The sequence below is a fragment of the Amblyomma americanum genome, chromosome 4 (assembly GCF_052857255.1).
Source record: "Amblyomma americanum isolate KBUSLIRL-KWMA chromosome 4, ASM5285725v1, whole genome shotgun sequence".
In the NCBI taxonomy this organism is placed as follows: domain Eukaryota; kingdom Metazoa; phylum Arthropoda; class Arachnida; order Ixodida; family Ixodidae; genus Amblyomma; species Amblyomma americanum.
In genome coordinates this window covers 120,330,243-120,386,824 of record NC_135500.1, presented here as the reverse complement: position 1 = coordinate 120,386,824, position 56,582 = coordinate 120,330,243, and the positions used below count along the sequence as shown (strand labels likewise).

General features: G+C 45.5%; 4 protein-coding genes, 1 non-coding gene and 1 pseudogene across 13 annotated transcripts in view; 2 read left to right on the top strand and 4 right to left on the bottom strand.

Annotated features, from left to right (window-relative positions):
• The window catches only part of LOC144128293 (uncharacterized), an 18,383-nt gene extending 12,740 nt beyond the window's left edge, over positions 1-5,643 (bottom strand). For 2 of the 6 annotated variants that reach the window (XM_077661602.1, XM_077661603.1), the window contains exon 1: positions 4,576-5,557. In XM_077661602.1, coding sequence (XP_077517728.1) covers positions 4,576-5,340 — 765 coding nt within the window. In that variant the 5' untranslated portion in view covers positions 5,341-5,557. Of the gene's footprint in view, positions 1-4,575 lie in introns of all 6 variants that reach the window. The other 4 variants (XM_077661598.1, XM_077661601.1, XM_077661600.1 and 1 more) reach the window with 4 other exon arrangements.
• Positions 5,644-6,926: 1,283 nt separating this feature from the next.
• On the top strand, positions 6,927-14,398 carry LOC144128292 (START domain-containing protein 10). 2 transcript variants are annotated; one of them, XR_013313770.1, is made up of 7 exons: positions 6,927-7,214; positions 7,306-7,453; positions 7,528-7,631; positions 7,859-7,976; positions 8,074-8,126; positions 8,243-10,317; positions 10,361-14,398. XR_013313770.1 is itself a non-coding variant. In XM_077661597.1 (6 exons), exons 1-6 carry the CDS (start codon positions 7,059-7,061, stop codon positions 8,465-8,467), a joined length of 804 nt encoding a protein of 267 aa, XP_077517723.1. In that variant the 5' UTR covers positions 6,927-7,058; the 3' UTR covers positions 8,468-14,398. The 2 variants fall into 2 exon arrangements, 1 of the variants encoding a protein (XP_077517723.1); XM_077661597.1 differs by having other exon boundaries at positions 8,243-14,398.
• A 2,859-nt stretch (positions 14,399-17,257) lies between these two features.
• LOC144130745 (U2 spliceosomal RNA) lies at positions 17,258-17,393 on the bottom strand (annotated as a pseudogene).
• Positions 17,394-17,534: 141 nt separating this feature from the next.
• On the top strand, positions 17,535-20,447 carry LOC144128290 (uncharacterized). Its single transcript, XM_077661592.1, has 2 exons — positions 17,535-17,776; positions 17,843-20,447. The coding sequence occupies exons 1-2, from the start codon at positions 17,761-17,763 to the stop codon at positions 20,428-20,430; spliced, it is 2,604 nt and encodes an 867-aa protein (XP_077517718.1). The 5' UTR covers positions 17,535-17,760; the 3' UTR covers positions 20,431-20,447.
• Positions 20,448-20,519: 72 nt separating this feature from the next.
• LOC144128291 (2-aminomuconic semialdehyde dehydrogenase-like) lies at positions 20,520-53,560 on the bottom strand. 3 transcript variants are annotated; one of them, XM_077661593.1, is made up of 12 exons: positions 53,421-53,560; positions 47,528-47,957; positions 46,477-46,611; positions 44,978-45,139; positions 42,021-42,221; positions 36,005-36,216; positions 35,262-35,428; positions 32,105-32,175; positions 30,771-30,875; positions 29,384-29,555; positions 21,894-22,103; positions 20,520-20,726 (listed from the first exon to the last, which is right to left on the bottom strand). In XM_077661593.1, exons 2-12 carry the CDS (start codon positions 47,554-47,556, stop codon positions 20,577-20,579), a joined length of 1,614 nt encoding a protein of 537 aa, XP_077517719.1. In that variant the 5' UTR covers positions 47,557-47,957; positions 53,421-53,560; the 3' UTR covers positions 20,520-20,576. The 3 variants fall into 3 exon arrangements, with proteins under 3 accessions (XP_077517719.1, XP_077517720.1, XP_077517722.1); XM_077661594.1 differs by lacking the exon at positions 47,528-47,957 and having other exon boundaries at positions 53,421-53,557; XM_077661596.1 differs by lacking the exons at positions 46,477-46,611; positions 47,528-47,957 and having other exon boundaries at positions 53,421-53,549.
• Positions 37,209-37,282, bottom strand: TRNAI-GAU (transfer RNA isoleucine (anticodon GAU)). Its single transcript has one exon. It is a non-coding gene; the product is annotated as a tRNA-Ile (tRNA).
• Positions 53,561-56,582: the final 3,022 nt, after the last annotated feature.

Sequence of the window (56,582 nt, the reverse complement as noted above, 5' to 3'; positions counted from 1 at the left end):
CACGCTGGTGAGGGAAATGTTTGTCGGCATACACGGATTCGGCGGATGACTTCCTCTTAGATGATTCACTGTAAGTCGTAACACTAGCATAACCCAAGACTACCACCAGCCATACTACCAGCTGATCCGAGAATAACACACTATTGCTTCGCAATCACCAGGCTTAACCAAGCTAAGCCACGGCCGTTTTTTTTTTAAAGAGTTTCTTTCTTTAATCACAGAATGGCCGAAACATGCAGGTGACTCAAAGCATGGGCTCCTAAACAACAGCACTACGGAAGGCTTTCGGGTAACTTTGCAGTCTACAATCGACCTCGTCGACTACTTATCTGCAAAATGCAGTTTTACGTATATCCTCACATAGAGACTCAGCCAAGACAAATTGGAAAACCTCTTCGGCATCATCGTGAGGCAATTTAATGGCTGCAACGATCATCCCACACCGGCTCAATTTTTAGTGACAAATAATGCTCTGGCATTTTACAACTGAGCAAAGCCCCCAAAAACAAGAAATTGTAGTGCTGAAATTGTCAATTCCTTACTTGGACTTAGCCGTACAAGCGAGGAGCCCACCCAGCTTCTTTCAAGTCCAATTGATGAACTTGATCGCTTGGTTGATGAGAGAAGGTTCGAGGACGTCAAAGCTACTTTGAATACCCTTCCTCCAGATGATCTTAAGTATGCCACTAAGCACTGTTCTAGCAGTCTCATAGCTTATATTGCAGGATATGAGGCTCGAAAGTTGATGCAGAAATCAAAATGCAGTACTTTTTCCGCATATTTCATTTTGAGCAAATTGTGCGCTGCACAAAAAGAAGAAAATGATTTCATCTCAAAATCTGACCACGGAGGTCTTCTTTATCCGTCTGCGGATACAAATGCGTTTACAATTTTTTTCAGTTCAAGAAAGATTAATGCAAATAGCATAAGTGACTTTGCAATGTTATTGCAAAGCGCAAAGGTTCCCAAGTTTGGATGCCCTACCCATGACAGAGAAATGACGCTTCGCATAGAGAAGTTCTACGTCCTCATGTGATTCCGTTTTTATGTAAAGTCACTAAACCAAGAGCAGAGCTCTAAGCAGAGAAGGTAAAGCACCTGAAGCTGAGGAGGTGTCAATAATCACATTTGAGGGCTCTATTTAATGACTCTACCTGTATGTGAGTTTTCCAATTTAGCAGCTTAATTCAATTCACCTGCTCATACTTCATCAGTGACATTTTCATATGATTATGTCGCGTTTTATACATTTTGTACCATATGCTTGAACTACATATTTACTTAAGTCGCAAATTGTTTATCCTGTTGGTTTTTGAGGTTGTCCGCTGTGTGGTTTCCTGCGTTAATTTGTATCAGCTCTTGCTGATCTATTTCGTTTTGTATGCAACTGCCTGTTCATAACGTCCTGTTGGTTTTTGAGGTTGTCCGCTGTGTGGTTTCCTGCGTTAATTTGTATCAGCTCTTGCTGATCTATTTCGTTTTGTATGCAACTGCCTGTTCATAACGTATCCGCCACATTCAAATAAAGTATTCAACAGCCTCTAGTATAATTTCTCTGTCCAAGCAATCTTCGCATACCTCTGGTTACATGTGGCACAAACAAGGTACGCTAGCCTAGCCTATAAAAACACCCTCCATTACGTATTTAGTCCGCGTGAGTGTCGTCGACGGAGGACTTCAGTCTAGCCCGCATCAAACGACGCTTCCGATCATGCAATTTTGTGGTCATAAAAATATGCTAAGACGTTCGTCACTGGACCTTCCGTTAACGTTCTCAGTTTATCGGTAATCTGTATCTTGCATTGCCTGTGTCTCTCTGCTTATACATATTTTTCACGACGACAGCCGCTTACATAGGACACTAGTTCCATTATTCATGCACAGAATCGGTTTAATACATTTAGTCAAGCGTGTGGGAGCTAAAGCAACGGAATTTACTATTGCGCTCCTTCAGGGTGCGAAGAACTAGCGGCGACGAAGGGGGTTCTCCAGCTGTCTGCTCGGTGCTCATCGAGCTCCTCTTACATGCAGCGCCCTCTCATGGCGCCTGGAGTGGTCATCGCTGAAACGACCAGTTCGCCGGCGGCAGATGGCACACTTCCCAATTCTAGAACACTATACCTATAGGGTACACTAATGAACTCTGTCGGCTACGGACCTTGTCGAGGTCTCATAAGGGAAACAACCTGGGCCAGAGGGCGCTATGTACGCCAGTGAACAGCACTCTCTCTGAGCGACTCCTCGTAATTGATCAGGCAGCACGACGAGCTTTGCCACTGACTTGTGTGTGTCTGCGTCACATGCACGTGAAGGAGACTAGTTTTGTGCGCACGCGCTCGGTCTTTTTGGCTCGCACTTCGGCGCCGTTCCGAGAGGAGCTTGCTTCGCGCACATTATGCTCTCTTCGCTCGTGCATGGATGCCGCTGTGAGAGAAGAGCGCGCCTGCTCGAGGCTGTCTTCGTGCTTTGACACTGTTGCGAATATATTTTGCACACTCTCGTGCTTTAGACAGGGAGCAGCTCGTGCGTGCGGCATCAAGAAAACAGCCTAAAAGGGCGCTGTTTTCGTCGCGCCTAGTTTTGTGTCCAGAGTGCATAACCATGTGGTGCACGAAGTGAAAACTGAAATTAAAGGCTACCTTCGAATGAAACTGCAGCACGAATGCATTTCGCGTATATTTTTTCTTCGTGTTTTCAAATTGTGCTTGCTCAGCTCGATGTGCTTGCTTCCGCCGTGCGTGCTGGTCACACGTTTCTGCTATCTTTTTTTTTCCCTTTCCGTGGTGTTTCAATGGCTTTGGCACTAGGCTGCTCACCCAGAGTGTCACAGATCAAATTGTGCCACGTTTAGATTTGTGCGAAATATGAAACCGCATTTCACTATGTCGGTGCGCATTAATGAATCCCATTCTGTTGAAGTTTGAGGCTTTTAGCAAGTGCGTACGGCTGATATGACCATGTAAATCATGTTCGTTTGCATGTAGCTTGATCTATTGGTGTGCTCAATCGAATCAGGCACCTGTTGCCCATGCAGACTAAAAGGCAGCTGTATTTTTCTCTAATTCATTCTAAACTGGTACACTGCAATTTAATCGAGGGTACATGCAACAAATCTGACCCCAGACCCTCCTATGGGCGACCACTTATTTCAGGCCTTTTATATTCCTCTATTCCCATTGTGGCATAAGTATTCTGTTGCTGTACATATTTTTCAGATAATTAAGCAGGACATCACATCTTTCAGACAAACGTGAACAGAAATATCGACTACAATCTACGTGTTACTTATCTGCACTCGCACTAACTATGGCAACCAACACATAGATAACCAAATTACTACAGTATGTAATGCCTATCCATGAATAATCCATGATGCTTTAACTAGTAAAACTATTTTTCAATTTAAAAAGGAAATGAAGTTCCTATGTTCACTTGTTCCTGATGCACCAAATACTTATGACATGTAGTGTTTTCCCTAGTCCCATCATCTTTTCTTTTGCGTCGCGAATTGTAGCGTTACTGCTGTATTTTTCTGTTTATAATGCCATGTGTCTTAATATCTAACTATTGTCAAAATTGATGGTATCTGATAGTTCTTTATGTGTGTTATTTCATTTTTTTTTTTAGGAAAATGGATTTGTCCATCCTTCTGCAGTTGATGTGTAATCCGGTGTGAGGCCTTGTCAGGAAGTTTGCAATTAGCTTCCTTTTGCCTCATTCCGTAGGCACGTAGCGTGTTTCATGTCCGAATAAACTGATTTGATTTGAATATGGTAACGCATTGCTATTCCTACCAGTGTCACGCTTGCCTAGCCGCTTCTGCCGTATGGTCTCAGTTATCACAGATGCCGTATTTACCATACAGATATCTAAAAAAAATTATCTTAATTCGGAGCCCTTCAAAAACAGCTTTGCGCACAATCTACGTACAGCCTTGGGACGTTAAACTCAAAAATACGCTGGCACGACTCAGTTTTGACGCGCGTCGATGGGGCACGTAATGCTACTGCACAGCCGCCCGAGGTCTACAGTCAGTGGTCTGTAATCTGCAGAGCCACATTGCTACGCGTGTGTACGACACTAGGTTAGTTCACATGTGGAATGGTGTCTGCCATATTCGCCTTTGCAGTTGTACGCGCTGCCAGTTTACATGGTGTCGGCAGAGTAACTGCACATATATTATGGGCCCGCCAACGCTCTTTCCTGTTGCTGCAGGGGATGGACCATTAGTACTATTTTTTAATAAATGCTGCACCGGTACTTCGCATTGAACGATTCCTGCCACCTGCGCAATTTCTGTTGACAGCACACATGGCAGTATGCAAATGTGTCATTTCAGGGAAGCCCACAAGTCAAGCAAGACGCTTCCCCACCTTTAGGCAACCACGGTGCCGCGTGCCACTTCAATGACCGCATAAAATTGGCTGTGGTTTAGCTCCGGTTAAACCTGGAGTGACGCAAGAGCTACATCTGCCTGGCTACGCTTAGGTTCGGCTTGAAATTGATGACACAATGGTTCACCTCGTCCCAATCAGGAAAGGCCATACTAAGAGTGCCCTGCATGGTTTCACTCACCGGCCACAATCTCTCGCGCACCCCACACAGAATGACGAGCGGATTGTTTGTGAACCGTCGGTGAAACTCGCGGGTGGCCGCGTGGAATTCGCTCAGTCGAGTCGCAAACTCAGTCTTTCGCCGCTCAGTTTCGCTGGGCGTTCCTTCATCTTCGTCCCTGGACGCGGATTCACTATCGGCGGCTAGGCGCGCCTTCCTAGCCGAGTCGCTCTTACGCCGCTTATCGAGGCGTATCGTACGTTCTTCCTCCGTCTCCTCAGCTCGCCGCCTCCTCTTTCTTTCGTTCCGTCGCCGAGCCTTGGCTTCTCTGAGAACCGCTGAACGCTCTTCCATAAGCTTAAGGCTTTCCGTTTCGCTGGGCGTTCCTTCATCTTCGCGCGCCTTCCTAGCCGCGTCGCTCTTACGCCGTTTCTCGAGGCGTATCGCACGTTCTTCCTCAGTCTCCTCGGCTCGCCTCCTCCTCTTGCTTTCGTTCCAACGCCGAGCCTTGGCTTCTCTGAGAACCGCTGAGCGCTCTTCCATAAGCTGAAGGCTTTCCGTTTCGCTGGGCATTCCTTCTTCATATTCGTCCCTGGACGTGGTTTCACTATCGACGGCTAGGCGCGCCTTCCGAACCGCGTCGCTCTTACGCCGCTTATCGAGGCGTATCGCACGCTCTTCCTCCGTCTCCTCGGCTCGCCGCCTCTTCCTGGTTTCGTTCCAACGCCGAGCCCTGGCTTCTTTCAGAGCCGCCGAGCTCAGCTCGTCCTCTCCTCTGCTCTCCATCTTTGCCCCGGCGACTGCTGTTGTTGTTGCGAATGAAGGAAGAATTAAATGTGCACGGGCCTGCCTACTGGCTCAAGCTGAGCCACAACCGCTGCCACGTGCAGACAGTAGGAGAGTTGCAAGAGATGAGAGAGCAAAGACTGAAACAAAGGACGCGCGTCACAATAACCACACAACCGCATCTTCTGAAGCCGGCGCCGCCGGCAGCAGCAGCTGCTCCGCACCACGTGACCAACAGGCTCAAGGCCACGGTGGCCACGGCGCCGCCACGGAGCTCGGATGGATGGATGGATACGGCTGAACCCTTCAAATCGCGCGGTGGCTCAAGCCACCTAGCCATGCCTTGTGAAATTTTACTCCTGTCTTGTTTTTTTTTTTTAAATTTTACTCCTGTCTCGCCGAGCCGGCTGCGCTGCTCGCGGACGCGATGTCATCTTCGCAAATCATTTCATTGATATTTTATTTCAATACTTATGGCTGGTTATAATTTAGTTTATAAGCATGTTTTTATTATCTATTGTGGTTAAAGGTTAAAGAAACCGAGAGAGCTCTGTGGAAAACAGGGATGCTGACGAAATCAGCACTGGGAACATACAGGATTTTTAAGCAGGAAATTGCTGTGCGATGTCAGTGCACGCTAAAGATCCCCAGGTGGTCGAAATTATTCCGGAGCCCTCCACTACGGCACCTCTTCTTCCTTTCTTCTTTCACTCCCTCCTTTATCCCTTCCCTTACGGCGCGGTTCAGGTGTCCAACGATATATGAGACAGATACTGCGCCATTTCCTTTCCCCCAAAACCAATTATTAATATTATTAATATTAAATTGCCAAAGAAAATATCTATGATAACTGTAGGGGAAGCTCTTTGTTGTTTGAGGCCAGGACGGGAGTTTTCCGGACTAAAACATATTGCGGACTAAAACGTTGTGCGTTGCGTGCGGAGAGGAGGAGGAAACGGCTGAACACTTGATGCTTTTCTGTAAAGGGCTTCACCCTACAGTGGAAAGCAGCGGGGCTGATTTATCCAAGGCATTGGGGTTTATGGACAGCGATGGGAAAGTAGATTTTAAGCGGGTAGAAGTAACCAAGCGAAGGTTATCTGATTGGTGGAAAAATCAAGCCAAAAGTAAAATTTCATAAGTCGCTCATGGCTTTATTTGTACTGACAGACAGTGTTTTGTGGGACGTGCCAGAAGCTGATGGCAGGCTGATAGGAGCATGCTGACCATGGGCACCTCATACCAGCAGAAATAAGAGTGAAACACTCAGCTAAACCAGCTTTAGGACTCTTCTGGGGCATGCCAAGTACTGCTTACATTGTGACATTAAAACATGAATCACGATGTCACATATTTCGTAACACAGCGCGGGCGGTGGCTTGGAAAGGTGCGTCGGCAGTGCAGCTCCACCGCTTTTACTCGAGGTGATTGGTGAAGCGCTCAGGTCCTTAAATAAGTTCGACTTTGTAAGTTACACATATGTTCGCGCAAAGAAATTAAGCATGTCGGATTTGCGGTTTCACCACTGGAATGGCTGGAATGTGGCCCTGCAACGCCCATCGCAGCTCTTATCGCCATTGGCATCAAGCCATGGCTGCTACCAAAATCGGCTTTCCGCAATCGAGAATCGAACACGAATGAACCGGGTCAATTTGTGCTTTTCCAAACTTCCTTAGCAGCGATTATCACTGACTGCTGCTCATAACTAGAAGTGTACCATGGATGTGGGTGAAGTTCGCGTGGCGGATGACGGAGATTTTGAACGACTGAGGGTTCTAGCCGACAAGCATGACTGCTGGAAAGTTGAGTACAAGAAAAAAGACACCACGGTGTGGACTAAGTCAACCCCGCAGACTGAATTCAAGATGATCAAGGTAAGCAGATTAGCTTTAAAATTATGTGGTCATGCTTTCATCTCCTGTGTCCACCCGGCGAGGAAGTAGCATTCGTGACGTGTCTTTTCAGCTGCACACGGTGTATAAGGATGTCACTCCGGCTCTACTGTTTGACGTTTTGATGGACCCACTGTACCGAAAGAAGTGGGACGTGTACATGTTGGAGAGCTACGACATCGGGTTCTTGAATCCCAACAATGACGTTGGCTATTACGCAGGTGATGGCAGTATTCTACATAGAATAGCAGTGCTGTGCTTTTGCTGTTTGCAACATGGCCTGTTTTCTGCGCAGTGCGGTCTCCGCCACCGTTCAAAAATAGGGACTTTGTTCTCCAGAGATCCTGGCTGCAAACAGAGAAAGAGTCTCTGATCCTCAACCATTCGGTTTACCATGAGGTAATCTTAATTTTGGCCTCTGTGACGTATCATTGAAATCAGTGGTTTAAACAGAAGCACAGGGTAAGACGTTACTGTTAAAAGATGTTGTCTAGCCTTTGTGTGAGGTATGTGTGAGCTAGTGTTCCATCTCTGTATGTACTGTGTATAAATATTTTTACGTTATGATCTGCTGCTGTTGAGTCTGTTTACTGCCCTAACATGTGCTTCTGCCTTGCTATTTTCAGTCTGTGCCACCAAAGAAGGGTTTTGTTCGAGCTGTGTCCTATCTCACTGGCCTTGTCATTCAGCCGGATGGAGGCTCTGGTTCGAGACTAACCTATGTAACTCAGTGTGATCCAAAAGGTAAAATTGTGCAAAATTCTGTGCTACTGGTTCGTGTAGCACAATTCCTCTCTTGTGTTTGCATTACAAAGTAACGTCGAAAACTTTCATTGCATAGGTTCACTCCCAGCGTGCTTTGTGAACAAACTCACGAAAATCTTTGCCCCAAACGTGAGTACCATGCAAATATATCCACATATAATGGTATTAGTCGCCTTGAACATGTTGAGATTGTGCATAGGAGCTTGATTCTTGGATTCGTGTATGTTGGCTTTTGATCACTGTAGATGGCAAAGAAGTTGCGAAAGGCTTGTCTCGAGTACACTGACTGGAAGCAGGCTCATCAGCCTGGCTACAAGCCCTGGCTGTATCCGGAACAGATAAAGTTGGCAAAGCTTGATGTGTCATGCTGTGTGAGCAACGGACAAGAGGAACCACCGGATGACATCTTGGACGAAAGCCTAGTCGAAGAGCAAGATATTGCTTGTTTTGAAGAGCTTGACCATGTGTAGCTGCATGGAAAGAAAATTGTGGGTTTGGTTTGTTGTTGGCACTGTTTTTTGGCCTAAGGCCAATGTTTAATCTAGGGCTGTGGTGCGGAATCTTGAATTGCGCTTAATAGCGCAATGGGGTGGTGTTACTGTGAAAGCAATACTGAAAGCCACAAATTACCCGGTGCCTGTTAACGTGTTTCAGTTTACCAAAGGTGACAAACAAGAAAGTTTGCATACTCAGCCACTGTTGATGGTTCCTGTGAAGAGAAGCATCTAGGTGATATTTTTTTTTACTTCATTAATCTGCAAGCCTGCTGAAAACCATGTGCAGTTATTAATAAGTAATTAATAAGGCACCTAGATGCTGCTGCCAAACAGCATCAGAATGCCAAATGAAGTGAAAAACTGCATTTTAGTTCCTTCATCTGCCTTCTACCTGTGCTTTATCAGGTCCTATTGCTTTTGGCAGGGTGTGCTTCATCTATTGTTTCTTAAACATCGGTGACTACTAAGCTGTTCCTTTTTGAGTGAGTTTTTCTGTTTGTGTAGCCAAGGTCCAGAGACATGAATATTTTTTTTCCGTCCGAGGCTACTGTTTGACAGGTTTCACACTGATTATTCCTTGCTGAGCGTGCACAGTCATTTGTCTGAGCAGCTCCACTGCCAGTGATGCAGGCACCAGCAGTGGGTGCCAGGTAGGACTGCATTTGAATGCCAACGCAAAATGAAAGGAAGTCTTGCCTTCTCTTCACTTAGGTCGCATAAACCGGTTGTTAGTCGCAAGTTATAGAACAAACAAGTTGCACTGCTCACTCAGCAGTTCTCTTGACGTGGGAGTCGTAAGTGTTACTCCATAATTAAGTGCTAGCCATGACAAAACCAGCACCATCTGCCAAATTTTGGCTCGGCTCGTGTTTAGACTGTACTGAATGGTTGGTTGTTTATCTCAATCACTTGTTGTAAACAATGACATACTGTTGGCTTTAGTAATGATAGCCTTGTCGTTCCAGGCACTGCATTAATTAACCAGAGTAGTGCAGTGTCTTCACATATCTTTAGAAATTGCTCTCTATATTTTGAAATAAGCAGTGTGGTTATGACGTGGTTAACTTTATATGTGGTGCTACTTTGCCTATTTCATATTCATTTTTTTCTTGAAATTTCTTCCTCTTTTTTTTTATGCAAAGAGTAGCCTTTTGTGCTGCAAATAAACCAAGGCAGCACTATTTGTAAATCTGGGTTTATGCAGAATGAGTGAAGTCTTGCCTCTGTGTGAGACATTGCCCAGCTCAGAGTAACAAATTTTGTTATAAGTGGCATCTGAGTGCAGAACATAGCACGTAGCTTTTTCGTCCGTGTTATACGGATGTTGTTATAAAGTTATTACAAATTTCATGAAGCTTCTTGTCTGAGCCACTGTCTTCTCTATGAAGCTTTTCCTCTCATTTAAGCATTGCTAAAGTGCTGGAGAGAAAGTCTGACAAGGCACAAACTGTGCCCACGTTATGTAGCGAACCTTCTTGTTGCGTCTTTTTAACCTTTCACTGATGTGCTCATGAAACAGCACATCCTCTTTGTTGCACAAAAAACTGGCCAATTGTGGAGACACAGGATAGCAGAAGCCATTCTGACATAAGCTGCGAGCTGCAAAAGGTAGTGAAAGATTGAGAGAAACTTTGCACAGTGCTGGCAAAGATATCTTGGGTCTTTTTAATTGTTGCTTCCTTGTTGGAAATACGTGTCATCTAAGCATGCTACCTGTATAGTGCCACAAGCTCCATTGCATGTTTCTCATGTCACATGTTTGTTCTGTTGAGAGATGAACCGAAGAGAATATTTGTTGTCGGTCAGCTGTTTGAGAATACTATGTGAATAGAAGGAAAACGAATTTTAGGCATGGTGCACAAGTAGATTGGCAGTTCAAGACTGGTTGTGTCTTGGTTTTTGCTCTTGACGATATTCTTGCATGCTTTTTTAACTTTATACAGTAACTTAATTGTGCTTGCTTAATTAATGTTGGTTGCTTTTGTCCGCTTAGTTGTTGGTTTACTGTTAGTCATGTTCTATATTCTGTGCAAGCTCAATTTTTTAGCCGTATGTGTTAGGATAGCAGATTTATTTATTTTTTCAAAAATGTAATTTAACTATACGTGGACATGTGTAGCATCTTTTTGGAAGCCGCACGTCAACTATGTTTAGAGAAAATTGACACATTACCAAAATTTTCTCCTGCATTGTATACATTCCGTTCTTTCTGCTGTTGTTTTTTTCTCCATGTCCTCATGCATAAAGGGAGGTGCATGTGGCTTTGTTTCTAATGTCTTTTGTATTATTCCAAAAATACCGGAACGGTGTCATACTTTGTGCGCAGTGTTAAAAGGCTACAGCAACTGTAATATAAATAACATAGCTGCATGCTTCAAGGATTTTGACGGAACGAAAATGATTATTGGTGCTTATCTTGTGAGCTGTTAATTTTTTTGAACTTCATATATAAATAGTTTATCTTTTAACTGATTGTTCTTGTCCTTTTTTTTTTGGTCCCAATATAATCTATGTTCTTCCTCTAACTGCATTAAAAGTGCTATCATGTTGAAATTTTAGTTTGTGCAGCAGGCAAGAAAAAACAAAACCCAGTCTAAGCAAGCTTGGTACAGCCAGCTGATATGAAATTTTACAATCCGCAACTAGTGCTTGTTCTTAGGTGTAAACCGTTGAATGTTGCTGGGCTTACTCTTGTTGAATGTGGAAGAGAGTAATAGGGTGACGTTAATGCTGCTTGCAGTCTGTGAAACGGGTTAGTCATTTTTTGAAAGCATATGTGTGCCCTCTTGTATACTGTTTGGAGTGAAACAGAACAGTGTTTGTGCACAACTTTTTTGAGAACATTTGAGAGGAACCCTGCAAAACTCTTCGGTCATAATGTGGTGTTTCACTGCCCGAGACACTCCCTCTTAGCAACCAATAGGTAGGAAGGTGCAGTGTTACATGCTCCGTGGAAGGTGTGGATGATAGGACTCTTGGTCAGTCGCATGCAGTCCTGTTACACCTATTTTATGTTTTCTTTATTGGATGGGACCTTTAAAGACATGCTATTATGTGCTTGTGCACAAGAATACTGGGCAGTGGTTACATTGTGTTTTCGGTGGCACACATACATCGTGGACATCACATTGGATGGCCAGGGATTGAAAAAAACTAAATAATGAGCTAACAGAAGTTTTGCAAAGGCTTTTTCTCATTTGTTCATTCCAGACATCTCTTAGAAATTATCTTTTAATTGTCCCAGAAATGTGTCAAGTTTGAATTCAGCTGTTTTGAAACTTGCTGAGTGAAGGTTTTGTAACATGGAGTGGAAAGAAACTAACATTTTGCATGTGTGATGTGGTAACAGATATGTTGAGCTGTAGGTGTGCTTGCATGTATTTCAACATGCTGACGGCTCGGAGCAGCACATTTCATGCTACGACTCCCTTCAGGTTGTGTGCTCATGGGTGCAGTTAGCATTGTGCACGATTAACTGCCATTGGGCTTTCACTTTATGCAGTGCCCAGCATGTGGGTCTTGTGAACATTGTTGGAGCGGTTGAACTAAATTCCTCCTCGAGTCTGTCATGACAAAGGAGTTGCACGTGCTATTTTGCTGCGGTCTGACTGTGCTAGTGATCCCAATTAATTCTTATGGCACAGGTGTGATGCTCTGCTCAGTCATCAGGGACAGGTCTGGTGCACATATTAAACTTGAGCAGCATCCAAGCAGGCCAAGATTTTACAAGATTACTATGTTTTCATTCACTCTGTGCCTTTGATATTAATATGTTGAAATTGGCGCTGTGTAACATGTAACAAAAAAAAAATTGGAGCCAATGGCAATAGTTGGGGAGGGCGTACTGTCTGTGTGTGGTTATATAAACATTACTGTGCTGAAGAGCTTGGTGATGGAACAATCTACTGTTGTGGATATTTACGTGTGTCATACCACCAGATTTTATTTTCAGTATGCGCACCAGTCTTGCTGTGTGGAAACAGCCTATGGCATTATTTAACATAGGTAGTTGCCTGACCTATCATGCACCACCTTATGAAATATGCATGACTTGGCATTTGTAGTAGAAGGTCTGTATTTTGTCTTAGCTACACTAGCATACTTCTCAGTATACGGCTCAAGCTTCATATTTACCTTTCCTAGCTCACATGCCAAAGATGTATAGCTGAGACATCTTGCTACACTTTTTAATGCCACAGTGTTATAGCAAATAGGTGCACATATTCTTTCACATCTAGTCCATTCACCTGCGCATACGGTTTCTGGCACCTTATTATATGTAGTGCAGTAGAGCTTTGCTGCGGTGAATTCATGATACTGTAAACAAGGTGAAGAGGTGCAGTTGACTGCCTGTCTGTTCTTTTAGCTGTTTGGAAGCACTCAAGGTGTCCATATATTTGTTCATTGACATCAGGGGTGACTTTTGTTTTGCAACAGATTTCTTGGTTGCATCTGTTCAGGGTAGTAGCTGATTCTGCTATCCTTGATATTGGACTTTGGTCTGATGATAATTTCGAGAATAGGATGAAACTAATCTTTGAGTGCAGGATTGGTGCCTTTGAGTTTGCAAATTCCTGAATTTGGATTCCTACTTGTTTCTTCATTGAACCAGCGACTTTCGTATCACAGATATACCATCAGGTCAGAATCAAATGAAAGCACTGCCTATACACTAAACACAATCTTTCCGGTCTTTGCTTTCAACTTTTTGTGAGCAACTTGCACGATTTACCATCTTGCACGAACGGATCCTGCAGTTTGCACCTGCTGTCAAAAGTTTATGGAATGTCACTTTGGAGAAAAATGTAATTTCTTTGCAGCCAAAGAACATTGCTTGAGATTTGATGGTGCACTGTGAAAATTGCACACTCGGTATTGGTTGAATATACCTGTTCCAGGCTTCACGAAAGACACTAATGAAATATTGCTTTCCATGAACTTTTTATTGTAGCTGTGCATCAGAAACCAGTTATGTTGAGCTACACATTCGAGAAATGGAACATTGGTGTGCTTGCATTTGAATCTGGCCTGGTAGCACAGGCTTCTGAAGTTCTGCACAGAACTTTTCTTCACTCCCTTTGCAATGTGCGTCTGCTTTGATGCCCGCTTCCACTTCTCAAGAAAGGCAAATTCTTATGTTTGCTGCTTTGAAGATGCCTGATAAAAATGCAGTTCTGTCCAGAGGGTATGCATGTGGTGTGACTTGTAGTCCGACGTGTTCTTTAATTGTGAAACTGTGGATAATAGGTGCATGGATCTATGTTTTGGCTTGCTTCCTTATTTTCGAGGAGCAGCTTTTCAGTCTTTTATTTCAAACAGCTACTTCAACTAGATGTGACATTGGGCATCACCAGATGTTGGAAAAAAAAAGTTTGGTTGATGTGTTTTCTTTTTGTTTATCTCTGGTGTTGCAGTCCATGGCTGTTCAAGTGGGACAGCTGTGTGTGTCCTTCCCATCGGTAACTTCACTTTGGGCACATTCACAATGACAGAGGTCTGCTCCATTACGCAAGGCGGCAGCGAATCTTTTATTATGCTCATCGAGTGTGCTGTTCTTGTGTTTTGTGCTTGTCACTTAGTCATGTTTCTTAGCTAGTACACAATCTTACGGGCTTCCACTTAGCCTCATGCAGCTCGTTTACACCACACACGACTATAGGTATTTCGATGTGTGTGCTTCTGTACAGCACATGCTCACTGTCAATGAAAATAGTTGCCGACATTCCTTCAAGTGTCTGTGATGATAATCGGGTAGTGTGTCGCCCCAGTCACTTCAGTTTTGACTTGCTTTCTGCACCACTTTTGTGTACGTCTCCTGGTGCAACAAAATTATCAATTATGTTTGTGTTGTGTTCTGGAATCTTACATACATGGACGCAATAAAACAGGCTTTATCTTGCCAAATCAGTGCTCTCTGGCCTTGAATGCTGCTCCCCAAAAAACGTTACAGCAGAAAATGCAAAATTGGAATGGGACTGCAGGTCATGTTTACACCAAGTGTTGAAGCGAATATTCATTGTCCATTTCTCTGCAGGGCCTTTTTCCAAACAAAGACCCGCATTTAAAGAATTCATTTTTTGAGACAAAAGGACGTGCCCTGTTACAGGTCCCTTTCAAGGTCATGTGAAAAGCTTCCGAGGAGAAAAAATAGTTGAGCAGCTTTAACACATTTTTATATTGTATGTAGTAAGAAAAAAGTAGGTTAGGGCCTATTTTTGGTGCAAGAGCTTTGAGGAAATTGTAATCGAGGGCTGACCAGTGCCTCATTCCTTTTTTTGTGCAAAGCAAGGAGAGAGAAAACATTTCCCGACCCCAGTCCGGGGTTGCAGTCTGAGTCTGAGCCTATATAGCCCAACACTTAGGCGATATGGGCAACGAGCCGCGGCCACAGTATTGGCTAGAGTGCAACAGGAGTGGCCTAGTTCTCCCAAGAATGGGTACCTGGATGGACAGGAATCTGTGTTGGAGATAATGCGGCAACTGCGTGGCATGTGGGCAGGTCAGATGTGTGTGTGTTGTAAGGGTTGGTGCCACATGCTTTAGTGGGGGTGGCCAGAGCACTTGGGAGTATGCAGTGGTTGTGCAAGTCACATGGCAGAGAATTTGTTTGCTCTTGTCTAATGAAAGTAGACTCGTGGTGAGTAAGATTTGGAGGAGGGAAGGAACGAGGCAGCGGGAGTGTCGTAGTTCTTTCAGTCTTTTTCTTCAATGTTTCCAGTGCATAGCCAGCTTATCCTTATGGACAGGACCGTGAGAGCTGACATGCTCTTGCTTCTTGGCGTGCCGAATCCCATTCTGGGTCCATATTGCAGGGTATAGACAGTATGGTGACGTGGGATAGAAGATCTCTCGGCTGTCGAAAATCTAGGTTTGGTGGAAGCTGCAATGTGCTGTATCCAAGTGTTTTTGTTTGGCACGGCCCTAATGGGAAGTGGTCAAGCGGTGGTGCTGTGCCTCTTGATGCGCAGCAGTCTTCTCCTATGGTGTGTTGTGCAAGGCAGTTTATTGAACGAGATAGCTGCGTATAGCGGGACACCTAGCTCCGTGCGTAAGCATTTGCGGATGGCTGTTTCAATTTTGTTGAGTTTTCAAGTGAAGGTATTGGTAAGCATATATGACTCATGATAACACTGTTGCTTCAGCAGTGTTGTGGAGCTCGTGTTCATTGAGTCCATGGCCGGAACAGGTAGTTTGTTTGAGCATGTGGTGGAGATTATTTGTTGTAGGCTTGTTGATGTCTACACCATGCTTTTGCCATCATGTTGCCAGATCAAGCCAAGGACGTGAACATGTGCTTGACGTGGAATAGGGAAGCTATCAATTTTCAACGTAATGAGAAAGCAGTAGGCATTAGCAGCCCTCGTCTTGTGGTTGAGAGCAACAATGTAGGCTGATTTTTCAGGTGGGCATTCGAGCCCCACACCGACAGCGTAGGCTTGAATAATGTCCAGGCCCTTTTGTTACCATGGGTGCACCAGAGCGTGATATCTGCATAGATGGTATGTTGTGGATGGGGAACGGCAGCAAGTTTAGCCGGAAGACTTTCCATTACCAAGTTGAAGGTGGGGGATAGACGAGCCTTGGGGTGTGCCCCGTTTGATGGGGACGGTTGGCGAGGGATGATTATCTAGGCCAGAGAGTCTTGCTGTCCAGTTGGTCAGGAAATTTTGTGTACAGCTGAATAGGCAGACCCTGAAGCTTCGCTAGGATTTCACTGTGGGAGACATTGTTGAAAGCACCCTTGATGTCCATACCTACAATAGTGGACAGCGCTGGGGACTGTATACGTGTATGCCTTTGTGTATATTTGTGCAGCAACAACTTGACAGCACTCATGCTTACGAAAGCCAGCGAGTGTAGGGGGTAGATGGTGACCGTGTTCTAGGAGCCACTCCAGGCGAGTGAGCACCTCTCCACAATCTCTCCCATACAGGAAGTGAGGATACAGGGCGGAGGTTCACCGGTGAAATGATTGGTCTGCCTGGTTTTGGTGCATGGATGACATCCAGATAGGTGGTAGGTGCCCCGTCTTCCAAACATGATTTACATGGTCTAGAAGTTCGCGCAACTTGTAGTCCGTAAGGTTACGAAGCATGCTGTAGTAGACGATCTGCTCCAGCAACTGTACGCCAGCCAAGTTGGAAGAGTGCCACGTGCTATTCGGGTAGTTCAAACGGCGAGCTAATGCCCTCCTCGTCGAGATTTTGAAGGGGTGCAGGGAGCTTGAAGAGTGGACAGAGAGTGCACTGTACCTCGTTCATATTGCCTACGATACGACGTTCATTGTAATCTGAACTTTGGCTAGTGTGTGGCGCGGTTTCGCTTGGCTGAGAAGGGTTTGGAAGGAGTACAAACGCTGTTAGTGAACGAGGAAAGATATGAACTTAGCAAATTCTTTCAGTAGCAGTGAATGTAAATCGACAAAATTTGCAACAACTGAAAATCGCAAGCACGGCCATGTGTCGGATGGCTCCCGCTGGCGACTTTTCGTGCATTATTACAACGGCTATAACATCGATGCAACTAACCACAGCATTCTGGTACCTAACGAACTACACAAGTCGAAATACCGAAATACGCCCGCCTTGCCCGCCTCCTCGTACTCCAAATGTTGGCCTCATGGGCTCTGCCGGCTGTTGTTGTTGCCAGGAGGGATGAAAAGGAAAGTGCACAGGCCTGCCCACTGGCTCAAGCTGAGCCACAATCGCTACCACGTGCAGAAAGTAGGAGAGTTTAAAGATAGGATAGAAAAGACGCGCGATAATGTCTTAGGCAGATCCCGGAGGCAGTGCAATACCGGGCCAACCGGTGGCGCAAGTGAAGCAACCTTCAAGCACACCGCCACATTTCCAAAAATAAGTATAATATGTTGGGTTCAAATGGGACCCGTATGAGATATTCCGTATCAGTAAAGCTGCGAACTGGGCGTATCAGATGCCCATCTGCCGGCTCTGCACTGGCAACGCCTCTTTTATAAAGGAGGCGCTGGCTCTGGCATTCCGAATTGCGTCGACTTTGGCGGGGCTAGACGGTCGGCTACCGTATCGGCTGCATCCGAAGACACATCCATATCCTGCGATGTGTTTACGCGCGCGGACTGTGGCGGGAGTGAGGCCGAAGCTTTAGTGGCGGGAAAGTGAATAATTAGGTCATGGCTGTGCTTCAATTGGACGTGTAGCTTTTTCGACAACTGTCTACCTTGAGTGTTGCCTTCTGCTGTCAGATGTTGCACCCTGTTGTCTGCGATTGGGATTTAAACAGCCCTCATGCCAGCCACACAAGGTATGTCGGTAGCCTTTATTAAGCTTTGTTGGTATTTTTCACAGTTACTGTACATCTTTTTCACAGATAACAAAAACGATCGCATCAGATCGCTGCGGCCCAGGAAGCCAAGGGAAGTTAACTTGTCTACTGAATGCAAAGAAAGTCGGAGTGGCACTGTGCTGCAAGAAGGTGCCGAGCGGCCGGCTCGCCGCCGGCGCTCCAAGTTGTCGAGATGTTCGTCAAAAGAGGCCGAAAAAAGTGAAGATTCGAAGAAAGTGGACACAGTCACGCATAGAGAGGGCCGTTTGGGAAGCCTAGCATGGACGGACAAGTACAAACCTTCGAGATCGTGCCCGTTCGTTGGTAATGGCCCAACGATCTCTGAACTGCGATCTTGGCTGTCGCAGTGGAAAAACAAGTCCCTAAATGCGGAGCGATCTGCGTCGCGAACCTCGCTGAGCGACTCCGAAGAATCAACGGAAGGCCTGAGCAACTGCTACTTGCTCGTGGGGCCTCCTGGCGTTGGAAAAACAAGTTCTGTTTATTACCTGGCGGAAGAACTTGGTTTTAAAGTCCTCGAGGTCCATGCGTCAAGTGAGAGGCCAGGAAAAAGGATCTTGGCTCAGCTGCACGAAGCAACGCAGTCCCACCATGTTGAAGGTAGCAAGCTGCTATTTGCTGCTTCTGCAGCACAGCAGACCGCGTGTAGCACAAAGAAAGTCGAAGCGCAGAAGAAAGCGAAAGTCTCTGGTCCATTGCAGCAGATGTTTGAAAAGGCGGCAGCCAAAGGCCGAGCAAAAACCGTGAAAGCTGCAGCTGAAAGCAACGTGAGGAAGCCTAGTAAAGGTACACTGGAGGGCTATTTTTCTGCAAGAAATGGTGTAAGTGAGGCACCCAAAGTGCATGTTGCATCAACTGTGACAGCACCTGCTGGTAAAACAAGTCCAAAAGGCACATTGCTCAAGTATTTTGCAACACCTGCAAGAAAGAGTGCTGACTCAACAGCTGCCAGTGCAATCGGTGCTAGCAAGTGCAAAGAAGAATGTATTCCACGCTCAGCGAAAGGTGGATCAGAGAAAGTAGCTTCATCTTCTGACAGTGATGCTGAGTTCATTGGTGTGACTTCAAAACCAGCAGAGGACCGGAAGGCATCTGGCGGTGGTAAACGAAAACAAAAAACCTTCAAAAGGATGTGCTCAAGATCTGACGACGACGATGATGATGTTATATTTCAGGTGAAAAAATCTGCACAGAAAAAAAGGTTAGCTGACACAGCCAAGGTGCCATTGAAGAAAAAGAAAATAGGTGAGCTGGCTGAAGGAAAACAAAACAAAATTAAGCCTTCAGTTGAGAAACCTTCAGAGCAGGATACCTCAACACTTAAATTTTCGAGCCATACAATTATCTTATTTGATGATGTTGACACAATCTTTGAACAAGATGATGGCTTTTGGAGCGCAGTGGAGTCAGTTTTGTTCACTACAAAAAAGCCTGTTGTCTTTACTGCTACCCGGAATCTAATTCAAGTGAAGGCAAAACTTCCAAGTGGTTGCCCAGTTGCTGAATTTGGGCATCCAACGCCTGATGAAGTGTCTAAACTGATTATGCACGTTTGCCAATCTGAAGGTATTGGCCGGCCAGTCAGCGACGGTGCCAGTTTCTTGCTGCAGTACTACCACTGTGATGTGAGGAAGTGTATGCTCCAGCTTCAGCTTGATTCTGCACTGTATTCACAAGGACAATGCACCAGTTACCCCTTCCTTGCAAATGCTGTGCCACTCGAGGATGTGTGCAAGCTGCTTCATTCAGAGGTTCTCAACACATGCTTGACTACACAGCGCATGTTTGAAGAACTTGGCCTGGATGTCTGTCACCTCTGCCTGCCAAGCACACTTCCACTGTCAACTCTTCCTGCTCCTGTGCCACAAGAGGTGGATTCTGATGAAGTACTTGTAGAAGAAAGCACCAGTGCTCTAGACTGCAGCTGGCTCTCTGATGCTGCTGGCGATGCCTGTGAAAGCAAACCAGCAGTTGAAAATTGCGCCAGAGAAGCTCACCCGCAGGCTTCCGTCATTAAGCAGTGTTTATCCGAGCTTGCCAGTATGTTTGATGTCTTTAGTAGCATTGACCACCTCTCTGGCTGCCTTGAGAAGTGTACCCCTGGTGCTTATAGTGCAGTACCATTTGATAGAATAGAAGCCTGGCAGAATGGTAGTACTTGTTTGCCACTAGCTACTGATGCAGAGAAGTTCCCGCTGCCTTTTGCAGTGTCCGATGCTTTAACTTATGTCAAGATGGGCTCGGTAAGGCTAACTAGCTCCAAATTAGAGAAGTGCCTTGATGCTGCAATGTGTGCCATTCCAGAGTTGAGTCTGGCAATTCACCCTAGTGTACCAAGCCTTTCTAACCTTTACGAGACCTCAGAGCGAAGAAAGTTTTGGAGCAGATGCTGTCAGAAAATCATGGGTTCAGGGCTCCCTCCAAGTGCTGTGTTGAACAGATATGCTGTTTCTGATTACACAGACGCCTTGCAAATAATTTGCAAATGTGAAAAACAGCGACAGGGTTTGAAGGCAAAGCGTGCTCAGAGGTTTTTACACTATCTCAGTTCTGTGGGCATATTTTTGTCAAGTGACCTGATGGTGGCATTGTGCAAAGGGTTTTGCAGCTAGTCATTAAATGTGTGCTGCATGCCTAGAACTAAATTAATGTAGTTTCATATTCAAAGTTCTGCATGTGTTTTCAAAATAAGCTCATCATGCTTTGTTTATCTTGAAATTTTTAATTGGAAAGCCACATGCGAGAGGTCTACTACAGTTCAACTGTAGTCCAGGCAGATCGATTTGACTTCAGTGTAGAATTCCCTGGATGCATCGGTGCCTTCACGCCCAACGCCAGACATCTTCATCCCTCCAAATGGCATGTGAAGGTGGCGCACCATCCAGCAGTTGCACCATATTGTGCCAACCTGGGAAGCAATGTTATCGTTATGTAGCGAGGTTTGTAGTAAAACATCAGCCAAAACTTCTTTTAGTGTACTCCATTCTCATATCAACATAATGCAACTTTGCTTCCCTAAGGTGTGACAGATGGTGGATTAATTATAGTTGTTGGAAAATCTCTTACTGTAATGGAGCTAGTTCGAAACTGCCTAAGACTCTTCTGATGTACTGTTGAGTGTGGTTGCATGGTGTAACAACACCAGGAATAAAATTTGTAAATATCTATGATTTTTGTGCATTTTATGATTTTTTTTCTTACACGGACTTAACTAGCGCTTTTGACTTGTTGGCATTATGTTCACAGATATGTCACCTATTGCAACCTTGCATTTAATTAATGCCATTCAAAGTATGTGTGCCGACGGATGTTAGGAGCGCGTCTAGACCATATGCAACAGAGAACTAAGGTTTTACGTTGGCCTAGGCTGCAAGATATTTGCAGCCTCTATTTAGGTGCTCCTGAATCCTCTCACATGCATCATTATATACAATAAACACAAAAGCAAAATGTTACGCTACTGCAAATGTAGATATGCAGTGAATCTTAAAGTATACTGAAGAAAATGTGCTTTAGAACTGTTTCATTATTGCGTGGTGTGAAAAATGGAAAAAGGAAGGAAAGAATGGGATGCATCCTGTGGTTTATTGTTCTTATGTGGTGTATTTTTTCCTTTCCTGTGTCAATTTTTTTGTGATCTATAAACTAATTTTTAACAACTCTCCCAATTCACCACTCTGCTCCGGAAGTTCCCAACAGAGGTATTTTTGTAGCGATGCTATAGTGGAGGAACATGACTTGGGAGGGGGGTTTTGGTTTCTTGTTGCATCGAGGGGAATGGGGAGCAAAAGAAAGTGCGTGCAACTTTTAGGTGCCATTTGCCTTCACCTTGATACTACAGCTACTAGCTCACCATGCCGCAGTAGTAATGAGGCTGTGTTTTGAAGTGGCATATGCACCAGTTATGATAAATTAAGTATTATACACGCACAAAAGACAAAATTTGATGCTGTGTCCTGGTTAAACTTGCATCAAGCTTGCTGCATGAGCACACTATTAACCACATTGTTTTTCAGAGAAAAATAAATCGCTTTCTAGAAGCAAACCTCAAAATATCCAGTGATCTTATACGTACGTCGAGCCGCTGCGCCATCTTGTGAATGCGGCAGACATCCTTAGACCAGATGCTGGCACACAGCCCATATGGGACACCATTCACTTTCTCAACAACCTCAAGGTCAGTCTCGAAGGGCGCAAGGCAGGTGACTGGCCCAAAGATCTCCTCTTGGATGCAGCGTGATGTGTGTGGGAGGTCCGTGATTACAGTGGGTAGCAGGAAGTAGCCCTGCAAGGCGGCATGAGAAAATGCTAGTGCGTTAGTATCTAAAGCAATGAAAATACTTTCATCATATGCATATCGGCTTGCACCACTTGGATGCAACAATCAAGCAACTCCGTTACTCTCTTGTAATGTCGGTGCAGTGTGCATAAGGTGAATCTCGGGACCAAATAAGCACATTGATACATTCAGAGTCTTTTAATTTTTGTCGCTTAATTTCAAACTTGGGATTGTCACTTTCATGGGTTATGATTGAAATGCTTGAAGAGCTGTTTTAGACTAAGTTTCTCACTTTACTGAGCATTATGCACAGTGAGCAATCATAATATAGCATTCATTTTGCACCAGATTCTGGCTGCTTGTTTAAGTTGCATCCTGTGTGCATGTGCAGGCAAGTGCGCTCCATTTTTGTCTGCTGCTAGGTAGACTTGTGGGAGTCTGTTTTGGACAGTACCGTAAAATGCGTACTTCTTGAGAACCACCTTGAAGGTAGGAGCCCACAGCACTTATGAAACTGCATAACACCTTGGTTGTGATAGTGCACTGTCTTGTGGATTGCCTTCCTCAGTAACTTTTCATAGCATTTTGTATAACTGGACTTGCAAGGAGCCGAAAGCAGCCCATTGCGGCATTCAAGATGGTAGCCGGCTGTGCTTCTCTCACTCTTCCCCCTTTTGACTTCATCCCTTGCCTCATGACATGCTTCAGATGCCCACCTTGAGTGATCATGGCTTTCCTTTCTTGATGACCTCCTATTCCTTGTGGCATTTGAGGATTTGCTTTCCTCGTGGCATTTATAGCAGGAGTGGTAAATGGCTATAAGAAAATGACGGTGAAGTGCTCATGTGCTGCGCAGTGTCGGTGCATGTTAAAGAACCTCAGGTGGCTGAAAATAATTGGGAGCCCTCGACCACGGCACCGCTTTTGTCTTGCTTTTTTCTCTGCCTCCTTCAACCCTCCCCTTACGGCATGTTTGGTGGTTCTGCTGTTTATGAGACCATTGCTGTTTCTCTTTTCTTCATAACCAACTTTTTTTTGTAAGAAAATGGAGAAAGTGCGTGAGCCTCTCAACTAGTGCCAACTCGGCTACTATCACTGTTTTGTGTAGATAGAGGGACAACTGAAAGGAACAAAAGTGAAAGGAGAACTCTATTTCTAGCATGCTGGTAGCTCATGCAGCACTAGCACTGTTTTGCTCAATGAGTCATAATTATGCTGCACTTTACTTTTTCCGAATATTTTGTGGTGTGGAAATTATTGCACTGATGGCTTCACCGCTATGCTGACCTCTACTGATTGCTTGTTTTGTGCCTTCTGTAGTGTTTTCTAGTTGTGGTTATTGCCATTCGCGAAGTTGTCTAGACAGCTTAAAAACCGGCCAAAAGCTGTCTGTGGCTTTTGTGTCGCACGAAGCATCGAGTTAGGTAAAGAAACCATGCAGTGTTGTGAGTGAGTAATTCCCTGTGTATGAAGGTGCAATATTCTACTCTGATATTATGACATCTCACGAGTGGAAAGGTTAATTTAGCCCTTTTAGAAAGTGTTGCAATGGTTCTGTAAAGGTTGACGGTTGCACATCAATTGTTCAGGGCTAATGGAATTACACGTTGATAAAGTCACTAGTTTCATGCACAAGTTGGGGGGGGGCGTCTGTCTAGAAATGTAGCCACGACCTTTATTATGGATACTTTCGAAACGTTTTGCCTTTTTCATCGCCATCGGAGCGTGGCGTTGCTATTAATTTGTTCTTGACGGGGACTACGTACGCGTGGGCGATTCTGCACTGTTCGATACTCTCCACAGGCACATACTGTTGCGTTCAGTATTGCCTGTAACGCACCGGTGGTGGCGATAATGAATTTGTGCTTAATACGAACCTGGTTTTTTACACGGCCGCTGCACGCATGCGCGCCTCTTCTCTGCCCCCGCCCGAGCTGCGCTAGTTGGAAATGAACCGCCAGATACTTGTGCGTATGCGCACTTCGTGCTAGTGACAGGTGCAAGCGACAAGCGGCAGCTGTCAGTCATACATCACTTAGTATGCTCAGTTGGCGCCTCGTTATGGTGGCTCGTGGAAGCGGATCGCGCTTTCGTTGCCCACGTGCTTTTTGTTTTCGACCAGTTTTCTAGGTAGCAGACGAATTTTCGTGCACTCTTCAGGTGGCGCCACACCGTGTGAAACCACTGATCTCCACTAGATGTGAAACTGGTTATGAAATTGCAGAAATATCTGCAGTTTTGAATAGCAGTTCGAGCACAAATTTTGACAGACAGGAAGCTTCCGAGCAATCGTAGCCATTCTAACAGCATGCTCGTAGCTTCCGATATGTGTCGCACATTTAGGTGTGCGCTCCAGAGAGGGCGCCATCATCTTGTGCATTTCGAATTGACGTTTATGTAAAGCTAGGCTAGGCGCGCGCGTTTCTTCATTTCCCTCGGGAGAGCGGCAGTTTCCTTCACAAAGCAATCGGAGCCGTGCTTGTAGCAAGTCATAATGAGAGCGAATGTTCATACTTTGTCCATAATGTTCTTGGGCATGCTTAAGGTCCTGAATTTTGTGCGCCTTAAAAATTCAAATTCCGCCAATTTAGAATTAGCAATATTCGGCGGGAGTAATGACACATACAAAATAAATATACCACATTGCTTGAAACATGCCGTGCCTACTCTAAATGTACATTAATTAAATTAAAGTGCAAGCTGTTCTCATTGCTCGGTGCCCGGTGCACAATCCGGCACCTGCGTCCATAACCGAAAGCGGCATGCAGCCCAACAAGTTTCACACTTCTGCCGCTCACTTCCGTTCCTGGACAGCCCAATACCACAACAAGAGGAAATAACCAGTATTCACGTTGCGCATTACTTGAAGCTAAAAACGTTTTCTGCCACTATATACAACTACCGTGTTTGCGCGAACATAATATGTGACCATCGCCTTCCGGAAATGAAAAAAAAAGAGACTATAGTAGTGCAGCTCGATCCTTTAAAATGTTCAGGGTAACCATAGCCGAGGACTACGCACGCACACTGCATCGTCTTCCGTAGGTTGTCAATGTTGTTCGAAAGGCACCATTCCACAAGCGCGTGCGACAGAATCGAGCGCAGCAGAACTCCCGCCTTTCGAGCAGCAGCGGCCACCGTGCCGCCACGTGCTGTACGTCTTGCCTCTCAGCTTCGTGTTTCGTGCGGCGCAGTTCTGTGCGCGTCCGCCCTCTTTTACAGCGAAGCTGTACCTCCACCGTCCAATGAAATTGTCGTGTCGTGGTAAGCAAAAAAAAAAAAAAACCCGCCACGCTAAAGAAAAGCACGCTCGAAAATGCACTGGTTTTACAATAAACAAAACGTAATTTTACTGAGTCTAGTGAGCGCTTTAATATACAGCACATTGAGTATTACTGCATTTCAGGCGCTGTGTAAATTTCCTAGTTAATTTTTATATGCAATGGGAACACCGTCCGACGCGTTCCGGTAAACGTTAGGTTTGCAGCTACTTCGGGGTTGACGTCATTGAAAGCCCTCGTATGAAATGCAAGCCGCATAATGTATGATAACGGTGCGGGCATAGCTGGCTAAAAATAATTAAAAATAAGAAATTTAAAAATTAGAGGACGCTTAAGCGTAAGAGTCCACGGAACCCCATTGTCGGTTCGGCGCGACGTCCTTTCCCGTTGGACAATTTAAGGAAAGGAAATGTCGCCTGTCGCACATATCTTGGTGGACACGCCAAGCGCGCCACAAGGCAAGGAAAATGAAAAATCGTTTTAAGGAAAGGAAATGACGCCTGTCTCGCATATCTCGGTGGACACCCAAACCGCGCCGTAAGGGAAGGAATATTTCCGACGCGCGGTGTGCCTATTCCAACAACGCGTTCCGGTAAAAATTAGGTTTGCAGCTGCTTCGAAAGGGGTTGACGTGATTCGAAGCCCTCGTGTGAAGTGAATAATAATAATAATTAGTTTTTGGGGAAAGGAAATGGCACAGTATCTGTCTCATATATATATATCGTTGGACACCTGAACCGCGCCGTAAGGGAAGGGATAAATGAGGGAGTGAAATAAGAAAGGAAGAAAGAGGTGCCGTAGCGGAGGGCTCCGGAATAATTTCGACCACCTGGGGATCTTTAACGTGCACTGACATCGCACAGCACACGGGCGCCTTAGCGTTTCGCCTCCATCGAAACGCGGCAGCCGCGGCCGGGTACGAACCCGGGAACTCCGGCTCAGTAGTCGAGCGCCCTAACCACTGAGCCACCGCAGCGGGGTTCATGTGAAGTGCAAACCGCATAATGTATGATAACGGCGCCTGCAAACAATGCGAAGAACGTTCCTTCTCCCCGCGTGTGTTTCCCGGTAAAGATTATGTTTGCGTTTTCGTGTCATCGTTGTAAGCAAAAAACGCTAGGCTAAAAACTTTTTCCAAACAGCATATCTCCATTGAAATCGGGCATACAGCAAGCAGCTCAAGTATGTACATTTCACTTCTCTGATTTCACTCTTTGTAGAGCCACATGTGTGAATTTTCAGTGACGTCTTAATGGGTAATTGGGTGCCGTTTTACAGCTTCGCTGTCCAACCACCTTCACAGCGTGCATTGGATCCACAATTTTTTCTCAGTTTTCTCAGCGTCCCGCGCTGCTTTCATTCCACGCTTTTAGTACACTGTACTTCTAGCTAATGCTTCTCGCCATTTTTTCTCGCTTTCGATTTGCCTCAGTGGCCCAGAGCCGTCAAGAAGTTGGCTTTTTCTCTCAGTTCATGAGCTTGGCGGGTGAGCTCGCTGTGACTACCCCGATGAACATAGGAAACATGTAACTCTTGGTGCGTTCTGAAGCAGACAATTTCAGAAAAAAATATGTTTGCGTTATATCCGTGAAATACGGTATCATTGCTTTAGATGGGCGCCGGTATCGCGACTCTTCCAGATGAAGCGCATGAGCACGTTGCTTCCAGAGCCGCAGAGCGTGACGCGATAGATTGAGCGGATTGGGGGTTAAGCATGTGAAGACGTCAGCAGAACTCCATTACCAGATTATACCTTTGTTAAATTAATCACATTCCTATCATTCTATCATTCCCACTGATGTCCACAAACGTAATATGATTAAAGAGAACGTGACTGTTAGTACAATTCCGCGAATTAAAATGTTCAAATTCGCGATTTTTCGCGTAATCGCGGTAGGGGTGCATGCCTCAATAGAACGCAGCCAACAGACTCGTCCTCCAATTCCGACTAATTCCAGCGACTAGCCCTTCAAAATAATTAGCCTAATTCTAAAAATTCAGCAGAACTCCATTACCAGATTATACCTTTGTTAAATTAATCACATTCCTATCATTCTATCATTCCCACTGATGTCCACAAACGTAATATGATTAAAGAGAACGTGACTGTTAGTACAATTCCGCGAATTAAAATGTTCAAATTCGCGATTTTTCGCGTAATCGCGGTAGGGGTGCATGCCTCAATAGAACGCAGCCAACAGACTCGTCCTCCAATTCCGACTAATTCCAGCGACTAGCCCTTCAAAATAATTAGCCTAATTCTAAAAATTTCAAGTGTCCAGACACAGGAAATTTTGATAATTATGCTAGTTATATTGAAAGGAAATTTGAAAATTGGTTTTTGAGGAAAGGAAATGGCGCAGCAATTGTCTCGCATCTTTGTGGACACCCGAACCGCGCCGAAATAGAAGGAAGGCGGGAGTGAAAGAAGGAAGAGAGAAAGGCTACTTTGAAGGTTTTTTTTTACTACCGCCCACAGACAACACAAACGCTCTAGGCTTAGCTTGGGCAGACATTTTCGCCGCTGAGAGTTGGCCAGTAGACGATGACCATATTAGGGCTACAGAAGGCCAGCACCAATCAGCCGCTGTAAACACAGCATAATAGCCTTAGACCCAGCGGCCAACTCTTAGCGGTGCTGATGTCAGTCCAAACCACGTGCTCGAGCGTTCGTGTTCAATCTGCGGGTGGCGGTACATTGGAGGCATCTGGCTCTGCGTACAGTCTATCGCTATTTGAAGGTTGTCACGTTCATTCCGGCTAAAACGAACCAACATGTTTTTCTGGCGTGGCGGTCATCTACAAGACTGTGAGGATAGAGGAGTCATTCGACTAGCTAAGCTAATCTATTCGTTGCAGCCTTCTAACGAAAATAAACCGTTTTAGAGCAGTTTATGTCCAAGTAGGTTAAGCCTGAAGTGATAACCTTCAAATTGCGTTAGGCTGTAGACTAGCTTTAAAGGGGCCCTGAAACAACTCTCTCTCTCTCTCTCTATGAGAAACGTCGTGGTGCGCGTAGTGCACCTGGAAGGATTTTCTCCAAACGTGAAAGATTTTGCAGTTTTGCTCGATTTGAATGTTTCTCCCTTCGACCTGCGTGTCCGCAGGCGAAGCCCTGCCTACCAAGGCCGCGAGGGTCTGTGCGTCGTTGCCCATGGTAGCCGCCCTCGTCGCTGGCATGAAGCGCAGCGCTGGTGCTGACGTCACGCAGCGGCTGCTCTATGACAGCGATGGAAAAAACCGCTGTGAGACGTATATGGGAGTTCACTGTGCGCTAGACTGTGAGAGCCACGTGCAACGTCAGACCGCAGGAGTTGGCGCTGAAGTGTTCAGCGCGACGTCGTCTACCCGCACTCGACGTACCCTACCGGCCTGGCTTAAATGGTGGTTAACAATCATTTTTAAGACAATCTTAAAATGCTGGATGATTACTGTTGCGGTGTACTCAGTTAGTGACTGCGACATTGCAACTAGCGTGGAAAGCACAAGGACAGAGGCAAAAGGAACAGACGACACAGCACGCTAGTGTCAGCTGCCCCTTGCACGCACGTAAAACATTGCAAAAAAACCTGTCGTAAAGCAAATAACTGCCGATTATTTGTGGTTGTCGTTCTGTGTCGCGTCTGTCAAGCCACCTTTTCGTGGGTTGAAAGTGGAGAATTGTACTCAAAATGAATGAAGTTGAATTAAATTCCAGAATTTGTGTATGAAAAAAACTTCTCAAAATGCTATTAAATGAATCGGTTACAGTGAATTGAGTTCAACGAACCCCCATGTATGGTGCGCACGTCGAATCAGTCGCATTCGTCCAGCACAGCAGATGGCACATTGGAATTTTAAAAATCTACTTATCGTAGCTCTTCGTTTATTCTTTTTTTTTCCCCGCCTAACCACTGTTTAGGCAGGTTTTGAACAATGAAAATCTGAATTGACCTAACTCAGAAGAGCAAGGCTGGAAGAACAAGTGTACAGTGCAGCACGCTCAAGGGCCGTCGTCTTTCTTACGTTCTTATTCTCCTTGGGCAGGTCGGGCTCCTCGCGGAGTCCCCCGCAGAGCACTTTGCCCCCATCTTCCATGGCGAGCTTGATGTAGAATTTGACCTTCTCCAAGTGCTCCTTGCTGACCAGGGCGCCCATGAAAACGGACTCGCTCTGGGGCGGGCCCACCTTCAGCTTCCTGCAGGCGAAATGGTGTGCGTGAGGAGAGGTTCGATGCACACACCTCCAGGAGGCCGCCTGCTTGTGTGTTCAACAGTGTCGCTGCTGTTGCTGCTAATGAGTACTGGAAAACTGCAGCGACCGTTTCAAAGGTTCAGTAGCAAGACACGTGCTCGGGCACCCTCGTCTCAGGGCCTCTTTCAGTCGCTTACATGTCAGCATTGGTGGTAACTTATCAAGCTTTACCGCAGTGGTTGGTTGAAACACTACCTCAAGGAAGTTTTTAAGCTGGCTGCATTGACGAGTTTTTGTTTGCGGAATATTTTGCATCGTTTCTTCAGCAGAAGCCCGCAAATCAACTTAACCAAATTGAACTGAATTCTGGTTTTCTTACATAGAAAATTGTCACGAAATAAGATGAAGTGAATCGGTCGCACTGAACTGAATTCGACAAACCCGGCTCAACAATGGCGTATGTAAGGTGCGCACGTCGAATCCGTCGCATTCCTCCATCGCAGCAGACGATACGGGAACTTTAAAGCTATTCTTCATTTTTTAATTTTTTTTTTTGCTGCCCGCTGTTCAAGCATGCTTAAACAACAGGAGTGCCGCAGAGAAACCCGCTTGTACAGCCGCTCGAATGATCGTGCAGAGTTTCTTCGCGAAAAAAAATAAAAATCTCGCGTTTCGAAATCAAGACAACGAGCTCATCTTCCACTAAAAGCCGAATGACGCTTGTCCACACATATAGCATAAGACAAATAGCACTTCGGCGCATGTAGCTATACAAATTTATACACAGAGTGCCAAGCAGGTTACAATAGAGGCTGTAACCCTCTGATGGTAGCGAGCAGTTTTATGGGAAAAAAAATTTGGCATATGCAGAATGCCTACAAAAAGTAATCTGTGAACAAAAACGCGCGTGGAGCCGCAGTTTGATCGTATCTCAGAGCTCACGCCGAGTCGATGCACAGTATACTAACTGTTCGGTTAAGGGTCGAGCGGGTGCTTCATGGATATTCCAAAATGTTTGCTATTGGGCCTACTTGTGGACGTCCACTGGATGTCTTTTGATAGCTACAGCTGTAATGTTGCTTGTAGTGAACAGTCGCCTTTTTTGTAGAAGGTTTCTAATTATCCGCCGAGTACTGTGGTTAAGAAACAGACGAAAGATGGCCATGAGTGTACTTTCCCTATCACTTTCCCAACCAAAGGTATTAGAGCAAAGGTATACCTGGCCTCTTGAACAAAGGTGTCCGTGAATTTTTGGTAGATTTTCTTGTGGATGTAGATCCGGCTTGTGCAGAGGCATATCTCGCCCTGGTTCAGAAAGCTGGCTCTGCATTGTGGAAGAAAAAGGCAAGCAAACCGAATTCGTGTAATGCCACATTTTATGCATTGGCATTATTCGCTAGTTACACAACGAAACAAGCTCGCTTTTTGTTTGTTATTGGTGAGTTCATATTTCGACATAAAACTCACACGCTACAAAGCAGCATGCGAACACAGCAGTGCACAAAATGGCGTGGTGCCGGCCGCTTAAGTTTTCTTTCGAGGTATCAGCATCTAAGTACGCGTAGCTACGTCACGCCCATTTTCTCGCAAGAAACAACGCTTAAGGAAAATGGCGAATGCCTTGAGTGTCAAACTAATACTGTGGGTTATAGCAAGCGTAGCAGAGGTCTCTTTATTAATTTCGGTCACTGACGAGCGTTTTTGTATTTCGCTTTCACCAACATTCGGCGTCCACGGCCAGATGAGTGTCGCGACCTTGTTTTCAGTAGCTGAACTCCACTGCTGTTGTTGGACCTCTTTCCGATCGTTGCTGAGTCCGTTACAGTTGCAGATAACGCCAAGTTCCTATAGATAAATTGATGATGATGGTGATTAATTTTTATGGCGCAAGGGCAGCTTTTGGCCAAAGAGCACCATGGCATAAGATAGTTTTCATTGCGCAAGGTGAGGTCATAGACCCATTGCCCAAGCATTTCACCCTAAAGAAGCCGAGCACCAGGCAGGGGAAAGCTTGTACCCATTGTATCACCAGTGGGTACCCGGCGGCACTGGGGATGGAACCCCGCACCTCCCGCATGCGAAGCGGATGTGCAATATTTGCAATATTGTAATATTGCTAAAGGCAGCATCACCGCACATAGCTTTTGGAAATATATATTGTCACTTAGTACATAGCTTTGCGCCTTCGACAACTGTCCATGACAGTCTGCTCCAACCTCACGGAAATGTACTACAAAAATAACTGATCCCAGGCATTTCCCCAGTAGTTGAAATTAAGGGGGAAGGGGTGCCTAAATTTCTAGGGGAGGTGGTGAGGGTTGTTCAGGGTAGAGGAAAAGCGGTAGTTATTTTTACTTTTTTATTTGTGTCAATATTTCGCGTAGGACAGGCAACGTTTATGACTCCAGCACTCATATATAAACAAAAGTTGTTACGAATTAAGGGGGTGCCTTAAGAAAAGCAAGAGGGTGTGTATCCCCCCCTCCCTCCCCTCTTGTCTTGGGGATGTGGGGGTGTGTAGGACTCTCCCACTATACAGAAAAATGTGCTTACTTTATGAGAGTGGCGATGCACTTCTTCAGGTCGGCGTCCTCAAACACGATGGCTGCATTCTTGCCGCCCATCTGCGTGGAAGGAAACGTGAGCGGTGATGTGAAACGACCGGCTGACGACCTTTGTACGCCGACGAAACACGGGGCATAGTTAGAGCGCTGTGACTGCAAAGGAGAGCATCTTCCTCTCATTGCAGTTCGTTGCAGTGCGCAGAGACCGATGAAAGAGTGGGTACGTTGTACACTAATAGACCCCTGACAAAGCGCCAAGCTCAGAACACGCATAATGCGGGTGACAGCACATCTAACAGCTTTGGGGGCGTCGTGTTTAAAAAGAGACCAGCTTTAGGTACTTCCCAAATGGAGTGGCTTTTAAGTTATAACCCATTAAAACTCGTGTACCTACTTTTGATTTATGGCACAATATATTAATGCTTTTGTCTTTGTCATTGGCGACAGCTCTGTGTGTCGCCTGTATTGGTACGAAGGACTCAATGAATTATTAGCTGCCAGTAAGAAATCTAAGGTCTGACGAAATCTCGTCTGGTCGGGTAGTAAGTAACTCATTTCAACAGAAAAAAAGGCAGACGCCGACCAAAGGCTTTTGTTAAAATAGACGTTTCGGCTTTCATACGGAAGCCTTGTTCACTAAATTTTTATTGTAGAACCGCGACGCTTAAATAGGCTTCAATAAGCGTCTATTTAAGCCTATTTAAGAGTCGCGGTTCTACAATAAAAATTTAGTGAACAAGGCTTCCGTATGAAAGCCGAAACGTCTGTTTTAACAAAAGCCTTTGGTCGGCGTCTGCCTTTTTTTTTCTGTTGAAATGAGTTAGCTGCCAGTAATTTCAACTCTTCAAGTGTTTCCTGTTTGCTGTTGTCATTTGCACTGGGAGCCGAGGCCTCACCAGGGCTAAAATGTTTGTTGCGGCTTCAGCTTTCGCTGGAAAGAAAGTACATTTCAAATTAAAAACGACCAGTCACGAAACGTGCAGCAAGGCCTGTTTTCAAAACGATGTGCGGGCTGACCTCGTCATTTTTAACGGTAGAAGGTGTAGCGCTCGCGCGCGAGTGGCGCAAACTTGTCCACTTTTTTGCATTTTTGTAAGTATTGTAAATAGTGTATAAATCTCAACCCTGTCCTTTCTCGATATCGCTCCCCTCTGTACTACTCCTTGATATTCTCTCCCTTTATTTCTGCCAGCCACAGTTCGGGTGCTAAAGTTATCAGATAGCAGTTGCCGCGGCTGGCAACATCTTTTCCTTCTTTTTTATATTTTTATAATAAGAAACCGCCACTACTATTGCATGACAAGTGTCAGAGAAAGTAGTGTCCGGCGGTGTCGGTCTGAAACGTGACGGAACCAGCAGAGGCACGAATCGTCGGCGTCCAGGAATGGGCGGAGTCTCAATTGATTGGAGGTGCTTGCTTGAAGCCGACATTTTTTTTTATTAATAAGGGCACGCGTTAGCCGGTGCATTAATGCTCATGCAATAAGGCAATTTAAAATTTAAGATAAAATGACTGGGCTAATTCTATTTAGATTTTGCACCAAGTGACTGTCACCGATTTGTCATTCTTACGGACAGTGAACAGCCTATAGTCGCGCTTCTCCATGCGATCAGCATCCATTCATATGGTCCCTTAGGATTGGGTACCACTCGCTGCGGCGTGGTGCAACAAAGCTTGATTTCCCCAAGCCAGTTTTGCTTCAAACTGAGCAAGATCGGCGTACACTTAAAGTGGATACATTGTACCGTCCAAATCAAATTGGTTACATCAGAAGACACAATGTGCTTCACTAAATGCGACATCAATTTTAGGCTGCGCATCATTTGCAAAAGGGTGGAATTGGCTTCCATTGATCTACAATTTAATCAAATCAAATCAAATTTTATTTCTGCCTTGAAAAGGTACAGACAGCGGAGGCGCAGAAAAAGCTTAAGATACAGCTTGACAGAGCCGCAGCCCCCTTTAGCTTGGCAGCGGCTTGACAGCAAGGCTTATAAAACAAAGGCAGGTGGTTAACGTATTAACAGGTATACAATAATGAAATTACAAAATAAAGTGAAACAACATTACACAATATTGAATCGACATTCGCACTCGACAAACACAGATCGATAGCATGGAGGTAGAATCGATAGAATGGAACGGCAATACCGTTTTTTTTTTCTTTTTGCCAATATTCCAGCGGTTGTATCGAACTCTTTTGCAAGTCGCTGGCACACTGACACCTTGCGCCACAACGGCGCTCGGAAAGTGCAGAGCGGTTTGTTGCGCAGTGAAGTGGAGGCCAGCTATAAATGCGAGCTATCATGAAGCACGTGGACATTAAAAAAATTGCAAGTTTATGTTAAGCTTTGAATATGCGGTTAATACTGGTTTTGTTTTTCTAACCAGTACAATGAATGAATGTAATCCGTTTTGCAAAATGCGAAGTTGTTGCTGAGCTACCCTTTTTAGAGAGTTTCAGCACAGCTGAAAGATTGTACAACAACTCGTTGCCATTGCCGATCCACCGCCAAAGGAGGCAATGTGGAGGCGTGCACTTGCAATTGCGCATGCGCGTGGGGGACGCTAGTGTACGCCGGCTACGAATAAACACACTTTTAACATACAGTACTGACATCTATCGCAAAGACCAAGCATCAGTGTGTTCTGACTGAGCGCATCTCAAGGCGGGTCGCAGATGTTAGGTGTTGGGCGAAATGAAATGTAGAAGAGCAATGGTGCAGCACGCAAGCGAAGCAGCGCGACTCAGTGGAGCCCTGGACTAGGGGCCCAACCCTGCTTTGAAGGCCAAGAGTCTGCAGCGATGCAGACGAAGACCGAACGCTTAACGTTTTTCTCTCTCCCAAAGTTCTTCTCTCTCTCTTGGACATTTCTACGTACCCTCTTGAACTCATATCAGCTGCTTTTGATTCGCATTTGTATTCAGACGCGTTTTTCTGCCCTGCCTCGTCATTGTGAGTTGTTCTTTGCTTGCATGTGATAAAATAAAAGCATGCAGGCGTCAGCGTACAACCGCATTCCGAACAGTTTCGGATTTATCTCAAGAGTTCAGACGTCGATGCAGGCTCCACTGTCAGAGACATACTCTACAGTGAAAAAATTTGGCATTATGTCTGCAAAGCGGTGTTTTTTCACGTGTTACCTCGAGCGAGAGCTTCTTGGCGTGCGGCGCGGACATCTGGGCGATGGTGGTGCCGGTCTTGGTGCTGCCGGTGAACGAGACGGCCTTGGTGTTCGGGTGACGCACGAGCGCGTCGCCAACAATCGGGCCGAAGCCGAACACAAAGTTCACCACGCCGGGAGGAAGTCCTGCGAAGTCGCGTAAATCCGGTCAGTTTCATTCCTTCATTAATGTTGCGACTTAAGGCTTCTCTCCCTTAGAAGTACCTGATTTGAGGGTGCCGCGACCTTAAGATTAATTTTCTGTATTCGATTAGATGGTAGGAAACGCGAAACATTCACAAGTCAGAGCTCGAACCTGAATTGTACAGCCTGCTTCAGCTATTCAGCCATAGTACGGGACACCAACCGACGTGCAGTAAGCAAAAAATTGCGGCTTATCCGAGTCTGCCCCAAGCTTTAGCCCACTAAGATCGTTCTTAGAGTTTTGACGACTAGGCACAGCTAAACCCTGGTGTCCGTGCGTCACTACTCACAATAAAGGCCTCCCTCGAGACTGCAGTACGGTTGAACCTCCTTAAAACGAAGTTAATAGGCTCGGCGATTACTTCTTTATAGCTGGAACTTCGTTATAGCCCGTGTTGGCCGAGCTTCCAAAGGGGTCGAGTCGCCATCCCTTCTTTATGTCCTTTCTTTCTGTATAAACCGCTTCGTTATAACGAGGCCCGATTGTATACAGAAACTGCTTGAGGTGTTCCGTCTCACCGGCGTCCACGAAGACCTTGGCCAGCATCCAGGCCGTGACGGAGGTGAGCTCGCTGGGCTTGGCCACCACTGTGTTGCCGTAGACCATGGCCGGCGCCAGCTTGAAGGTGAGCAGGTACAGCGGCAGGTTCCAGGGCACGATCACCGCCACCACGCCCACCGCCGAGCGGACCGTGTAGTGCAGCACGCTGGAAGTCTGCTGGGGGATGGCCCTGCCCCGTCCCGGTGGTGCCATCAGGACCGGAACTAATGCCACTTTTGCGCCACCCATTGCGGCGACAGCGGGAACTTTTCGGCATGGCTTAATAAAGCTTAAGCATTGAGATTTTAAGTTTTAACCGCGTGCGGTATACCAGTACTCTGCGTACGCAAGAGTAACTAGACTGTAGGACAGTTTAGCTAAGGTCAACAAAAATAATTTGTAAGCTTGGGTAGGACCTTCAGTAAGGAGAATAGGGAGCTCGTGTGCAAAAGCACGCCCTACTCGCGGCCGCCACGAGTAGGATACGGCGGCCGCGTTTCGATGGAGGCGAAACGCAAAGGCGCCCGTGTGCTGTGCGATGTCACAGCACGTTAAACATCCTTCATGTGGTCGAAATGATTCTGGAGACCTCCACTACGGCACCTCTTTCTCTCTTTATTCTTTCACTCCCACCTTCCTCCATTCCCTTAAGTAGATGAGAGACAATTACTGCGCCATTTTCTTCCCTCATAAACCAATTTTTTATATTTTTCCTACAGAGCCGCTATCCTTTGGGCCAGGAGCCGGGAACGCTACCTAAACACCATTGAGGAACATTCGTTCAGTGGAAAAAGTGAAGGCCTTGTACGAGTACCTCACACCACACAGTGTAGGCGAATTGCATTACGGGAATATTCACTTAATTAGGGACACTAATTAGCGTCACCAGTTGATATGGACGATGATGTGTGAGAAAGCAGTATGTGATGGCAACGAGCGTGTCGATGTCTGCGAAAGGGTGCGCCAGGGGAACCCCAGGCCACCGTACGGAGCCTTTAACGCCATAGCGTTCTACTTTTAAGGCGAGCTTACGTGTCCGTCAAGTTTTTTTGTTTTTTTTTACTACAGCGCATCAATTTGTAAAATGTTTAAGGGAATTCCATAAGGTAGAGTAGATTTGTAATAAGGGAGTAATTACTCGTTGACACTCAGCCAAGCGTTAATGCAGTTAATGAAAAATTCGTCCTGGTCCGGGGTTCGAACCCGGAACCACCGCTTCATCGGAGCAGTCGCTCTACCAACTGAGCTAACCGGGACGGCAAGCTTATGGTATGGCGAGAGCGAATTGATCAATAACTCGAAGTGGGAACAGCACATCAGTGGCCGGGTCTTTAGAGTATAGATAGATAGATAGATAGATAGATAGATAGATAGATAGATAGATAGATAGATAGATAGATAGATAGATAGATAGATAGATAGATAGATAGATAGATAGATAGATAGATAGATAGATAGATAGATAGATAGATAGATAGATAGATAGATAGATAGATAGATAGATAGATAGATAGATAGATAGATAGATAGATAGATAGATAGATAGATAGATAGATAGATAGATAGATAGATAGATAGATAGATAGATAGATAGATAGATAGATAGATAGATAGATAGATAGATAGATAGATAGATAGATAGATAGATAGATAGATAGATAGATAGATAGATAGATAGATAGATAGATAGATAGATAGATAGATAGATAGATAGATAGATAGATAGATAGATAGATAGATAGATAGATAGATAGATAGATAGATAGATAGATAGATAGATAGATAGATAGATAGATAGATAGATAGATAGATAGATAGATAGATAGATAGATAGATAGATAGATAGATAGATAGATAGATAGATAGATAGATAGATAGATAGATAGATAGATAGATAGATAGATAGATAGATAGATAGATAGATAGATAGATAGATAGATAGATAGATAGATAGATAGATAGATAGATAGATAGATAGATAGATAGATAGATAGATAGATAGATAGATAGATAGATAGATAGATAGATAGATAGATAGATAGATAGATAGATAGATAGATAGATAGATAGATAGATAGATAGATAGATAGATAGATAGATAGATAGATAGATAGATAGATAGATAGATAGATAGATAGATAGATAGATAGATAGATAGATAGATAGATAGATAGATAGATAGATAGATAGATAGATAGATAGATAGATAGATAGATAGATAGATAGATAGATAGATAGATAGATAGATAGATAGATAGATAGATAGATAGATAGATAGATAGATAGATAGATAGATAGATAGATAGATAGATAGATAGATAGATAGATAGATAGATAGATAGATAGATAGATAGATAGATAGATAGATAGATAGATAGATAGATAGATAGATAGATAGATAGATAGATAGATAGATAGATAGATAGATAGATAGATAGATAGATAGATAGATAGATAGATAGATAGATAGATAGATAGATAGATAGATAGATAGATAGATAGATAGATAGATAGATAGATAGATAGATAGATAGATAGATAGATAGATAGATAGATAGATAGATAGATAGATAGATAGATAGATAGATAGATAGATAGATAGATAGATAGATAGATAGATAGATAGATAGATAGATAGATAGATAGATAGATAGATAGATAGATAGATAGATAGATAGATAGATAGATAGATAGATAGATAGATAGATAGATAGATAGATAGATAGATAGATAGATAGATAGATAGATAGATAGATAGATAGATAGATAGATAGATAGATAGATAGATAGATAGATAGATAAAGAGGAGGAGGGAAAGACAGGGATGTTAAACAGAAAGGGGTTCCTGTTGGCACTGGGGAAGAGGGATTAGGGGACTAAAAGGAGGAAGAGACAAGGGAAAAAGGCATAACACACAGACGCACAACGCTGTCACAATTTGTCACTCAATCCAGTCGCTCTCAAGTAGCCAAAGAGGGCCTTGTATGCCTTGAGGGCAGTCGACTGCTGTGGCCACGGACCGAGGATCTTTTGCTCTGTTAATGGACGAGGAACGAGGCGGTCCAGGGCACAACACAGTGTATGTCTTGCACTCTCAAATGCAGGGCACTCACAGAGAAGATGAGCGATGGTCTTCTCGCAACCGCAGCTCTCACAGGCAGGGCTGTCGGCCATCCCCATCCGGAAAGCATAGTAATTGGTAAATGCAACACCGATCCATAAACGGCATAACAGTGTTGCGTCGCGACGTTCTAAGTTACGTGGAAGACGAAGGCGCAGTTCAGGGTCCAGTGCCTTGAGGCGGAGGTTGCAAAACTCTCCCGTGTTCCACGCTAAAAGTGTGAGCTCCAGCGCCAAATGGCGAAGCCCACACGCTGCGTCAGGTCTTGATATTGGGATCCTCACTGGAAGTCCGTCGTTGTGAGCAGAACGCGCAACCGCATCGGCCTGGTGATTACCGTTAATACCACAGTGTCCTGGCAGCCATTGAAAAATGATGTCATGACCTTTGGAAACGGTGCCGTGGTACAGTAGACGGATCTCAGCAACAAGTTGCTCCTGCGACCCGCGGCGTAGCGCAGCTTGCAGGGCTTGAAGGGCTGCTTTAGAGTCGGTGAAAACCGTCCAGTCATGTGGAGGTTCTTGACTGATGAACTCTATCGCAGCCCGTAAGGCTGCGAGTTCCGCACCAGTTGAAGATGTTGGATGGGTCGTCTTTCTTTAGAGTAAATTAACAAACTGGACATGCTATCATGTGTTCTAACACATAACAGGTTTTCGCTTCCGAAATGATCTCACACAAGGCGCACAGTGGTATTTTCTTGCCTGCTTCTCAGCGAAGCCACAAAAGAAAGTGCCGTGAAAGTGAGGAGGCTACCGCGGAAAATATTTATTCGGGTCGCACTGGGCTAAAGAAGCGCATACAGAGAAGTGGCGGTCACTGTCCGGATATTCCAAGTATTGGCCGGTCTGCTATTTTGACGTCGCCTCCGCGGCGTCCGAAAGAGCTTGTGTTTGAAGTGGGATGCGCTAACGCAATGCACTTTTTATATCTTGGAAATCCTTCAAAGAAATGACACTCAATTATCCGCAGTGAAATAGCAACAGAATTTTTAAAGCACGTGTCCATAAACCTGGGTGTAAACATTCTCCAAACATGAGCCTTTGTATAATTTTACTAAGAGTCGAGACATAAGCACTAATGCTAATTTGCGTTTAAGGTTAAATCTCGTGGTATCGGCCTAGAACGCGCATATTTAGGCATAAATATAAACTCAGATACTGAGATCAGGTAAGGAACTATCATCCGGCTTAAACTACTAAACGATAATAACGACAGATTTGACGAGCAGCTTAATCTACTACTACCGAAAGCCAAAACTTATTGCGGATAGCAAAACGGCATACTTTTCCGCCATTTCGGTGTGAAGTTCATTGCTATCTGGAAAAAAAAATCACACCGTTGTTTGCACTTGTTTCACTGCTCATTAAAGACTTATTTTCCAGCTTGACTTGCTCCACTGACTAGTGCATGCTTCTTCCACAAGCGCCCTACATTATGTTCAATAATTTGTATGCATACTACTTCTGTAGTATACCCATTTTTTCTTGCTTTGTTTGTATAATCTGAAGATTTGATCTGTTTATTTTTCTCTGTTTAAAGTTTTCATTAGTGTTATGTTCTGTAGTTTCCTGTTTTTGCATTTCTGCATTTTCTTTCTATTTTTAACTGCCTTGTAATAAACAGCCGAATTTGTTCATTTTTTAACAGGAGGTCCCCCGCATAGTGTATAAGTATGGATCTCATTCTGTAATACTGATAATTCCATGAACTAAAAAGTAGCGCATGTTGAAGCGAAACAGGATGGTCTATGCAGTAAACAAGGCGGCATGGTGCAGTTTAAAAAGAATAATGCTGCATTGCATCGCTCCGCTAATAAACATTATTCGGTTATTTAATTCATAATAGCGCAAGTTGTGCAACAAAACAAGAGAAGGCTGACATAGTGTGTTTAAGCTGGAATAAGTGTGTTTAAGTGTGTTTAAGCTAAATGGAATAACTTTAACGTTCAACAAATGCAGGGAAAGGTTTAGCTGCTGCCTGACTTTCGTCTAAAGTAAATTATGATTTAGAAGTATGCTTAGCTCCGAGTTAATTATGGAATCATACCCAGCAATTCTGAAAAAAAGGCACTTTTGAGCGGGAAACCGTTTATAAACGCAATTTTTTCATATAATGTAAGATTTCACTACAACAATCAATATATCCGCAGATCACCCGACGGCATGTCTTGTATTTTGTTTTCTACTCACGTTTTTGATATCGTCAAAAGCGTTCCCCATGTTTTTTTTATGGTAGTCTTAATTGTTCGACGCGATAGCTAGAAACACTTCTAAAAGAAAGATTTTGCTACATATCAGAATAATGAACCATTGCCTTCAATATTTTCATAACAGTGTCTTACAATTTTCTTATTTTCAAAATTTTTGCCACCCGCCGCGGTGGCTCAGTTGTTAGGGCGCTCGGCTACTGATCAGGAGTTCCCGGGTTCGAACCCAACCGCGGCGGCTGCGTTTTTATGGAGGCAAAGCGCTAAGGCGCCTGTGTTCTGTGCGATGTCAGTGCACGCTAAAGATCCCCAGGTGGTCGAAATTATTCCGGAGCCCTCCACTACGTCACCTCTTTCTTCCTTTCTTCGCTCACTCACTCCTTTATCTCTTTCCTTACGGCGCGGTTCGGGTGTCCAACGATATATGAGACAGATACTGCGCCATTTGCTTTCCACAAAACCAATTATTATTATTAAAATTTTTGCCCGAGAAAGCTGGACTTGAATTCGATAGGCGATCACTCAAAGTATCTCATTACTTTTATTCGAACAAAGTGTAGTTCTCCTTTATATAACTTTCGTTCACTTTGCATGGAGCACCCTGTGTATGGACAACCTTAAAAAGCCCATCAAAATGCATCGACTAACGGAGGAATGTACGCACATCTCGCGGTCGCACTGCGCCGTGGTGGCGAAGTGGCGGAAGTTGTGCACAGCCCGCGGAATGTCCACGGTGCGCGCCAGCCAGACGGGCTTGCCCTGGTCCCGCGACTCAGCCTGGGCGAAGTCGTCAAGCCGGCTCTCGATCAGGTCGGCGATGCGGATGAGGAACTTGGAGCGCTCCGCTGGAGACTTCACGGACCACCTGCGCGCCACACTCTCCCCATATCGACAACACGAAGCGAACAGTCCAGCGCAGACGGCTTGACACATGGGCCGTGCAACTAGCTCAAGCTCAACTTTACTTTTTCTGTCGGTTGCAAAACGCTTTTTGGAAGTTTGTTATTAGAAAATCTTGGACCGAACTTGCTTTGCGTTTACCAGAAAACTTGTATTATCACATCGCAGAGGGAACATAAACAGCTCTGCCCAGGTATTCACCCGCATACGATATCTAGTTTACTCTTTCTTGTTTGGAGCTTAGGAAAGGGGCGGAATTTTATGTATTTGAATGTTAGTTAATTTCAACACGCATATGCTAGTATCACATTAATAAGGATAGGAACTGTATGCTTAGGAACGGCAGTTTGATGACAGAAAGATAATACGCAAGCAGGGCCAGACAAGGCCTTTGTACAACTGTTTACAGGAGATAAATACTAAGGGCTGTGCAACAAATTTGAGCAGCGTGAAAAAAAAGGAGGAAAGTAAATTAAATTGTGGGCAAACTGGGAAACAGAGGTACCAACAATACTACTTTTAAGCATGTGCAAGAACGACATGTGTGCATGTGCTAACACGACTCAACGGAGCACGCTATCACGGAAAGTGGCACCGCAAAAGAAACGGGGACGAAGATGTAGAAACATGGACGACAGGACAAGCGCTGTTTCATGTTTCTACATCTTTGCCCCAGTTTCTTTTGCGCTGCAATTTTCCATGATGAATCACCGACTAGATGGCACCAATATATTAATCGGAGCAGGCTATCTTGCTTTTAAGTGCAATCACACCTACCCTATCAGGAACCAAGAATCACTGTGTTGCAAATAGCGCCTGTCTCGTCGTCACTTCCTCTGTGCTGCCCTGTTTGGCGCTTTATTTTTTCTACAAACCATGCACCAACTTGCCATCAACGTGTTTTCATGATAATTCGAACCAGCGATCTCTACCCGCCTGCACATGCAATATACCTTCCAGTTCCAATCTGCCTAAAGCGTAAAGAAGGCTAGGTTGCCGTTGTGTGCTCTATTTACTTTATTACGCACTTGTATACACTTCTGTACGAGGTAAAAAAAGTAAATTCCAAGCAGCAATGAGATATGCAAAATAGGAAGCACATTTCAGCATTGGAAGAAACGCCTTATATTTTTTTTCGGTAGTGCAGCACTAGTTAGGTTGTAACATGACATCTACTTGTAGTAATTTGGTAAAAGTGCCAGACGTTACTCCGGAGCTGGCAGCCGATGCATCGGTTACGAGTCTGGAGACAACTAAAAACCACCTTTCTAACCTCCTTCCAACTCTGACTTCCAGTCGCCTCCAAATCGTATAAAGCAAGTTTCCTAGGGTTTTCTTCATTTTCATATGCGCAGAACGCAGGAAGTTCGACGAAGATGAACCCAACAACTACGAAAAGTCTACGGACTTTTCCTATCACTTCCTTCTTACCTACCTGACAACTACGAAAAATCCTAGGGACATTTACTATCACTTCTCTCTTACCTATTCTTTTCTACCGCTACTAGTTTCTTATCGCCACTCTTGTGCTGTGGTTCGAAGCTGACGGAAACATGCATGGTGTCTGTCTGTGGCTATGATAACTTATATGCAGTTTCATTCTGCCTGATAACGACATGGACTGATAAACCTGGCACGCTCTGCAGGCCGGGCTGGTTTGTACAAATGATGCTCGACTGTATTCTAGTGCCCAGTATTCTTGACGTAAGCCAGATTCCCAAGGACCAAGAGAAAAGGCGGGAGCAGGAAATAATATGTCCTCGTTTTCCTGATCAGAGTCCTTATCTCTGGAGTGCCTTAAAAGCGCGCCCGCTGTTGCCTAGCCTGTTTAGGCTAGGCAGCTCTCGCTTGCTCAATTAAAACAACACAGCTGGTAATTTGTACCCTGTCGTGTTAAACTCGTACCTAATGGCATCAATCTGTGCCACTGTAGTCCTCACACGCGCTTTTATAGTGACTGCCACGTGAAGAGAAACGCATGCAATGTAACGTTAAAATGGGAAATGGCAAGGTGGCAGCGCCAAGAAATCACCGAAGTGAATCGGTTGTTCAGTGCGTTACCTGCAGGTGGGATTCAACGAGACGAACTGCTCAACCGGTATGGTCAGAAGAAAAGACAGCTTGCCCCATTCCCATCTTCCTTGTTAACCGTGTTGCTCGCGCAGCTGTTCTCGTCGTATTCGACATGCACTAACTTGTCCAACCACGCGATATGCCCTGCTGGATCACCTGTTGCTTTGTTAAAGTGTAATCTGAGTCAAGCCTAATTACCCGCCGTGGTGGCTCAGTGGTTAGGGCGCTCGACTACTGATCCGGAGTTCCCGGGTTCGAACCCGACCGCGGCGGCTGCGTTTTTATGGAGGAAAAACGCTAAGACGCCGTGTGCTGTGCGATGTCAGTGCACGTTAAAAATCCCCAGGTGGTCGAAATTATTCCGGAGCCCTCCACTACGGGCACCTCTTTCATCCTTTCCTCTTTCACTCCATCCTTTATCCCTTCCCTTACGGCGCGGTTCAGGTGTCCAACGATATATGAGACAGATACTGCGCCATTTCCTTTCCCCCAAAACCAATTATTATTATTATTAGTCAAGCCTACAGATGGAGTTTCACGTTGAAACAAGCCGATAATGTTACAGACGGGGCGACAACTAGCGCCTGAAGGGCGTAGCAGAGGCGAAGCACAGCTGGGCTGGAAGTACAGTGGAGGCAGCCAGCTCACGTGGGGAAGGCCTGCATGGCGGCTTGCACTGCCTTCTCGACCTCGCGGGATCCGCTGTTGGGCAGGCGCGAGTAGACGGCCCCCGTGGACGGGTCCACATTCTCGATGGTCTCGGCCACGGACTCGAACTTGCCGTTGATGAAGTTCTCCAGGATCAGCATCCTGCGCGAGGGCAGGTACGTGCTCATCCGGGCCGGGCTGCTGGACCGCTCGCGGGCCGTGCCACCGTTCAAGGCCACAAAGCGCGGCAGCATCGCGACAACGGCGCCGTTAATTAGCGAGGCGCACCAGAGTTTCGAGTGCCTCCAAGACTGCGCTATTGACGCCCTCGGCTAGGCGGGGTGCCTGCTCAACGGGTGCGCAGTGCACAGCGAGGAGATACAACCCGATAGCCGGCGGGGGCAACGGGCAGGTTCGACAGTGTACACTATCTTTCTACCCACAAACGAGGCGAGACGAAATTCTGGTGCCAGCAGTGGTCAGCCGCGTGGGTTTCATGATTTGAGGCGCTTTAACAGTTTTGCTGTAGTTAGGAAATACTGAGATAAACAAACATCGTATAGAGAAGAAAACTCGCTGGACAAACTGGACTTGTTAGCTGCGGATGCGCGGCTGGCAAGGAGAAAAAGAAAGCATTATTGAAGATTCCTCTTCAGTAAAGTTAGTGAGGCTATTTGCGAAAAAAAAAGTTTCAGGGTTAAATTTGATTCAGCATCTCGGACACCAGACGCTTCGTGCGCTTCCGCGGTCCTGGAAATGTTTTATTGTGGTAGTATAATCGTCGTGGTCTTCGGCATAATTGTGCGTTCTACTATCGCCTGCCACATGCAAATGTTTGGAGCATGTCCAATATCACAGTGACAGTAATCGAACGACTTAGCATGAAAAACATTAAAGTAAACCTTTCGCCTCATGCGACTGACGACCCCACTCTGGAAACAAAGAAAATCGAGTAAGATATCACGGGAAGCCGTGAAATTCTCTGCACACACACACAAAAAAAGAAAGTGCCGTGTACGCGCCAGAAAAAAAAATGAATCAGCAAACACCCTCTTCTATCAGCGCATATGCATTCCGAAACTGTCCAGGCGCGTATTTTCAGCAATGGAGACAACAGTGTATCGCCTGACTTAGACTTACCAAGCACTTACCACGATATAGTACAAATCTACAGTGCAAACTATCACTGCCGCTTCTCGTGGGACACGCCTCGTGTTACTGCCCGTCACCAGAGGGGCGTGCCACAGCTTCGTGTGGTTCCGTAGCGGAAAGCATGCACAGACAGTTTCTCCATCCAGCACCCCTCCCCACCCGCGCTCTTTACGACCGCACGACGTGGTCCCGCGACCCGGCAGTAGGCTATGCAGGGGGGCGCCTATGGGCACAAGGCACAGGCAGCGAGCAGAGCTGCCCAGATGAGCGAGCTCATACGCGTTGTCCGCCAGCGGATGCAGTGTACTGCACGGGCCAGGCCTGGCGGGAGCCCCGCATTGACTCACTCGTCGGGTTTCATGGCCCCTTCGGTGGCAGTGGCCGCCCGCACTGCTCCAGAGTCCGGCTGCCCTGGAGCCGCTGATCCCCGGTGGTCTGCGTTCGCCGCCGTCTTGACTCTCGCGCAATGGCCGCCGCGAGCACTGAAGAGGACAAAGCGCCGCGTTTGGGCTCTCTGGTTCCGCCGACATCGGCATCAGTCGCGGATGTGTACGTGGTCGCCTTTCTAAACAACTGTTCTCGAATCTTGTGTTTTTATAAATTAAGACTCTTGTGCCTCGTTAATTTTCACTTCCTATTATTTGACCTCTATCGAAACCCGGCCATCTTATTCAACCACTCGTCTTTTTCACAGAAAATTATTTTGCTTTCCAGGGATCAAGCTCCTTCTTGAGCATTGGTTCTTGGCCAACTGAGCACGATTCTTTTCTAATAGCCCATAGTATGAGTCGTCAATTTTGAGGTCAATATCGACAAAAACATCTAAATAGGCAAAGGTATCAATACCGGTTAAAACACTTAATGTCCATCTGACACAAATGAGAAGGCCAGAGGTTAAAATACTAAATCACGCAAATATTCCTCACGTTCTGCGCTTTCGGCGGCTATATTACGCTAGCTTTCAGTATGCATTGACATGGCTTCCACGTTGTGGTGCCTCCATTTAATTGAACATGCTGGTTGCCCAAGCTGCACTGCTTGTGGCATCTCAGAGTTTGTGAACCATGTGAGTGCGGTTTTGCCTCGTATGCTTGCACGCAGAATACTTTAGTCCATCTCGATAGCAGTATTTTGACAGATGGCCTCCCATTGGCCAGTCGGCCATGGAGCCTGGGTGATTTAAATGACGAACGGTTCTCCTTATGAAGCACCGGTGTGATTATGCCCGTTGGTGATGCGTTTGTCACTGGTCACTCGCGCCTCCCTCCTGTTCACGCTGTCAGCCGCCATAGCCCTCTTTCCTCTTCTCTTCCCCATACCTTAGTACAGGGTATCAGGCATTTACAAGACATGAACAGCCAGATTCTTTACAACTCTGCGTAAGCCGCAGAATCTTACCGCAGCTGCTGAACTGAAGGATACACCATGCCAGAAAGGCACGCGAGAGCGTCCTATGCACTCAGTTCTGTTGTTACAAAATCAGCGGATTCTGTATCCGTGAATTCAAAACACTGTGATTGACATATCGCTTACTATAATTGCGGCCGTGCTTTACGTATTTGGTAAACTCTTTGCCGGTTACTGTGGGACCTTGTATCCTTGGTAAAATTAACACAGGGCTATGGAATTAACACGCACACAAGAAGAAGATACGCAAGACAGGATGGGCGCTGACTTCAGGACCCTAATACCACTGGAGGTTCAAGCATTGTTCGGTGGACTGAAGCCTTCCTGGAGGCACGCAAGGCGCGTCAGCAAGGTCCTGAAGTCACCGCCCCTGCTGCCTTGCGTGCCTTCTTGTGTCCGTGTTCCATAGCACTGTGTTAATCTGTAAAAGAAGAACAATGAACAAGTAGCCCAGAGCAAAATCCTCATTGAACATTTTCTTGGTGTTCAAGACACCAGAACGTGTTATCTAGACAGAGTCAAGACGAGGAGGACTCAAGCGAGTTCCAAGCAGTGTAGCCGTGCGATTGCTCGTATCTTTAAATATAGAATCGAATAGTGATTTGATAGTGAATCGATAATGATTTGAGCTCCTCACGAGCATCTCACTGGTCACAAGAAAATGGAGAAAAACGCGCATATAGAAAAAAAAAGAAGAGGAAAAGCACGGTATATGCCAGGCTTACCATTTCATGCGTTTTATTACAGGACGTTTTTCCCCAGAATTTTTACAGCAGCTACAGCACGCATTTTGATATTATTGGCTTCTTAACCATTGACTGCTAATCGTGAGGCCTCAGACAAGCATTTCCCATCGAACATGCTTTAAGTTTCTACTGAATCTATCGTGCTTCGACATCATTTGCACTAAATGTAAGATCGTTGACGTGGTTGCTCCTTTATTTAAACGAGGAACCTCTCTGTCCGTCTTAAAGGAACTGTCTACTGACTTCAATAGACTAAAATTTTTTTCCGGCAATCGAAAGTTCCTTGCTCAGTAAACGATTGCCAGGCTGTGACGCTGAGAAACACAGAAGAACAATTTAATTTCTAATTTTCCTGTATGGCAGTTTAGCTTTCCCATGGCAGACAGCGTCTGCGAACCCTGACATTGTGGATACGAAACACAGCGACTCTATGCAACTGCATGGACACGACGGCTGTCAAGTCGACTGCGGTGTGCAACGGCAATAATGAGCATGGCATTAACCGAGGTGCATGGGTATTAATAAAGCTACAGTTGAGAGCACTGAGTTGCCTATAACAATGCTGTAAATAAAACAATTCTGGTGATATCTATCATAGATACCAGCAACCGCTTTTAAAGGCAGCAGCGAAGTGACAATTTGCCTTTCTGACATTTGAAGAGATGACGAGAGAGCATGGTTAAATCTTGCAGGAAACGGTGGCTAGTTGAGAGTGAAAAAAATTAAGGCCCCGAAAGTTTCTTTAAGAAAAAACAAAAAAAAACTATGTATTGCTCTGAGTCCTATTCGTAAAGCATATCAGCTCAAGAGACGTTGCCCGACTACCATCCACTTTTTGGCGAGCTGCTATGTTTTAACTCAGTATGGCGCAACCATCGGCTCTGCCTGACTCTCTTTGCCTATTTAAAATATAAATTCCTGCCAGAAACACGAGTTCTACTTTCGTTACAGTATAAGAGAGAAAGATGTACAAGAACATGTCAATGTTTATAAACTCGTCTCCGACACTACGCTGCCCTCTTAAGCGTTACTTTAAACTCATCCCTGGCCGAAGCCGGTTTGTGTGCATGTTGTTGAAGTTAAGCCTTAATTTTTCCTCATGTCACACTGGCGATCACACCTGATATGAAAATTATCCAGAGAAAAGCCATTCACTCTGGGGATCACCTCTTTTCGCAGTGAAAAATCATTATTCACCTGTACCCTAAAAACTCAGCCTGCAAACCGCTCGCGCTGGACATCGCTACCAACGCTGAGCTTCTGAATTAAGAGAGCCAACTTCGACAGCGCAGAGAGCAATGAAAAAGAAAGACGTGTAACATTAACAGACCGGAAGTGGGCAGAGGGGGTGAGGGAACAAACGTGGGTTAATGACATACTAGCCGATATCAAGAGAAAGAGATGGGCTTGGGCAGGGCATGCATGCAATGCGAAGGCAAGACAACCACTGGTTCTTAAGGGTAACGGAATGGATTCCAAGAGAACGCAAGCGTAGCAGGGGACGGCAGGAGGTTAGGTGGGGGGATAATGTAAATAATGTAAAATAATGTAAATAAAGTTGCCCCTCTCCCTCCGGGTGAACCGTTAAATAAAGGGAGCTTCGTATCAGGAAGAGAATAAAGCCAGGGAAAAAAAGGTGGGGTGAAAAAGCAGAAGGAGAGGAAGCAAAATAAAGACGGGAGTTATACGCGGAGCCGGATTGCGCAAACAAGCGAACGTTGCGCTAAACCGAATCGACTTAGTATAACCGGCTAGTGTGAGATAAAAGGAAGGTAAATCGAATTCAGTTTAGTAGAAGAATACAGAAAGAGAACCTGGAATAAACTGTAAGAATCTCAAGGCTATCGCTCAAGAATTGTCACAAAATGTTCTGCTGCACAGAGTGATTTCAAAGTAATAAAAGAGCTTTCCCGTCAAGGGGAATGTTTCCTTTTTTTTCTGGCTAGCTGCTCAGTATTTCGCGCATCCACCAGAAGTGCTCTAGCATCTGCTTTTATGGCAGTCTAAGATAACCCCAAGCAATTACGGGGGCGCAAACCGTGCAGTATTTTATCAAATCTGGCTTGTCCAGGCGATGCGTTTCGCGGAAGTGTGGGCTGCTAAATTATGCATTCGAAAATCCTAACTTATGCTGCGGAGAAGGAAGACTTTTATTTCCAATAGTTAATGATTTAGGGGCGAAATATATGCGGTGTGCTGCTCCAGGTGGCAACTTCTATCACCCACTCGTGGAGTCCTTAGCTTTCGACAGAGTGAGTATATGTCGGTGTCAAATGAAGCGCGAATGGGACAGTTCGAACGCTAACAAAAGGGAAAAAAAAACACGCACAAAATGGCAACTAAACCTCATATTGCTGGTCGCGTTCTATCTACCCCGTTCCCGTTTGAAATGCAAATAGCTAGATGGAAAAGTTTTAGCTGAGGAAAATTAGGAGGAAATCAGTGTCAGGGCCGCTTAACTTGGGCAATACATACCTAAGCAATACAATTGCCACTTGACCTTTATATTCCCTCGTTCTTTTACCCCAGTGCAGGGTAGCAAACTGGTTTCTTCTTCCGGTTCTTCTTCTTCTTCTTCTTAGTAAGCATGGCACATACCCACGCAGGGGGATTGGCCAAGGTTCAGTGGATAATCCCAATGAGGTATTTGCGCGGGGAAAAATAGGCGTGAGAAGACTAAATCAATATAAAGATTGGAACAGTCAAAGGAATTAAAGAAATATGAATTACCAGGAATAGAATCGAGCATTTTTGGACATGCGACAAAATTTTGTATACAGCTAACAAGGTAGTCGATCACTTGCACTTATGTAATCATGAAGGTAGCCGCAGACACTGCTTAACGGGAATCCCTTTGCGCTCGCATCGAACGAAAGAATAACTGTAAGAGACACAGGGAGTCCTAACCTCGAAAGAGGGACCTCCAAATACTGTTTTCTCTTAATTGCGAACCGCCGGCAAGAGAGGAGAAAATGATCTATTGTTTCAACTTGCCCACATGATACACAAAGGTTTGTCGCAACGAACCCACATCTGCATAAGTACAAATTTAAATGAGGGATTCTGCATCGCAGAAGCGTCATTGGCACCTCACAAAGCCTTTATTTACACCACCGGATATTCCATGGAAACTTTAAGTGGCTAAAATCCGCGGTATTGAGCAATGGGTCACTCAGGTTGGCTGAAATATGTTGGAAGCGCTGGAAACGTGAAGTTTCTAACAGGATGAGGTGAGGGGCGGGATAGATTACAGGAGCGCTGAAAGCTGACCTTGCCAATATATCAGCCACCTCGTTAAAATAGACGCCCGAATGCCCAGGTACCCAGACAAAGCGATCTCACGCACTGTGCGCGGAACAAAAAACCTAAGCGAACGATTCAATAAAGATTTTCCCGAATTTTGGAGAGAGACTAGAACCGAAAGGCAGTCAGCAAGATTGAGAACCCGTGCTACATGCCTAGAAAGTTTGAGAAGAGCCAAACCAATGGCCAGAAACTCTACGAAGAATATAGGAGTATAATCAGGGATACGAACGGAATAGCTCCAAGCCAGCTCCTGCGAATATATCCCAACCGCCGCTTCTCACAGCTGCCGGAGGCATCAGTGGAGATAACAGTATGAAGAGGAAAATTCTGTAGGTGTTCAGAAAGGAGACCATTTAGGATATTTGCGGGCATATGTTTCGCATGGGAAGGGAAAATATGGTCATAATAGAAGACGTCATATATGGTCATATAAGTCTTATAGAGCAACACTAACGTGTCACGACGCATGCCAAACTTTTTATTGCCAACTCGTGTCAACCGGCCCAGAGCACGTTCCCCTTTAATAACATTATTCTTAATATGGTGTCGCCAGTCCAAGCTTTGATCATAAGTAATGCCTAAGTATTTAACCGACTCCACCTGCGGAACCTTAATCTCCTCTTCCTCCTCCTCCTCCTCCTAACCTGGATAATATAAATTAACCGGTTATTGCGCTTTGAGTCTGAAGGCCGATGTCCAAAAAGAATTGCGTTTGTACTTTTTCCCTTCCAGTTATCGCTTTCGTTTGTTTTTGTGTTAGCGTGTGAATTGTCCCATTCGCGTTTCATTTGGTCCCGATAGTACCTGGTTTCTGCTGCAAACTTGTGCCCAGCGCTTAAGACGTGGCACTGCTATAAGCTTACTGAGAAATAGCCCTCGTAAATTTTCTAACACAGCTAAGATAACAGAGGGACAGAAATTGGCAAAAAAGGCGCTATAAGGTCCAAACTTCTTTAGTTAAAATCACATCGTCTTTACTATGTTAGGCATCTACATCGTGCATTGCAACTTGTTTACGTCATTCTTAGTGAGTTTTAATTATTTACCTTTTATTTTCTACGGCATTGTACATCCTTGTTGGAAAATTTTCTTGGAGGTGGTCGGTCGTCCAGCGCATACCGACATCACTTCGGGTAAAGCGTTAAGTGACGCACTCACGGGCAGGTACAGCGCAAATAAATAGTGGTAGTGTACGTAAAGCTCCCTAATTTCCTCGGCGTAGTTGCAAACACTCCCAGACTTCGTGACAGCGGAAGCTCTAGCGTGCTTACCCCCCCCCCCCCCCCTCTCACATATCACCTTTTTCTTTCCCCACCACCCAATACAAGCAACTGCTCTGAGTCTACAAAATGGATATGTGGATGTGAAATGGATATATGGAAAGCTTCTGCAATATTGATGTGAATGCGACTTGTGACGAGGAACTATTCAACGCTCAGCTAACTGAAAGCCTCATAGCGCCTGGAAGGAGCCTCATGGCGCCTGGAGTTTCAAGTCTAGCGTGTGTCCTGTCCCTTACTCTTACTTTGGTCCCTGTCTGTGTATGCGTTAGTCAATATGTTTCACAGCTACAACCAACTAGCCCAAATGAAAGCCTTAGCCTGGAAGGAGTCCGGCTGGTGGCTTTCCATCTAAGACACTCTTTGCCGGAGGAGAGTTAGAGAATTAGGAGCGGTCTTGGGAGACTGCTTTGCCAACGTGTTAGGCTTACCCAAGTCGCGAAACACATCAGCACACAAATCGGCAACTACATTGCCTTTCGGCAGGCGTTAGTCAAGCAGCGGTGCGCGCACGCGTATAACAAAGCGAAAACGATCAGTCTGCATGCTCACCTGAAGACAGGTCGCGCAGCTTCTGCAGGGGAGCTTCCGAGGAGTGAAAGGAGCCACACGGGTCTTCGCCGAGGCGTAATCTTATCTCGGGGCCAATTTCACGCGTCTCGGGTGAGCTCTTCTGGCGTCTGAGAGGTTTTACGACCAGGCCAAGGGCCTTGTCTACCGAGGCAGTTAACCACGCTCCGTTGATGCTCTGACTAAAGCGCTTGACTTCACTCAGGCTGCTTCGAGGTGTATTGGGGATGGGCAGCGTGTGCTGCCTTATCGAGTGGCTGCTAAGGTGGCGATCGAGAGCCTCTCATCCCTAGCGTGAATATCGATTGGCTGGCTACAAACTCATTATACTGGCCACATGACTTCGATAGACGCTTCTCAATGAACCACCGCTCGCAAACTTGATACGAATGATCGAACGCATGGCTTGGACTGGGATTAGTGCTGCTGAGCGTTGCCCGCTGGGTCTGAGACCATGCTGCACGGTAGGCATGGGCAGTATAGAAGATACTGATGCTTCAATTTTATCATTCCGATGTATCGAAGATACACGTATCTTCGATACTCTCTTTCGATGAATTTTATGTATCGGTATTACGTGTCGCTTGCCAAAAATAGAAATATCGGAGCACCAGTATCGTAAAACCGTTTTAGTCTATCAAGTATTTGAACGATACTTGAAAAAGAAGTGTGCCGCAGATTTTGAGGCTGCTGGAAGTCGGACTATGGGCCGGCGACGCTCCCGCACGCGGTAGCACACTGAAAAAACGGAAGAATTAGGAAAAGATGATGATAGTACCGTTAACCTGGTGAGTCTCTCTTCATACGTCCATTGTTTGGAAGGTAGACGACATATATGTTGCGCTTCTGCCCACTCGGTGATAGAAGCGACAAGGAGACAGGCTCGCCGTTTTGTAGAAACAACGCCTCTTCACCCCTATCTGAACTTGCGGTGGTTGCCTACACACATGGAAGACTTCCGCCTTAATGCTCAGGAGCTTACAGAACATTTATTGTTTACTTTGTAAGCACTATAAAGGTCACGAACTCTTCTACACGCAGGTCAACGCGATCATCGTCAGCAGCGTAAAATGGACCATCAGACGCATTCCTTTCGTTTGGAGGAGCAACTCAACAGCAAGCCGTAGTTCTCAAGAAGCTCTAGCGAAACATGTGTGTCTTAAATGTGTACCTCGAGGATCGCAGAGTCAACGTGGCTATGCTTCATACTTATCCGTGGAAAAAAGGAATCTGCATAAAATGCAACACGGCAACGTGCTCGTGTGCTCGTTTAGAGAGTCTTTTTTCACTTGCTGCGCTTAAAGTACGGCCTCATCGAGGGGGCTCTTTCGGACCGGGGGTTTAGGAAAACGCTGTTGCTTGATACCGGTAAGTAAAAAAAAAAATAGCATGTAAATAACAGAGATTAGCAAGCTATATTTTGCCGAATAGAAACGTTTAGAGCTTTTATTTTTTGTTGCTTTCCTTTAGCCTTTAAAGAAGAATGTCCAAATTCAAACGTCTGTTAAAACATAGTGCTGAGGAAATAACTGTTCTAATTTCCCTAGTGCGCAGAACGGAGCCTGCACCTTTTAGCAAAGTTCATTGTTATGTAGTCAAGTGCTCTGAGACTGGTTCGCATAAACACTAGATTTAAAAAAAAGCGCTGGCCTTCTTATGTAAGTGATCGTTTCAACGTCATCATAGCTTTGTTCTAATGCTAAAGTTGCGCCGACAGTGAAAATTGGAGCTTAAATGAAATCCGTGTGACCGGATCCGATTAAACCATTTCCCAGACAGCGTGATTCATCAAATACGCGAAAAATTCCAGGAATTACACCAAAAATTTTTAACTTAGCAAATCTTATTACCAGCTTTATTATTATAAGCGATTTAAGTGGTGTATCGAAGTATCGACGATACAAGATCGAGTATCTGTACCGGAAATCAATTTTGGCTGGGTATCTTGAATCGGTATTGGAAAAACAATTTTGTAGCGATAGCTACACAACGCCAGCCACTTCGCGAGGTCAGCGTGGTTGCGCGCTGAGCCGTGGCACCACCGCTCCGACAGCTGTACGCATGCGCGGAGTGACGTCATAGCCCGCAGCTAGTTTGCGCGCCTCGCCGCTGCGCCGACGGCGGAGCAGACGTCGCCCGCCTTGTCAGTTGTGCGCATGCGCAGAGTGACGTCAGAGCACGCAGCTGGTGTGCACGCCGCGCGTCTACGTTAGGCCCGTTCCACATGCTGCGAATTTTGCCGCACCGACACTGCGAATTCCGTGCCTCTGCTGACGCCGCAATGCGATTGCCGCTCAGTCCTTTCACATGCAACGCAGAGCCTGCGAATTCGTTCGGTTGTGGCAACAGGGTCGCTACATGTCTGCTTATCCAACCTGTGAATAAATGCGGCAGTAATATAACATGGAATGTGTTTATGTTGTGGTCATGCGCACTTTTAGATACCAGGTATCATTTCGTATCTTTTTATCAAAGTAAACAGCTCCGAATTATTCGAAAAGTACACGATGGCCAAAGCTAAGCCTGGCCAAAACAAGCCTAACAGAAAGCCAAGCAGTGGATGCTCCCCTATTGGTCAGTCGCAGAGCGAACACACCGACGCTGCGAATGAATTCCAACCGGACGGAAATCGTTCCCAAGCCGTCTGCGGCAAGAGCGGCGGCCCTCTCCAGCCGCAGACCGAATTCGCAGTGCCGGACGGTGAAATTCGCAGCATGTGAAACGGGCCTTACGCTAGCATTTCCAGCATTCAGTGTGGCGGCGCCGTGGCCACCACGGCAGCTGCCGGCGGCGCGGCGCGCCAGTGAAACAAAGTGGGGGAAAAGTGGAGAGGGAGGAGAGGGGGAGAGGGTGAATTCACGTCCAGGGACGAGGATGAAGAAGGAACACCCCTCTAAACGGAGCGGCAAAAGACTGACTTGGCAATTCGACGGAGCGAGTTCCACTCGGCCAGCTGTAGCTATCGCGTCACTCCTGGTTTAACCAGAGCTAAACCACAACCATTTTTTGAGGGCATGCTTTTTTCAAGTGTCGGGCCTAGACCTGCCGCACGCTGTGTTTGCGGGTTCTGACGGTAGTGGGTTCCATGCAGCCATCCTCCGTACACTACAATGGTCTCGAACCTAGCGGCCAAAACTCAGCGGC

Excerpts from the sequence above, each read along its gene's own strand:
- LOC144128292 (XM_077661597.1), top strand. The coding sequence starts at position 7,059 with ATGGATGTGGGTGAAGTTCGCGTGGCGGATGACGGAGATTTTGAACGA. Across the intron at positions 7,454-7,527 it reads TGACGTTGGCTATTACGCAG|TGCGGTCTCCGCCACCGTTC; the intron begins GTGATGGCAGTA and ends TTTTCTGCGCAG. Across the intron at positions 8,127-8,242 it reads CGAAAATCTTTGCCCCAAAC|ATGGCAAAGAAGTTGCGAAA; the intron begins GTGAGTACCATG and ends TGATCACTGTAG.
- LOC144128291 (XM_077661593.1), bottom strand. The coding sequence starts at position 47,556 with ATGGTGTATCCTTCAGTTCAGCAGCTGCG. Across the intron at positions 36,217-42,020 it reads GCGCAGTGCGACCGCGAGAT|GGCCATCCCCCAGCAGACTT; the intron begins GTGCGTACATTC and ends GGGACGGGGCAG. Across the intron at positions 20,727-21,893 it reads AGATGGCGCAGCGGCTCGAC|GTTGGCACAATATGGTGCAA; the intron begins GTACGTATAAGA and ends ATTGCTTCCCAG.